The following is a 65,014-nucleotide window of genomic DNA, read 5'->3' on the forward strand; positions in this document are numbered from 1 at the left end:
AACTAGGTCGACACTCATTTTCGGCACCGAACAATTAACTTTTCAGACCCTGATGAATGAAGAGGGTGGTTATTTCCATATAGATTATGACCTGAAGTCGGTAGCGCGTCTGCATGCCTCCAGATCCAAAGGACCCAGGTTCGAATCCCGAGTCTAACCATGGACCTAACAGTTAGGTCCATGGTCTAACCGAGCAATCGTGTAGGGCCTGATCATCGTCCCTTCTACTCTGTCCCTCGATCGAAAAGTATATGTCACAACTCCTGCACGTAAAAGAAAAAAAAAATAGACCCCGTAATTCACTCATCGCAAAGAGCAAGCTATAGGGTGCATAACCCTAGGAAGTGGTCCGTCTCACATCCAACTATAGACCCCATCAAAGACCAGCTAGAGTATAGTGCAGCAGAATGGGCTATTCAGCTATTTTCTCAGATGGAAAAATGAAACAAACATAAAAATAAACAAACTCTGATTGCGTATGTGGATTTATATGATTATTATACCTTCTCTCAAAAAATATAACGTTTTATTCCTTTTCAGATCAACTTGATATTTTCCTTCTGAAGCGACAAGTATGATAAAGGCTAAATAAAGTATATCATAATGAAATGGGTTGGAACTCAATAAAGACAAAACAGAGTTCCTTATTGTATTGTCACCCAACAAAATTTAATTGACTGTGTGTTATAGATTTGAGATTGATGATTGATATTAGAAAACTTGGAGTGCTTTTTGATTCATCACTATTATATCCAGCCACATTTCGTCATTATGCAAATCTCTCAATCACTGTTTATAACATCTCATTTAGAGTTGCTAAATTTTTGATACTGGATGTATGTATACAGGTTATGACAAATCGTGTTTAATGTTTTTGAGTATATCATTAGGTTAAATTACTCTAACTCTGCTTTGGATGAACGTGGGGATGTAGCAAGATTTCAAAGCATGTGTCCAGAAACGAGCAGCTCGTGTTGAGTTTAGAGCATGCCTATAATATTCAATGTAGGCGCGTGATTGTGCATCTCCTTTTAGTACTCAAATAAACTTACATTGGTTGCCTGTAATCCCAGGGTAATGTTTGTTGGTTTTTCACTACATGCCTATACACAATATTGCTTAGTTTGCATTGCTCAGTTTACAGTTTTCCATTGCTCAGTTTATTTGAAATGCGCTTTGAAGAAAGACTATTTCTTATTGTTATTGTTATCATCATTATTGCTATTATCATTGTTATCATTATTAGTAGTATTAGTATTAGTATCATTACTATATTATCATTATTATTATCATTATTATTATTATTATTATTATTATTATTATTATTATCATTATCATTATTATTATTATTATTATTATTATCATTATTATTATTATCAACATCATTATTGTTATTACTGTAATCATTATCATTATCATTATTATTATTATCATCATTGTTGTTAATATTGTTCTTTTATTAAGGCTATATCTTCAATTCTTTAAAGTTAATTGATATACTTGTATACTTGATTTATAACAAAAATATTATGAAGATGTGCACAAGAGTCGGCGCATTATGATAATTTTATATCGTTCGCTTTTATGTCACAGACTAGGCCTATTTATGACCACACACATGCACACACACACACACACACACACACACTGACTGCAAAGAACGACAAGAAACAGTTAATAAGTACTCAAGAATAATATTCTTGAATAGGGTCGACCATGAGAATTACACGTCGGAAGGAAAATACCCAACCCAGAAAAAAAACAACAACAACAAGACAAAACAAAGAAAGAAAGAGGAGATTGCATATTGAACACAGGAGGGAGGGCGCTCTACAACTCTCCTGAACATTGTGTCTTTGGTTCCTCATGTGACAGATGCATGACTTTCAATCACGTAAAGTTGTTGGCTGTGAAAAATCACGCTTGAGAATGAAGTCAAACTACAGAGAAATACACTGTTCTTAAAAAAAAAAAAAGAATTTTTATGGAGGGGTTTCAAAATTGGAAATAGTGAACACTATGCAACTTATTGACAAATTGCCCTATACATCGACGTAAATAAGCACTGAATTGATCAGTGTTTTAGTAGTAGCCATGATAAAAAAAATCAGGGGCGTACATACTCGAGCAAGATTCGAACCTCCTGAGCTCCAGACAGGCGTCATCTTCACTAGACCACCGAGCTTCCGCCCAACAGCAAGTATTGGTTCTAATCCTATAGCATGCAGCGGGTACTGCGTATAATTATTCAAATTCATTAAATTCTTCCTTCGAGATATTTTCATTACGTCGATGTAGGAAAATTTTGTCAATCAGTTGCAATGAAAACATCTAGACGGAAACATTAATCATGAATTTGAATAGTGGACACAATATCCATAAAAAGTTTATTAACCCCTCCCAGACCCTACTATGGGAGGGAAATTATATTCAAACGCAAAAGTCAATCAAATCAGGGAGGTGAGTCTCACCTCCCTGATCTTAATGTTACCTTTAATAGTTTGGTTTGACGAATGTATAAGCAATTTAGAAAAACCTCTGATGTTCTTCGTGCCTATATAGTTTTATTATTGTAACCTGTTTTTACAAGAAGGAGAGCATCAGCCTTCCTTGGATTTGTGCTGCTGAAGATGTCAACCACTTCTTTCTTATTTTTTTTTTAAATGTAAAGGAGTGGCAAGAAACGCTAGCTGACTTCATGGTCGTATACACAAAAATTTTCTTTCGATCTTATGCACACTTTTGATGGAATAGTTTCAGGTTTTTTGTTTTAAAATAAAAAAAACAATACGATAATCCGTTGGTAATATATTTAAGTTGCAAGAAAAAAGCACCAAACAAAATTGAGTGCTGTAATGTTAAATGATTTTCTCATTATTACCACTCAAATTATTCCCAAAATGATACCAGCATCTCAGCAAAACGACAGAACAGGGGAGGGTGATTCTCAATCATAACTCTAACGAAACGGGAGTACGTGTTGGGGCGAGGTGGGAGGTTAATCCTATCGAGGTTATTTGTATTGATTTTGATTTACATTTCTTTGAAATAAACAAACAAACAAACAAACAAAAACCAATTCACACCACTCTTCTGTTGCCCCATCCATTTCCAGCCTTCATGCATTCAATTATTTCTGTCAAATTGACTGGAAAATTATCTACTATTAGTACCTTATTTACATGCTTTGTATATATGTTTATTGCACATAAATATTTATGCTCATCTACTAACTTGTGTATTAATGAGTATGATTTAAATAGTTGCAACATGATTTTACTCAGTTTACTATACTTTCCTCCTCAAATCCTCTGTCTAAGTTATTCTCCTTCATCTTCTTTTTTTCTACTTTCTCGTGGTCGTCTTCTTCATCTTCTTCAAATTTCGTAAGATGAAACAAATTACGAGTATAATGTGTCACAGAATGTCAGATCAATAATAGCCAGCGACACAAGTGGTCATGAAAGAAAGAAGAAATGCCCCCATCCTCCCACCCCCCCCCCAATGTAGGCCTAAAGTTGTTGTTTTTTTTTCTTTTTAAAAGACATGATAAATTCAAAGAACACAGTCACAATTCCCCCTATTCTCTAAGACTCATCTGGTACTTGTAGAAGATCAGTTTTAGTTTTTATCCTGACAACTGGGAATCTTGCCTGACATCGCGACCTACTGATGCTTGCACGAGTTAATAAGTACCGAACTGTATAGAACAATGAATTAACGTTCATAAACTTGAACGCCTTATATTAACAGGTATATTTATAAGTGGTATAAACATGGTTTGTTACGATGAAGACTTAATACAATCAATATAGGGCCCTACTTTCTCTGTCTGTATACTACGTAGTATAATAGATACAGATTGAGAAAGAATGGCTCATGAAAATTTGCGGCGTCATAAACATCGTCCTTTGTTTGTGTATGCCTTTTCTCCATTGGCATGTGATGTTTTTGTCATGCTTTTTCTTCTTCATCTTCTTCTTCATCTTGTTCATGGCAATTTTCGTCCTTACAAGCGAGGGCTTACTCACTTTAGAGATCAGTGGGGTCAAATCCCATTTCAAGATTTTGCTTTGTGTTGTTTTGTTTCTTGTTTTTGTTTTTGTTTTTCTTTTTTACCGGAGGAAGAGGAGAAGTGCGGATCAAAGGTGATGTTTTCATGAGTATATAGCCTCTAAAGATAGCGCTAAAAAATTATGTTCCTCATTGAATGGTAGAAATTTCCTTTATTGTGCAATTTTGAGGTATTATAATATCAACGGGATAATAAATACATATGATAATGTTATTGAAAATTATACGAAAATATCTCAGAGAGTAATCCTGTGGAGAACATTATTTTCATGGAATATTGTAGTCCCTGAGTTCTTTCGTCAAAGGCTACACCAATTTTCCGCGTGCTCACAACACTTTGTTTACAGCGGTTCCTCATTCACAACATGTACGAAGTTGACACGTGCTCTGCTCTATATGCATTCGGATTCCATACCACCGTACATCACAGCCAGTACGGAGCTGAAGCCACTACCCCCGGCCCCGTAGATGCGTTTCTCCTTTTCCAGGGCTGTTGATGTTGCGATGTTGTTTCCGTAGCTTCTCCAGGTAAATATCTATCTTATTTTCACTGATTTCGGTATTATTCAGAGTAATCAGGGAGGTGGGTGGCCGGTGGGGAGCAGATAACGACGCGCGTAGTAACGACGTGGTGAGGCCTGAGGTAAAGCAGGGAGGTGGATCTTCCCACCTCCCTGGGTAAAGCCCTACTACTACAATGTACATGTACTACTAGTACTGTAGTAGTAGTACTATACTAGATAGACCAATAATCTATGTGGAATGTACATCGAATGCATTCTGCTATTCTGATTGCTTCATGATGCTTGACACAGGTAAGATATGGAGAACAAGTCTTGCAGACTAAGTTGAAGTCCTGAGCCTGAGGTGCACCGATTTTATTTTGGGATGCTTGCCCTCAGGATTGTTAACCACAATGAACATAATTTGCATGAGCATGAACTTACATAGCATAGGCCCTAGCCCCCTACATTTGCATTGTTGTATTAACAAATAAGCTACAAGTACGAGAACCATCAATGCTGACAAGAGGTAAACAGAGTTGGAATGGAGGAGGCCAAACTAAAAATTAAATGTAGAGAACCTAATTCACCGAAACTACCAATGGCAATGAAAGTGAAAGTGGGAAGAAGAAGGCAACGAGACAGAATGTTGAACATATCAAGAGTCAGATGTGGAGATGGAATGAATTGACACATATGAATAGAAAAGGAACGAAAGTGATGAGAGGTATAAAGCCAATGGATTACAACCTTATGTATGAAGACAGATACAAACTGAACTTTTACCGAACCAAAACTGGTAGAATGTTTACAATTAAACCAAAGAAAAACTGTCAAAGAATGTCAACTTAATAGCTGTCTTACACTAGCATTGTAATGCGTGGTTTGTTGTATTAGTATTAAAATACCCACACTGTAGGGTATCACTTTTGTGTTGGCAGTCATGACACAATTGTAGCCTATGCTATATGCTGGGGTACACTAACATTCATATTTTATGAGTAGACCCCCTTCTAAGCCCCTATTGGTCAAATGCACATTGAGGAGTGTATTGTGGGAAGGGAGAACTGTGTGTTCAAAGAATGGCTGTGCAAGGCAAGGGCTAGGGACTTAGTGAGTTTACCCCTGCATAGAGTCATTCTTGTTGGAGGTTACCGCATAATCCCGTCAGAATTCACATCATACAAACTACAGATTTCAGACGGGCAGGGCACTGAGGGCAGGCACAGTGCAGACTGTATGCCTTCTGTGTGCATGACAAACTCAATTTTTGTATGCATGCAGCTTTCTCGTGTCACAAATCTATACACATCACATCACGAAGTTATTGGTGGCTCAGCTTCTGGAGGTATAAAGAAAGCATACAGTTATTCTAGCGATTGCGCCAGAAATTGATATTTCTAATTCTTGCATTTTTGCCTTTTGGAGAATGTACATCCCAGCATGTCACTATTGTCAGTCCTGTGGGATAACAAAACAAATGGATGGCTGTCATGTGATCATGTTATTCATACTCTGACTAGTGTTTATCTCTCCTGTTGTGACAGCTAGTGGTTTCATAGTGGCCTGTACAGCTGCAGGACAAACTACTGTATGCTGTATTTAGCCTACCATACGGATCCCATTGATCGTTAATATCAATGCACCAATCAAACACATTCGGTCATGTAGTGACTCAAAACAGTTCTTTTTGTGTCAGGAATCTATTCTATACAATTGGATTTAAACCTGCACCAAGCTCTACAAAATATAAATCTTAATTGGGGTATATATTTCTTGAGCGCAGTATCTCTCAGATTGGGACTAGTAAGACAATGTTGTGCTATTGTGAATGTTTGAATTTGTGATTGACACCTACTGAGAAAGTGAGAATGAAGTATTATATCTTTCCATGAGGAAATTTTAGCAGTTTCCTACCTTAGATACAATGTACACAGCAGTTGTGTTACATAAGGCTATATTTTTATGGTTTGTTTATTTCATTCACATCGGTCAACTTGCAAAATGTATAAAAATTAATACACTGCAGTGTGGATCTTTGAAAACAGGATTTGTTTATTTGTTTTTATTTATTTCTTTTTTTTGTAATATTTGTAAATGGTACCAATGAACCAACTTTTCCGATCCAGTGTCTGGTCAGTGGCTAGGTTTTCAATTGTATTTTTACCTAGTTATATGTACAAGGCCAGCGGAGCGTTTTCAAATAGTGGGGGCCACCTCTAGGTTTGATGAGCTGCCGAGCAAAAAAAAGAAAAAAAGGTCTTCAACTCATCTTTCTCCTTCCACTTCCGGGTTTCTTCAGCTGCCAACACACACAAAAAAAAAACAAACCCAAAAATGGATCTTCAGCGGAAAAACATAATCTTACTGCGATCACACTTCAAAATCTCGATCTATTTGTTTTTAGTGCCACTTACGTACTTCCGAGTTAAAAAGTGGGGGGCCCAAAGTGATGACACCGTATGTATTCCTTTGTATGGTTCACAAAAAGTGTGGGGGCTCGAGCCCCCGGTTCCGCCGGCCATGTTGTAATCTTTCTTACATACATGTAGTTATCTAGTCTTTCTATCTTGTATGTCTATGATTGAAGAATCAAAGGTACCTGGTATGAAATTATGATATCACAACAATTTTCTAACTGTAACATCCTATACAACTGAGTATCTGAATATAAGAACGACCCAAGTCCATGGAAGACCATTTCGAGTAAACTTTAAAAAACTTCATATCTTTTTTATTTGTCCAATAATATTCTATTTAACTCTGATGGGAAGGCAACATTGTGATACAAATTAGAACATATTTCATTATGACAATTAACATTTACATTAAATGTGGAGAGGCCATTTTGTGTGATGGGCTTGGGTCGTTCTTTGAATCCACATGATATTCTGCTATAGAGATGAGAGAAGGATGAGAGAGGGCGCTATAATATGAATGTAAGAATGACCCAAGTCCTTCATTCTTACATTCATATAAGATTTAACTCATTCATTTCAGGCACTTCCAGGGGTAATTAGGATTTATCATTTATACATAAGATGAGTCCATGCATAAGCTACAATTTCCCATGTCAAACTGAATTTGGCCAAAAATTGGACTTGGGTCGTTCTTATATTCACGTCTCCAACTGTATATGGTGTGTAAAAGTTAAGTAGTACAATTATTCTTGTACAATAGGGTTATACTTCTGTGTCTTTTGAGCATTGAGTGTTTAAGAGTGAAAAGGAAAATGTCAGAAAGTGTTCAGGCTTTGTCAGAATTGTCTAACCTTGACTAGGACTGTCCAATGCAATCTGGTGAGTACATATGAACTGATATATGATAAATTACATATTACCAGCCACACTTTGGTGGAAAAGATACTGTACATATCATTAGTTGCCTGCAAGCATTTCCTCTAGCCAGGATGTCAACTTTTGCTCTATGTTGCCCTTTTTGAACAATTTGTATTGAACTGCTAAATGTATGTTCATTAATTCCTAATCTAACTGGTGTCAGAGTGGAATGATTATGTGGTTACAAGAAATGCCATCCTTCCCAGGCTATTCAATTATCCGGGGGAACTTGCATGAAAGTGAAACATTAATTCTTGATGAGTGACAACAGAGTGAAATGATTCTGTGATTTACACAAAGTGCCACCCTTCCTAGGCCATTCAACAACCCAGGGAAACAAGTATGAAAGTGAAACGATTTTGTGTGTGTGTGTGTGTGTGTGTGTGTGTGTGTGCATGAAGTGATTTCTGCAACAGCGCCCTCTGTAGTGCAGTGACAGTGCATTGTAAAGTGCAAGGCATGGGAGCTTGTCTTTTTGAGGGATATATAAGTTTGGAATGGGCGACTGCAAATATTTGCATGAACGTCATGAGCTGCCATTTATCAACTCTCTCTAGGGTGACATTGAGTGTGGGTAGTATATTGATACAAACAAGTAGAAATTTGTAAAGTTTTGTTTTTCTTTGTCTGTCCAGCTTGTTTTAGTGGACAGACCAGTATACACTATGCAGATACATTGTATGTGTGTATATAAATAACTTATGTGTGTGTGTGTGTGTGTTGTGTGTATGTGTGTGTGTGTGTATAGCTAAAGAAAGGTATAGATGTTATGTTCTTTCACAGCTTTGCAAAGATGCATGCCTTAATGAAGATATGTTGATGCACTTTAAGTCCAAGGCCTGCTTTAGTTTTGTCCTTTATACCACCACTTCTCATAGCTTGGCAATAGAAAGTGCAGCAGGAAGATAATTTGTGAGCAAAGCACAAAAATTATATATGTCTTTCCTTCATGCTTTGTAGATTGTTTGGCCTGCTCTGGGGGAATGTTTAGAATTTTGTTTCTGGGATATATCTCCAGATCATGCACAGAGAAAATGTTACCAGCAAGAAATTATAGGGACTATACAGTTCTGGTTGAGGTGAGGATTTAGCTTTTAATGTTTTGCGAGATATTCAGAAACTACTCTATGAGATGTCAAAGAGCATACAATTCCAAGGGGAATCAAAACTTAATATGTGACGAAAACCGGTTTTGAAATGACTGAGATATCCAAACACAAGGTTAAACAAAGAGATCCCAATAAAAGGCGTGGCCTGTCGCCTTTTGTTATTATCGCTTTTTTTTAATATCTCAGCCATTTGAAAACCAATTTTCAACAAATAAACGTCGAATCCTTCTTAAAATTACATGCTCTTTCAGATTTCATAAGAGGTTTCTCATTATCTCACTTAGGAATGTTATAAACCTGAGTCCTCCCCTCAACCAGTACTGTACAGCCCCTTTAGACAGATGCAAAGTTCTGATTGAGTAAAATCACTAGGAATGTGACCAAGATGGCTGTCTTTAGTAGGAGATCTCTCCCAAAGTATGAGACAATGTTGGAAAGTGTTTCATTTTCCTTGCCAATATCTAAACATTTATAACTGTGTGGCCTCACTGCTCGCTGATATATGTTTTGACAAACTTTCTTTGTAAGATAACATCTTGTTTGCGGATATTATACCCAACTGGTTGTCCGTCCTGCAGTCGCCTCATGCTCACCATAGGAAACCACCAGGAAGTGCAAACACAATTTAGTTCCAGAAAGAACCTCAGTGTATGGGGGGGGGGGGGGGGGGGGGTTGTGTGAGAGAAGGGCTCATATTCATATTCGTTGCAGGGCAATGAGGCAAATCCTTACTGCATTCAGGAACAGGAATAAATGAGTGGAGTATAATTATATGTCTGAGCAGCAACCCACCCACAAGAGATAATGTTGATTATTATCGAGGGTGACAAAGTCCACGGTGCACACTTCCTATAAGTGGCATGCAGCCAAGGCTGTACTTCCGTGGATTATTTCTGTATAGAGCTCTGTATTATAAAGGTAGCAAACATGCTAGATGTTCTTGTAGCCATTTATTCACTTTGAGGCATGCATCGTGCACACCATTTCCTGTAATATGCTCCCTGTGAGCAGCGATGCATGACTGCTCACACATACATTTTTGTGCAGTTAATTTGTTGATTTTTTTTTATTATTATTCCTTCAGTGGAAGGAGAGCCAATTGGAGCCTCGAGCCAGCTCTTATGCACTCGGGGATGCTCAAATGAGCAGCACGCAGAGAAAACAGACACTTCCTGGATAGCACTGAAAAAGCAAGGACACTGGAGTGGCAAATTTTCGACAAGCGTTTTCATAACTGCTCATCAAGTTTTGTTGCCACAGCTTCTGTGCATTGCATCAAGGCAGCAATACTTCAGACACATACAAGTAGACTGGCGGATCTTTATGGAGCCGGCGATGGTAGATCTTTCATTTATATCTAGTTTGTGTACATCAAAGAGTCTGTCTGCAATGCATTTAACTACGCTGTAAATCTGTGCACCTTTTTGTCCTAAATAGTTGATTGTTTGCTGTTTTGTTGTTTGCACTTTTGTTGTCACAGATTGCTGTGCACTGATCAGATGCCCAGCTTACAGCCTGTTTGGACTGGAGCCAAGTATTGTGGCAAGAACGAACTCACCCATTAGGTGTATAATTCCACATTCTACCTATATATCTAAAGAAAAAGGTAAAAGTGTGAGAAGTGATGTATGCTGATTTTTTAAAACATTTTTAAATGCGGGTGCATGCTCGTATGATTAGCCAGATTTCTTTTTGGTATGTGAATTATAACATGCAATATATGTTTCAAATTTACATGTAGAATGGGATCATTATGATTTCTTTTTAGCTGTGTATCCATCATTTTCTTATGAACAGTATAGTAGTAATTGTGAGTCTATAACCAGGAAATCTCACATTTGTTTCTGCACTGTAGATCCCAGCCACCCACCCCCCACCAACAAAGAAGTAAAAATTATCATACAGCTGCTGTGAAACTGAAAGTCATTGGTCTCATGCATGTGTGAGAAGTTGGCAATCTTGTTACTGCCATACTTTACAGTACATGCTTTATTGTGCTGTGTGGATTCAGCACATGTGAATGTTTAATTATGATCATATCCTTGATCTATGGATACCATTAAGGGAATGACCTTCAGGAGAGTGGGAGCTAACACGTCACGGCCTGCCGGCAAGTAGACTCCAATTGCGATAAACCTATCACTGTGTGTAGCTCTACCGTAGTATTAGAAAGCCCACATATATAGATACTCAAATAGTATCTGTGTGTATGTATGTATGTGTGTGTGTGTGTGTGTGTGTGTGTGTGTGTGTGTTTGGATGTATGTTTGCAAAAACACACAGGCTACAATTTATGATGTTTGCACACTTGTATTGACAGAGCTTGTACGGTGCCTGATCAGCAGTTAAAAAGACTGGGCTACTGAAAGTCATCAGAGAAGTTTCTTTGCCAACCTGAAGGTAAGGCCAGATCTGTTTGTTTCCCTTGGGGAGGGCAAAATGATCTCTGACATATATATAATGACAGACATGTACACTTACAATGTGGTAATGTGTAATGTATCAAATTAGGTCTTTTCAATTCTTCTCTCCCCTTTAAACATGTTCCATATTTGTATGTTTGTGTGTTTGTGATGAAAAGGAATGAAACCCAAATATATGTGGGTTGCGTGAATGCAGCAATATTAGTAAAAGATATCAGCAAAGTTTGAGGAAAATCGGACACTCTGTTCAAAAGTTTTGAGTATTGGTGCCACCATTGCTAGATGAGATGACTATGCAACATTTCATAATGTCATATATGGACAGTGATAAAGTAAATAGACCAGAAGAAGAGAATTCAAGATATTTTCATGTTTCTAGCATAATGACAAAGCATCTGACTTCATCTTTCAGAAAACAGGGAAAAATCCCCTGAATGTTTGTCAGTTTCAAGAGGAGGGAATGTGCACTTTTCATCAAATATGAAATTAGTGGAATTCTCTGTACATTTTCTTTTTATAATTATCCTTGTGTGACATTACAAAACACTGTAGTCTTCTCATCCAGTGATGGTAGCACTGAAACTTTGAAAATTGTTAACTTTTGAATGAATGGGTTGTCAATTTTCCTCAATCTTTCTCAATCTTCACTGATGTGTTCTACTAATATTGCTGTATTTTCTTATTCTCACTCTCTCTCTATATATATATCTATACATATTTATGTATATGTATATATGAGATTAAAACCTAAAATGGCATTAAAACGCTTTATCCTGGCGAGGAAAGCGCATGATTTAGAAACAAGACACCAAACAGGTTAGTCATCGCATTCTTCATCAGCGACCAGGATGCGATGTGATAGATTAAAAATCCGTTTCTGAAGCAGAACATACACAAGGGTATACGTCTGCTCCTGGTCGGACGGATTTCAAAACTAACCTATATATATATATATATATATATATATATATATATATATATACATGCAACCCCCACACCCCTTTTCGTCTCAAGGGGGCGACCAATGTTGTACAGAGGCGGATAAATTTTGGTCTGGTCTGTTAGCTTCTCTCTGTACTGGTCGGGGGTTAGCTAATCACATAGACACCAATCATCGACAAATTTCCAAAAGTCAGAAGGAGACTAATTATTGCTTTACAACAACAGTGAATATAAAATGCGGGAGAAGGGATAAAATTTACAGGGATAACACCAATGCTGCTAACAACATATTTATTCACCGACCTGCCTCCTCGTAGGTCTGAAACATAGATACTGATTACAAACAAATTCCTTTTCTTATTACACAATTGAACACATCACATCGCTTAACTCTTCTACACCTGTGGAGACCTTTACTTCTTTAACACTTCTTAAGGGAAGGGGAGGGGTTTTGTTAATAGGGATATAATGATGTTAATGGGTGTGGCCACTTATCTCGACGTCGGCATGGTCGCGGGATGAGGTTCTCGCCTGCATGTCGATCGAGCTCGTCCAAGGGCTGGGGCGTCCGTTAACCGGTCTGCTTTCACTGCTTCCTTAAACAGTTCGTCACCACTGCCGTCCACGTTGTGGCAATCTGACAGGACGCTTCAACATCTCTGATAACACGTACCAGTCGACTATTTGGAGTTCATTACACCCCAGATTGGTGTAAACCAAAGTTCTGTCTTGTCGTGGTATATAGTTTCTCAACTTGTCGTTGTCCACCAGTTACTCGCGTAACTCGTTAACTCTTGGGCAGTTCAACCAAGATCCTCGTCACATTCGCAGCGTTGATAGAGTTCAGTTTATGGAGGGGAACATGATGGATAAGGAAGGGGATCTCCTAACTCTATCTCAGATGTGGTCTCCAACTATTCAAAGTTCTTCAAAGTTCCAGAATACTCTGCAGCCTGTGCTTCACTAAATAGTGTGAAGCCGCTCCCATCGTGCTTGCAATTCTAACTTTCCTCTATTTGCTCAAACTTGGTCTTTTATAACAAATTTACTATTGGCATCCTTTCCCTAAAAGTATTTCATTGGCTAAATCTTATTTTGGGGTGTGCTCTTCAATGGAAATTAATTTCTTATTGGTCAGATCTCACATTAGCTCCTCCCATTCGTTTCTGTGGAACTCCGTTTTCTCTGATTCATCTCAGTTTCTGATTAACTCGCCCACTGTCTTTTGGTTTCTGTATTTCCTTGTTCTCTGTAACTACTGGTCAAGACTTATTGTTTCTTGGATAATAAAATCATAAAACAAATGAATGCTAGTGTCCTTATGACGTCCAACGTCATCGTCATCATTTTTCTGGGTTGTTGTCCATGAATTTGTCTTTGGAATTCCTGTCTGACCTACTGCACTAAAGTACATCAAAATAAAGGAGAAGTTCTGGCTGGAGAAAGACCTTCTAGCCCAGCGAGGGTCATTCATGTTTTAGGGATCAGAGGGCAAAAACACGTCATTCCCATAATTTGGACTGGGGCTTTGGGGACAGAGAGTGCAGGGAACTGACCACTAGCGGGGAAAATAGCCAATGTCAAACTCATAAATTCCTAGGACCAATAACTTTTCTTGGGAGAGGAAAATTGACAAAAAAAGGAAGTCTAGCTGGAAGCAAAATAAAGGGTTTCATAAACTCCAAGAAGGGGAAAAGACTGATTCATATTGACATCACCGGGTGACTTGGAAAACAACTGTAATGCTTCTGTTTTCTTTAACTTTCTATCTTCTTCTATTCTATTCTTTATCATATGTGCTAGTAGCCATCTGGGCTACATACATATATATATATATTTTTTTTTTTTAATGGTTGTACTCCAGGATGTATAACTGATGCCATGTGAGGCATTGAGCCAGCCACTACAGCATTACCATGGTAACCATGTGGCAGACTTTTTTTTGCTTGTAAACTACGAGGGTTACTGTAAAAGTGGATATTTTCGTGCGACTAATTTTTCGCGCTTGGTCGGGTCAGAAGAGTTTCGCGTGTTTTTAATTCCGCGGAATCAAGACGTCACGCACAGGAACATATGGCAAGCAAAAATATTTGCGGGCTTTTATTTTCGCGCTAGTTTCTGGTTGCGCGAAATGCGCGAAAATTTCAACACCGCGAAAATTTCCACTTTTACAGTAGTAGAGCCAGAGTGGATGAGCATATTGACTGAGGCTAGAACTGTATCATGAACAAAGATGAACTTACAAGGCACGAGTTAAAAAAAAAAAGGATATTGTTGACTGGGCAAATCATAACGATTTTCAATCTATAATGTACATATTGTTGCATATTGTGTAATTATTACTGATGACTTACCCCATCTGAGTATTATGCTGTAATAAGTTGTTAGCCTTGTTTTCAGGAACAGATTAATGGTAGCTCAAAGCTATTGCAAACATGACATCCTAGAGAAACGGACAAGGCAGAACTACATTTCTAAATAAAGAAACTTGCTAATCTAGCATTCATAAAGTTCAGTTATTAGTATCACTTTCATATGTACACACACACACACACACAAACACACTGATAATTATGTATACAGATGGTATTTACTTATATAAGTGCATTATGTGTCTCTTTTTGAGTGTTTCTCATAATGAAATATGAAATGATGTCATAATCAGACCTGTCAGCATTTATTTCTAGTCACTTCTTTCATCTACTATTACCACTGAACCAGCTTTGGTGCAATTTTATTGAGAGCATTTTGAAGAATCATTAAATCAAAGAGAGAGAAAGAAGTCTTGATTTGAACGTAATGATGGAATTCATCATCAGCTGTTGGTCCATATTTTCATTACATATTTGTTTGTTTTTAATGTGTTTGACTTTCACAAAATGTTGTATTGTCTGTTATTTCCCTTCCATTGTTCCATCCATGGAACCCTATTTCTGCAATTATGAAGGCAGTTATCACAAGGTCAAAGTTCTCTGTAGATTACAGTCCCTCTGTAAGAGGAGCATGGTGCCATTTCAATGACTCACAATGCACAGTCTAAACAAGTTCTGGTAATCTTGCACGATTACCATGGCATCATCATGACAGATTTTAAGGGGTTCAATGTTCATTTCTGCCAACACACACACACACACACACACACACACACACACACACACATACACACAGAACAAATTGGTAGTTGCCAACTATATGTCATCTTTGTCCCCGATAAGGACATATTACCAAACTGCATGCATTGTTGTGATGATTAGGGGTCAAAGTTTCTTTCCATATCCCCCTCTTCCCCCACCCTTCCACTGTCCCATATATTGCCAACCAAGCAGCAATGATGTCACAATCGTGATGTAAATTTCACCGACTCTATAATTAGGCACAGACACAGTACAGCTCACGGTACCATCATCTCTGCCTGTATGGTTTCGATATGAGAACCACCTCGTCCCTGCAGAAGCGTGCAATCTTGCATCTCGAATGCTATGCGTAATTAATGATTTACAAACATGACGCTAATAAAAGTGTGATCTAGTCAGCCTCTTAGGACTCTCTTTCAACCATCGAAAAAAAAAAAAAAAAATCCTGGAGAGCCGTAATAATGACTGTCTTAGTAGTTTGGATAGCTAATACACACAAAGAAAAATATATTGGACTTAACTCTCTATGTGCCATGGTGGAAACCCCCTGTGTGCCACGTTATTCTGAGACAGGAAGGTAGTCATGCTCTGAGAAAGATTTCAGTTTTTCCAATTTGTATAACTCCTACAAATTTCTGTTAAGATGGGCATACTAGTAGGCAAACATAGAGAGGAATGTCAAGCTTTGTTTCGATATGAATTTTATGACGAATCTATTTTCAATTTTTCTTTTGAATGAACAGTTGCTACATTACTGTAAAGGCATGACTTTTGCTCGTAAAACCGTGACAAAAACTTAGAATGTACAAGCAAATCTAGTTGGGAACGCCGCTTGATAGTCAATCACCACATAGAATACAAGCTGTATATGAGAGGAACAAAAGCACGAGAGACGCTTTCATTGTGCCGTGGGATTAGCGGTGATTAGTGATTTATCGATCGGTTTTGGCGGCTTTGTTTGTTGAGCAGAATATGCGGAGTTGGCACGCCGTCGACTGAGTCGGACGGGCGAACGTGGCACATAAAGAGTTAACAGTGTGTTCTGTAATTTTGGCCAAACAATAAGTATCATACTAACAAACTAGTGACCAGTGAATATGTCAATAATACTGCATGGCATGTCAGAGTAAGGCTTGATTTCCCTCATGCATTTACTTCACTTGATGTGATACTCATAATGATTTGATGTCTGTCACTGGCTTTTACTTTGATTTTTTGTTATTATTCTAGGTATCGAGACAGCATGCAGATCTTGCTCTTGGTGACTAGCAGCATAGATAAAGCTTGGCTTGTGGCGGAGTTGCTGTGAAGACAATTTTTGTTTCATAGCTGCGGTACGTGTAGAGTGTTGATGTCAAGTAACAGAATATGTTCTGAGCACAGAAGAGAGCCATTTACACAACTGGTACTCTTCCCGAAACCATGATATTTCGTTTAGTCCAAGAAATCATTTTACTTTATCAAAAATTCTATCATGATTATAATCCCGTATTTTGTCAATTACAAGGTTAAAATCTGTACCAAGATATTGAAAAAAGTCATCTCACACAAAATGCACTTGTCTTTCTGTTTCTAAGTCATCATTGCCCTTCAGTGCACCAATCCAAACTGCATTTGTCTTTTGCATATTGATCTTCAGCCCACTACATTTTCCGATTGAATCCAAAATATGTAGTGCTTTGCTGAAACTAACATTTGTACCATCTAAAAGTAGTGCTGTGTCATCTGCACACTGAAGGATCTTAAATTGTTTCGCGCCGACAAAGATTCCTTTCACCGAGTGTGAAGAGAGCCACTTGGCCAAGGTTGGCATTCGTTTATGTCTTTCTTGTTTTTTTTAGATGTCCATTTAAGTGGTGAGTGAAGTGACCGGGGTTCCATCATTGTAATCGTGTAGGATGCAGAGTTTGTGGTTGAGAAATGCCTTATTTTCTTTTATCTGCATCAAGTCGCAGCTGATAGCACCACCAGAAAAGAGAAACGAAATGAACGACTGAATGCAGAGCATCCTTTTTTTAGCTGAAAAACAAACTTACTTGCAAAGATATATGAATAATCATTGATGTATCTATTTATTTATTCATATTTCTAAGAAGCACAAGAAATTATTCCCAATCTGAATGTGTGTAGTGTCTCATTATTAAGTTTATATGTTGGAGAAATTAAGTCTAAGATGGACCTTGCTCTCTAATGCTCCCTCTAATCATCAAGTTTTCAACATCTCATGGCCTTCGTCAGGATCAGAGACATGAATGTGTCAGGTTCTGGGTCACCTTATATCAATCTTGGCATGTGAGGTTATGTTTGGTATACAGACTCATTATCTGTGTTCAGCTATCTCTCGTGTAGTCTTTGGTCTGTATGTTTCTCTGTAGGCCCAGTGTCAAAGCACTTTGACACTTACAAACATTTATAGATATTGAAGAGATATATCTGTGTGTATGTGTATGTGAGTATATATACAGTCAAACTTCTCTAGAGTGACCACTCGGAGGAAAAAAAAAATGTGGATGTTATAGATAGGTGGCCGTTCTTGACAGTCGCCATGCTGCAGATGTTCAGTTGTAATCAATATTTCCAATGTCCCACATGATTACTTGGGCGCCTCAATAGTCCATTGGTACAAAGTCATTTACATGCATGAAAGGACTTTGAGTTCATCATTTGCTTTTTTTCACTTTCACTTTCATTTCATTTTGTTTGTGTATGTATGCGTATGTGTGTGTATGTATGCGTATGTGTGTGTTGCATCATATTAAGATATTGATTCTTTTTTTTTTGTGCAACATACACTGTATGAGAATTTGCTAGGTTGGATTAAAAGGAAGACAGAGTTATCAGTATGCCTGCAGAACTGTCATTTTTTGCTCTAGAATGTACACTTATGAAATGTGTCAAAGAATGCCAGAATAACATAATTTCAGTTGAGAGATGACAAAAATATGAAATACTAACCAAAAAGGTTTGCCGGAAGTACTACTTCAGAGCATACCTGGTTGTGGTTGCTTTGTGAATTTTGTAATCAATTATTGATAATTGACAAATAGGGCCAAAGCAGCATCCACCGACCTGCGGTGCTAGGGTGCATTGTATACAGCTTGTTGGAAATGTGATTGCTAGGGAACAATTGATCATAACATAAATTCTACCTACTCAGCACAACTGGAGGAATAAAAGTCATATGCCTGTTGATGAAAATTCCACTCATCATCCTGTCAAGTCGTGTCAGCCAAGTATGTTTCTTGGTACACACCTATGATGTATTGCAAGCAAATTCCAGATGGTAAAGATGAATTTTGAGCCCTTCTGAGAACTATGTTTTGGCTTTCATGCATTCTGGATGCTACAGTGTGAGATGTTTGTCACTCAGAGTGATGTAAACCCTGAAAAGAGCCATAGGGTGTGCCAGCCCTGAAAAGGGCCATGGGATTTCCTAGCCTTGAAAAGGGGAATTGAGTTTCCTAGCCTTGAAAAGGGCCATTGAATTTGCTAGCCCAGGAAAGAGCCATTGGGTTTGCTAGCCCTGAAAGCACCATTAGATTTGCTAGCCCTGAAAAGGACTATTGAGTTTGCTAGCCTGAAAGGGCCTTTAGATATGCCAGCCCTCTAAGTTTGCTAGCTCTGAAAAGGGGCATTGCATTTGCTAGCCCTGAGAAGGACCATTGAGTTTGCTAGCCCTGAAAATGGCCATTGAATGTGCCAGCCCTGAAAAGGCCATTGGGTTTGCTAGCCTTAAATAGGGCCTTTGGATTTGCTAGCCCTAAAAATTACCATTGGCTTTATTTGTCCTGAAAAGGCCCATTGAGTTTAAGCCCTGAACAGGGCCATTGGATTTGCTAGCCCTGTGAAGGACCTTTGAGTTTACTAGTCCTGGAAATGGCCATTGAGTGTGCTAGCCCTGAAAAAGATAGTAGAGTTTGCTATCCCTGAAAAGGACAATTGAATTTGCCAGCCTGAACAGGGCCATTGGATTTACTAGCCCTGAAAATGGCCATTGAGTGTGCAAGCCCTGAAAAAAAAAGTCATTGGGTTTGCTACCCCTAAATAAGGCCTTTGGATTTGCTCGCCCTGAAAAGGATCATTGGGTTTATTTGTCCTGAAAAGGCCCATTGAGTTTATGCCATAAACAGGACCATTGGATTTGCTAACCCCAAGAAGGGTTATTGGATTTGCTGGCCGTGAATAGGACCATTGAGTTTGCTAGCCCTGAAAATGGCCATTGAGTGTGCTAGCCCTGAAAAAGCCATTAGGTTTACTAGCTCTAAAAAGGACCGATACAGTTTGGTAGCCCAGAAAAGGACCATCAGATTTATTTGCCCTGAAAAGGCCCATTGAGTTTAAGCCCTGAACAGAGCCATTAAATTTGCTAGGCCTGTAAAGGAGTCTACTAGTCCTGAAAATGGCCATTGAGTGTACTAGCCCTGAAAAAGACCATAGGGTTGCCATCCCTGAAAAGGACCATTGAGTTTGCCAACCCTGAACAGGGCTATTGGATTTGCTAGCCCTGAAATGTACCATTGAGTTTACTAGCCCTGAAAATGGTCATTGAGTGTGCAAGCCCTAAAAAAAGCCATTGGTATTGCTATCCCTAAATAGGGCCTCTGAATTTGCTTCCCCTGAAAAGAATCATTGGGTTAATTTTTCCCAAGTAGGCCCATTGAGTTTATGCCCTGAACAGGGCCATTGGATTTGCTAGCCCTTAAAATGCCATTTGGTTTGCTATCCCTAAATAGGGCCTTTGGATTTGCTTCGCCTGAAAAGAATCATTGGGTTTATTTGTCCTGAAAAGGGCCATTGAGTTTATGCCCTGAACAGGGCCATTAGATTTGCTAACTGCAAGAAGGGTCATTGGATTTGCTAGCCCTGAAAAGGACCATTAAGTTTACTAGCCTTGATAATGGCCATTGAGTGTGCTAGCCCTGAAAAAAGCCAGTGGGTTTACTAGCTCTGAAAAGGACCGATACAGTTTGCTAGCCCAGAAAAGGACCATTGGGGTTGTGAACCCTGAAAATGGTAATTGGATTTGCTAGCCCTGAAAAGGACCATTAAGTTTACTAGCCTTGATAATGGCCATTGAGTGTGCTAGCCCTGAAAAAAAGCCATTGGGTTTACTAGCTCTGAAAAGGACCGATACAGTTTGCTAGCCCAGAAAAGGACCATTGGGGTTGTGAACCCTGAACATGGTAAGTGAGTTTGCTAGCCCTGAAAAAAGCCATTTTGTTTGCCAGCTCTGAAAAGTGCCATTGGGAGTAAATGGTGCTGATAAGGGCCACTGGGGTGATAGCCCCAAGAAGGGCTTTTTGCTTTGAGCCTTTTCGTACTTGAGAGAAGAAAAAAAAATCTGAAATTGAAGAAAGTCAGGCTGACTGATATATTTTGAAGGATTGAATGGTTGTTGGTTGTCATACACCCTTTACAGTCAGTCAGCAGAAACCAAATCCATTGTTGCTGGTTGTGAAAGGTACGTGAATGCTATTTATACACAGGTTCTGAACTACCCGTTTCTTCAGAGGGGAACTTTCATGTGGTCAGTAAATCAGGTTTAATTGTGTATATTGGAGAGAAAGAGAGAGAGAGAAAAGAAGACATAAATCATGTTTTATTATTGTTCTCAGTTTTCAGTGCTGTTATGCATTTAGCCAAGAGAACAAAGGGTTTATGATGATTACTGGATATTATTGTTCTTTGTGACATCACAAAGTAAAATTTAGGGAGACACAATGCACTGCTGGTTTCATTCTGTACGGCTTACTTTTCGTTTTCTCTCAAGATCTCTCAACAGCATATAGTATGTTTTGTGCCACTTATGAATTGGCTCAGAAGAAAGAAAGGGACAGAGCATCACCAGTTTCAGTTTTTCCACGAGTTATTCTCGCTCTCCTGCAAACAAAATCTGCTGTAGCATACCTGTATATATTATGTGCACAACAAAGGGTTGTCATGTGATTGATTGTGTAAAATTGCTGGCTAGAATGAAAAAAAATAAGAGACCCAGAATGATTGGTGTTTAGTGTGTCTGCCTGGAACCCAAAAAGCTTGAGAGGAAATCCTGCTGTAGGAAGTAGAAAATGCTTCCTGTTCATTGCATCGGCAGCCATTTCCTAGCTCGGCTCCCTTCCTAACATCCCAGTGCATTAAATGCGACAGTTTTGATACACGCAAGCAATCTTATTTGGATTAGCTGACTCACAATTGGGGACGGTCAAAACACGAACTTCTACAGCAAAAGGTAATAGTCTTTATATTGCTTGGTGCGTGAGATGGTTTGTGAGACGGTGTTTGAGATGGTGTGGGTGGTGCATTACATTCTGGTGGGAGAATGAGAGTAAATAAATGAAATTGCAACCAACATCAAGTTGGGTTTTCTTCTTTGCGTCTTTGTCCCTTCTGTATGAGCAAATCAGGTATAGAATGTAATTGGTAATGCATGGGTGAATCACGACAATGTTTTTATTAGATTTCAGTGCGTCACTCTGAATGTCGCCAGTAGTGAGTACCGCACTCGGTTCCATGTGCCATGTTGGCTTTTGTGGGTTGTGATAGGGAAGTGCTTCGGAAGCAACAGACAACTGTGGGCTATTGCTTTTGCTACGTGTTCATGAATGATTGCACTACTTGCTGAGTAAACATAGCACATAATGGACCTCCTGTTGCACATGATGTACATTTGTTACGTTGCCTTTCATTACAGAGTGAATTAAGGTAAGTGGTTCCGTGTATTAGTAGCCAGGAACTCGCTCAAAAAGAAAAAAGCAACAATTAAAAGTAATCATAATTAATTTCAACTCAAAGCAAGTGAAGCCTATTAGCAGTGTGGCTGATTGTGGCTATATTTCATTAACATTTCAAAAGTAGGTTTTGTTGAAGTACATAATTTTTGGCAGTTCAGAGTCGAGGACTGTCTTGACTAAATTTGAAGAAAGTAGCATTTGGTAACTAGTTGATGACTGACTGGGATAGCAAACACACATTTTTATATACCAGAAGTTAAGGCTTCTTGTTTTTATTCTATTTTATTTCTATTTTCCCATTCATTTTGTGCTTACCAGTTACTTGTTACTAGTAACAAGAATGCCAAGGAAATAACTAAATTGTTGGGTGCATTTGTTGTAGGTGATGCGAAGGAAGGTCCAGGAGGGGCAAATGATCACATTTCAATTTATTAGCATCCATCAGTTGCTGAATAGACATGCACTTATAAGGCTGACTAGCAACAGGTGATAACAGATTAAGGCTCTAGCATGTGAACTACAGACAACTTTGTTGGTGTTCAACGATAATCATTGTCCAGACAGTGCATTGGGGAGTCTTGAATTGCCCTCGTGTCATTGTTGTGAAGTCATTTCAAGGAAACCAAAACCCAAAGAGAAATGTGGATTGAGTGAAAGCAGCAACATTAGTAGAACACATCAGTGAAAGTTTGAGGTGTTGGAACCACTGGATGAGGAGACTACTAGAGGTTATGATGTCACGTGTGGACATCAATATAAAAGAAAAGATATAAAGGGAATTCCGCAAAAATTCATTTTTCCTGAAAATTGCACACTCCATCAACTTCATACTGACATATGTGAAGGGTAGCAATTATTCCCCCTGCTTTTTGAAAGTGGTTACTGGTAGTGAAGTGCTCTTTCATTATGCTAGAAAAGTGAAATTTTGTGGAATTCTCTATATTTTCTTAATATTATCGTCCACACACAACGTCAAAACCTCAAGTAGTCTCCTCATCCAGCAGTACCAACACCAAAACTTTAAAAATTCGTAACTTTTGCATCCATTGTCCAATTTTCCTCATACTGATGTGTTCTACTAATGTTGCTGCTTTGACTCATTCCACATTTCTCTTTGGGTTTTGGTTTCCTTTAAATACTCAGTGCTATAATAGTTTCATATGTTAATATAAACATGAGTTAGCAATGGTACATGGGGCCTGATGCTGATTTTCCGGACGGAAATATGAAGAGGATGTCACAAAAATTTAGATTTAGCAGGAAATGCAAAGAGGTTGTCGCAGGAATTCATATCCAGGTGTCATAGTTTTTGTGCTGGACACTGTAAGCTGTAGCTGCAAGTTGTAGGTGACAAGAGGCCTGATGTTAAAAGCGTCTGATAGCAGGGCTTTAACACATTGACTATGATGTATGATGTTTTGCAATTGATTTACTATGGCACACCTGATTTCTACAAGCTGTGGGTTAAATTAAAACTCATCACCCTTCAGAACTAGCACAGTTTAGGTGTGTGATAAAATGCCCTGAAGAAGAAAGAGAGAGAGAGATCTGATAATATTGACATATTTTTTAAAAGAAAAAAAGAAGAAGGTGAAAATGAAATTAAAAAGACACAAGAGAGCTCCATAAATAACTGTATATTGCCTCATAACCCATATTAGACAAATAGGGTGCGCACAAATTATTGTGTAGCTGAGTGAGTGTTGTTTGCTAACCAGTAGCAACCAGCACTAAGCAGCTTTATGGCTGTAGTTGAAAATTGATACGTTGATTCCTTCTGAAACATCTCTGTCTAGTTTTATGTGAAACTGTTGTTGTTTTCTTTGTATACAGTTTAGACTCATTACCCCACAATTCAAGGATATCCAGGGCTTGAACATCTTAAAGAAAAAAAAAAAGGTGAAATAATAGTTCGCTACTAAAGGGAAAAATAGACTGAACTGATGTGAAGTGAACAATAAGAATAGGAACTTTTCCAACCGAGAATTTGTGTGTTTGGCTGCTCATTCCTTAGCTCTAATGGCGTTATTAGGAGTCATGAGAAATCTCTTAAACCCATCATTTCCTTTGTTGCGGCATCCTTGACTTATTTTTTTACTTTTGACCTGTCACCACAATCACCTGATGTAATTGGTATCCAAAGTTTGGTATGTTTTTTGCTTGTTTTAGTCCTTTTCCAGCCTCGTAAACTTTCCGGTGATGTAAGATTTGTTCCACTATAAGAAAAAAAGAAAAACACCCAAAAGAACATATTTTAGAAACAGTATGTAAGAAAGCTGGCAACCAGGTAAAGGAAGTTCAGACAAAGCAGGTTTATGTGTTCAGGTTCAGTCAAGGACATGCAGGAAATAAGAACGTTCGACATGGTATATGCTTCATGCTAACCAACCAGCTTTGAATTGCAAAAATACTTTCAGACGGCGAAATTTGGTCAGGTTGGTCTCCAAATATAGTGCGTTTATACCAAAATGTATCTGAAAAAGGACCCTTTGTAGTGTAATGTGTGAAAAGTTGCCCGATGGTGTGTAAATATTGTTAGGCTGTCAGTGTCATCCAAACCACATTTTCATAGGTCAGAGCAAGCAGTTTTTAATTTGTTTTATTCCCATTTAGTCCGCTTCCACAGGTAGACTCCCCTCCCCTCCCGCCGACATATTTGAAGAAATAAAAATGGCATGCAGCAATATCATGCTGTTTCTGTAACAATGGCTTTTTGCCTTTCATTTATTCATGGAATGGATATGGTGTGGATACTTCATTTATGGGATTTCAATTTCGCTAATAGGGTTTGAGGCTTTCCACCAATGCCATCCAATTATGTTGAGTGGGAGAGCCAATACAGCAAATTGTGGAGAAAGATGTGCAGACCCGGTGATGGATGGATAGAGTGAGCGGGGATGGAAAAAGAAACAATTAATTTTGCGTTTTCAAACGTACATATCTTTGGCAGACCCTCCCAATTGTCATAAAATAGTGATGTTTGCTGTCACAATTCTTTTTTCTTTGTATTTAACTGCTGGTAGCTCTAGGTACAGTGATAAAGCACTAAAATTGTCCCTGAAATTTTGTGTATTGCTCTGTGACTGCTTGGGGGGGGGGGGGGGGGGGGGGGGGGGATACAATTGACCAGTATTGAGAAGAGTTTTACATTAGTTAGTATTATTCATTTTTGCAGTGGTGTCACTGTGTTGTTTTGTTCACCGTATGAGTTGTCACTAGAAAACCCCATTTCATGAAAGCTGGGCTTTGACACGACATTTGTAGATTCCAATTTGTTGCGCTGTTCATTAAACAAAAAGTCCACCAGTGAAATTCCCAAATTTTGGCAATCAGTTTCACTCGAGAGTGATATTATTCTGTTGTTTTGTAGTTGCATCTTCAGATGTTATGTGGCAAGTGCAGGAATATAATATGAAATGGGCAAGGAAGAATATAATCTTAAAACCCTTTCACTCTAAACACTGAGACTGTATCTAGCATGTGTGCCAACACTTCACTATGCTATCCATATGTGACTGTGCATCACAAAACCAACAAAAAGTCGCATGCCCTGATTATACATGAGGACTCAAAATAGGTGGAACGGGTCAACCTGGTCAATCTTGGGTTTTTCATATTTTCTGAAAGAGAAGTTGTTCTTCTATACCTAGTTTAAAATTTGGGTTCATAAAATGAACAGGAAATTGCATTTTTAGCAGTTTTTCTAGAATGCTTATTTTGTAGAATAGTGTGATTAGGTATGTCTTCTAGAGGGCCCCTTTTCATTTCTTAAAAATCCTTTGTACACACTCTTCACTTTCTACTCCAGTAACTTTTGAAAGGATGATGCTACTGCTTTGAAGATTGGTATGAGTAGCTAATGGATAGAATATGATAATAGAGCATGCTTAATTTCAGCTTAATTTGGTAACCCCTTCACTGCTGTTGCTATAATGCTATGGTGTTTTACACCCTGTTTTTCATCCCATTCATAGCACAGTTAGCACGACTTGATAAGATGAAACACTTGAATAGACCCTTTTCTTTGGAACCTCTTTTCTCAGTGCACACTTTTCCAGAGTGTGTGCTTTTTTTCCCAATATTTAGATTTTAGGAGAGTCGGTTTCAATCAGGTTATACATCATTTTAAAGCTTAAAGTGTGCTCTTTCAGAATCTGCCTTAATTAAAAATCCGTGTCTGGCAACTTTTTGTTGGTTTTGTGATGCAGGGTCACATATAATACTTCGTTCTGCCTGGCTTTGCTTTCAATGTTTGTGTGTGTGTGTGTGTGTGTGTGTGTGTGTGTGTGTGTGTGTGTGTGTTTGTTTGTTTTGTCTGGTTTGATTGAAGCAGAAGATAGATGTCACCCCACTTTAACATGACATAAGAGACCTTCGTGGTATGCAAAGTTCACCAGTATGCTGAATGTGGCCTCTTTCATACACTAACACTGTAGTGGGTGCATTATTTGGAAAACATGTTTACACATATGACAGTGCTTTTGACAAACAAAGTGGTCATCATGGCTGATGCCATTGAACTGCAGCAATTTACTGTAAAACAATATTTTGGTGGCATAAAATTTTCGCAAATTGGAGCCGACAGCCTTTTTCGCAACATGAAATATTTGCAAGTTGCCTCTAACATTCAGTGCATATGGTGTAGACAAGAACTTTCGCATGCATTTTAAATTCGCGAATCGTGGCTCTCGTGAAATTCGAGAAATTAAAATGCACGCGAACATTCTGTGTTTTACAGTATATGAAACCTAATGAAGGTATGACTACATGACCGTATAAGATTTTGTGTATCAGATATGTTCTGCTGACTTGTCAAGCAAGTAAGGGCTTTAACCATAAGCTGCAAAGTGAAAGTGTAATATTATGCTTCCGCAGCATGCACCTCCGAATTACATTGATTTCACTTTCTTTGAATTCCCCTTCAAAGTATTTCACTGTTCTGCTCACTCCTGGTTTCATATTTATATGCAATTTGAAGTCAGATTTCATTTGCCTAATGGCAAAGCTTTGATGTGTACTGTGTAATCAGTCTCATTGTGTGCAAATGTAGCTTCATTTAATTTTCATTTCATTTCATTTCATTTTACTTCCACATTAAAAATGCATTTGCAAAAATACATTTGAGTATACATGAGTACGTAAAATCAGTTACAACATTGTAGTCAAGGAAAGTAATGTGAGCTGAAATACAACAGATGTTGTGATTTTACGACAAATACAGAATCAACATTTTTTGGAAATGGAGAGGATTGCTAAAATGCAGGGCTTGTAGTTTGCAGTCTCCTCATAGACAGTATCTAATTGCTGTATTAACAGAACTAGGCAAATTGCCTTCAAAAAAAAGCAAAACCACAGGAAATACCCATGCTCTCAAACAAAATTAGCAGCTCTCGTAATTGTTTTTAAAAAAAAGTAAAAGGAGACCGTAAAAAATAAAAAGGTGAAAAAAAAAAGATATTGAAGCATGGAAGGACTAACAGGAAAAGACTGAAGAGGATGTGGGAAATTCCAAAGGAAGAGGAGTTGAAGGGTCAAAACCAATTACTGTAAAACGAGAAATGTTCGCGTGCATTTGAATTTCGCGAGCGCCAAGATTCGCAAAATTGAAATGCACGAGAAATTTCTTATCTACACTATATGCATTGAACGCAAGAGGAATTCGCGAAAATTTTTTGCCACGAAAAAGGCCGTCGGCTCCAATTCGCGAAAATTTCGTGCCACGAATATATCATGTTTTACAGTATGCAAGGCATGAGAGGTATTAAGAAGAGATTGTATTAAGAGACGATAAACCATTATTTAAAAAAAAGGACTTGGAATTAGTGCTTGCAAGATTATTAGTAAGTCCTGTATAACCAGAAATTTTCATGTGCATCGAATTTCACGAGAGCCAAGATTTGCAAAAATAAAGTGCATGAGACAGTTCTTGTCTACACTATATGCATTTAATGCCAATGGCAATTCGCAAAAATGTTTTGCCGCCGTAAGGGCCATCAGCTTCAATTCGCAAAAATTTATATGCTGCGAATATTTCTGGTTTTACTGTAATTCTGCTATACAGGAATTTCTAAAAGAATTCTTTGATTTTAAAATTAAAAGTATTGTAATGTAAAGTTTCTCCTACGTTGTTATCAAGAGAATTTCAAAATTTAGGGCCAGAAAAAGAAAAATATGGATTTGGCAAAAACAGTCCTAGTCAGAGGCAAGGGAAATTCATTGGATTCTTGGGTATGAATGAACAGCTTTCTTTGTACCAGAAAAAAAAAAATCATCATTGACAGAGCCTATTTAAATGTAGCTTGACTGTGAAATTTTGATGAATATTATGTCTTCAGTATGTATTTTGTTACAGATGACATAATTAGCTGGCGATATAGACTTATGTGTGCAGTACAGCAGTTGCCGTGATGAAATCTATGCTATATTGTGTTTTGTTGTCCCCGCCGAATGAGTTCGAGCAGGGGACTATGAAACGGGCTCCGTACGTGTGTGTGTCCGTGTGTCCGTCCGTCCGTGTGTCCGTCCGTGTGTGGGTCCGTGTGTGATCAAAATGTTCAAAATGCTACTCCTTCGCCATTTCTAACCGATTTTGATTCTGTTTGCTTTATATGATAGCACTACATGGGAGCTTTGAAACTTCTATACAGAATTTCAGTTGTGACCTTTGACCTTGACCTTTGACCTATATTGTACATTTTGCTTCAAAATGCTACTCCTTCGCCATTTCTAACCCGATTTTGATTCTGTTTGCTTTATATGATAGCACTACATGGGAGCTTTGTAACTTCTATACAGAATTTCAGTTGTGACCTTTGACCTTGACCTTTGACCTATATTGTACATTTTGCTTCAAAATGCTACTCCTTCGCCATTTCTAACCCGATTTTGATTCCGTTTACTTTATATGATGGCACTAAGTGAGGGCTTCAAAACTTCTACACAGAATTTTGACCTTTGACTTCTTTGACCTTTGACCTTGATTTTTGACCTATATTGTACATTTTGCTACAAAATGCTACTCCTGCCATTTGTAACCCGATTTCGATTCCGTTTGCTTTAAGTGATGGCACTAGGTGAGGGCTTCAAAACGTCTACACAGAATTTTGACCTTTGACTTCTTTGACCTTTGACCTTGATTTTTGACCTGTATTGTACATTTCGCTACCAAATGCTACTCTTTCACCATTTCTAACCCGATTTCGATTCCGTTTGCTTTATGTGATGGCACTAGGTGAGGGCTTCAAAACTTCTACACAGAATTTTGACCTTTGACTTCTTTGACCTTTGACCTTGATTTTTTTACCTATATTGTACATTGGCTACAAAATGCTACTCCCTCGCCATTTCTAACCCGATTTCGATTCCGTTTGCTTTATGTGATGGCACTAGGTGAGGGCTTCAAAACTTCTACATAGAATTTTGACCTTTGACCTTCATCTTTTTACCTATATTGTACATTTTGCTACTAAATGCTACTTCCGGCGGGGACATATATTATGCACCGCGTAATTTCTACTTTTCCTTGTTGACCTGGAAATGACTCTGTGTTGACATTTTAGTCTTGTCTCTAAAGATATACGAAGTGATTTTTCCCCCTAAATGCAGTGCAAATGCATGCTGATTTGTGTTGATTCGTGATGCCCTCAACATCACTTCTGTGGCAAACAAATATCTCAGTGTGTTCCATGTATTTTATGATAATTTTCCTAGTATTTTTTTTTCAGATTACTTGGATATGCCCACATAGTCCGAATTGGACCCAATTTGTACATTTTTATCTTTTTCTTGAAAATATCATTACCGTAAAACGGGGTGAAAAGGGACGGCGAGGTGAATAGGGACAAAACCGAGAAAAGTTTTTTGAATGTGCATGTTTCAAATTTGCTTGAACTTTTTTTCTTATTTTTATCACAGGATGGAAGGACCATCCAACAGTGTCCAGAAAGTGGTCCTCCTGATGTGAAAGATTTTTTAAAGGGTACTGGAGGTCCAAATAAAAAGTTTTCAAAAAATCACAAAAAAATCAGGGCGGTCAAAACTTTTCTGCTCCTGTGGCCATTGATTAATGAAATTCGCTAAAAAGGTTCATGAATCTAGCCTATTAGGTCCTACAACACACCTTTAAATTTGAAATAATTATTTCAACAGGAATTTGTGACAGCACATTTTTTCTTCTCTTGGGCAAAAAATCGGTTAGACTGGGGTGAATAGGGACACCATGGTGTCGTTTGACTGGCCCTTTAAATTTTCTGTATGATTAACTATTATATTGTCATAAATTGCTCTGAAATGTTTGTTATGTCCCAACTATTTCCAAAAGTGTGAATTTCTATTCTAAATCTCTTGACAAGAGAGCAATACGATCTTTGGATATGTGGCTTCACTTTTGTATACATAGATGATAGTGAACTTTGCTGTCTTAACCCTAACTTGGGGAGGAAGGGTCGGGGAACCCCGGCCCCACCCACCCTCTTGGGAATTTTTTTCACTGCCAAAGACAGGCTAGGACTTTTCCACTTGTATTTCATAACCCTTTTCTCTGTCTTCTGCATGTTTTAATGCCAATAACACATCTTTTTGGGTCAGACCCATACTATAGGTGCCAGCTTATAATTGCTGTAAGAACTCCCAAAATATCCCCGACATCATAAGAGTCAAGTTACACTGAATTTAGAGTATATGAATAAGATTGTACATCATGATTTGCCACTTGAAGAAGAAGTGGGTTAATATTTGAGCGCAATTCAATGGATTAGTAAAGTTTTGACTCACTTTTCAATCTTAACCTTTGACCTGATGGGTCACATTTTTTTATATCAGCTCATTTTGTTGGGCTGTTGAAATTTTTGTTAAAGATTGATTTAACAATGGAATAGATTGCTCTTAAATGTTTGTGTATCATTTTTAAACTCTGTAGTTGTTCCCTTAATCCAATTCATTGGATGGATTGAAAAAAAAATACCTCCAAACAACTTTTTTTTTGATCAAAATTAGTGTTGTCCCTGTTGACCCCAAATTTGGGGTCAACAGGGACAGCATCATTTTATCAAAAAACATACTTTTCCCCCAAATATTCATTTTATTTCACAATACCAAATTAAAGGTATTTTAGGTGGACATAAAATCCCCACATAAGATTGAGTCTCTGGGCTGCGTGAAAAAAAATACAATCATTTGAACTTTAAATTTGTCCCTATTCACCCCGTTTTACGGTATGAATTTTCACCAAACTTGGCAGATAACATCCTTAGGGGGATAGAATCTCAATTCCATCAAATGGGCACCATGCCCCACCTGGGAGGCCCCAGGGGGCCTAAATTTGGACCTTAATTGTAAATTTTCATCTTTTTCTTGAAAACCCCATCACGAATTTTCACAGAACTTGACAGGTAGCATCCTTAGGGGGATAGAATCTCAATTCCATCCAGATGGGCACCATGCCCCCCCCCCCCCCCTGTAAGGAATCTTTACAGATTTTCTCCAGAATCAGAAGTGCCCCCCCGGGGACCCAAGGAAGTGGGGTGGGATGGGTCCAAATAGTGATGTAAATTGTGCATGTTCATAATCACTGAAAACTCCTTGACGAATATTCACCAACCTTGACAGGTAGCATGCCAGAGGTTAAGATTTCAATTTGTTCAACAGGTCACCATGCTAGTGCAGTGTATTTGGCAGGTATTTTTACCAGTATGATGGAATATGCAAATGGACACCATGCCCACAGCTCTCAAAGCTACCCCACCACAAGTTTCCAATGTTCTCAGGTAAGAGTCTGCGAGAATGCATAGAAGGTGATATTGGGATACTCAGATGAGCGCGAGACCCCCGGGTCTCTTGTGTTCATCATATTAGTCCTTACTTTAGCAATGATTGACAGCTGAAGTCACAAGCCGAATCTTAGTATGGAAGGTTTTTTTGGGTGTATCCAAGTAATCTGAAGAAAAATACTAGAAGAATTATTATGAAATATCGTAAAGGTATTGAGATATCCGTTTTGCACATATGGTGATATTAAAGGTATTATGAATCAATACAAGTCGGCATGTATTTTCATTACAGAATTCCTTTAATCAATTCAGTTTTGTTGTTGTTGTTTTTTTGCTACAAGGCAGTGAAATCAAAAACACAAGACATTTTGTCATTTCAGTCAGCTTATTGTGAAGTATGTCAACCAAAAACTTCTTCTGCTGTCATTGGTGTTTAAAAGCAGAAAAAAAAAGTGGCCTAGGCTCATAACCTTACGAAACCAAGCGTAGAACCTCTCTGCTACATAATATTTGTTTTGCATTACTCTGTTGCTGACATAAAATATCTGACTAATTGTACATAATGTGTAATACAGTGCTTTGAATTTTTGATTTCAACCTGTGATCACTGTTACATGCATGAGATTAGAGTGTAAAATAATCTGTAATGTAACATAGGAATGGGATTGTGGGAGTCTGGTCCATAAATTTGGGTTCAGTTGGAGTAAAATATTTGATGTTCTGGTCTGTTGCTATGCTTAGGAGTCACAAAGGGCAGCAAAGTATCCTTATTTGAAGGGGATCAAGTGCTGGGGGCCCCGACCAGTGACGGTAGACCGTCAGAATTTATTGTTCTCTGGGACGGTGTCTCCTTCAGATGTGATCTTGGACTTTGATCGGTATTGTTTGGCCCTCTGGCGGCCTCAATCTGTCTGGAATATTTTCTTTTTTCCTTTAAGGTTCTGTTAGATGTGTGGAACAAACCATGGCATGTACCTATGTTGCAGAACCTCTGTGCAAACACCGTTGGACTTGTACAGCATTTGAAAGTTAGGAGTGAGCCAAAAGGTTTGGGTAACCAAAGTCACTTTCTAGTTCATTGGTCATCACACATAGATAGTATTTCAACTGGAGGTGGCACAACTTATCAACAGTAGCATATGTGTCCAGGGGTGGTATTCTGAGGTCGTAATTAAGTCTGTAATTAACTGCGTGATTAAGTCGTGAAGTTAATAGGCCCTTAATCATGGGCAAAATCGGTATTCTGAGGACGTAATTAAGGTATGATTAAGTCCCCTGTAATTATCTTAGGTCCCTCCCATCTAATTGTTATTCCATCCAATCAGACGCTTTGTTAGAAGCCAAAATGATGATTACACGCGCGAATATGCCCTCAATGCGCACTCCTCCACGCCCCCACATGCCTGTAATTACAACCCAAGAGCTCTGTGCGCACACTCCGGTATTTGATTACAACCCCTCACCTACACACGCGAAGATCTCAACTTCTTTGGTCACATAAAATGACAAAATTCCTCGAAGATCGGCTATATTTCTTTTTTTCTCTGAATTCTACGGATACCATGATAACAAGATTCAACCGCTCCTCGCTAACCGAAGACGGTAAGCATCGTTGTGGCAGAGAAAACACGATGTAATGCGTGATATCGGAGAAGTTAATGACACTCTTTGGTATCATTAAGTTTTCCATTAACTTTCATACTTAATTACACCCTCAGAATACTGATTCGTAATTAACTCTGTGATTAAGTCCTCTCAGAGGTGCACGCGCATTGATACGCGCAAACGCGTAGGTCCTTCCCGCCAAAACGCTTGTTGCTATGGTAGTTAATATATCCCCTACTTAATCATGCTCTCAGAATACCAATTCGGTAATTAAGTGCTAATCAGACACTTAATAAGCTCTCAGAATACGGCCCCAGGTTTGGCTCAAATTTCTGATCAGGTGAGCAGTAAGGGTTCCATCAATTTCCTTGTCTCTGATGGATCTCAAAGAATATCACTGCGCAGCTAGCAGAGCACTTATCTAGATATTCATTTTTTTTTTTTTTTTAGTATACTGGTGAAGTGAGATGTCAGATCTTGTTGTTTCCCAGTAAGGTATTTTATATACTTTCCTCTTTACGCACACGTAGACAGAATCACGCAGTGTTTCACTAAGACCAGCCTCTACCTTTTATGTCTTTTGTGTACACATACTTATATACTCTGTGCATTTGTTTGTTTGTTTTTTTGATATGGCACAGAGCGAAACCACAGGCAACAGTATCGTGGCAGTCAATGGGCTGATAATACAGTCCCACACCAGAGAGAACTTTTCATACCATATCAGTCTATCAACATGTGAATTGTATAAATCCTCTATTGTTGATAGTCAGCAATGCATGGCATGCTTTCCTTTTATGTATGGAGGCACTGTGCAAATGTGGAGCCTGACTTTGCTGAGCTGTTGATAAAAGAGAGAAGAAATGCTTTATTGGTCGGATATGACAATAATATGTGAGGCGCTGGGAAGAAATCATTTCCCTCATCAATTCTCCGATCCACTTGATGGCCTTTACAACACGGAATGTGTGTCTACAGCCAGGAGTACAATTTCAAAAAAATTCCTTCCTCAATTGAGTTCGTCACCATGGTTACTACGGAGGAGGGGCATGCATCTCTTGTGCAGGTCGAGCTGCTCCAGCGTGTCGTAATGTGATTCGCAGGCTAGCTCTGGCATGAATTATGCATCGTAGGCACAGGTAATTTCGCAGCGCTTTTCCCTCTCTCGCTGTCTCACATCATACAGCTATAATTTTAATACTCTCTCTTTGTGGCAGTTTGTATGGTGTGTGCAGCGGCATGAGTCATTCAACAGGTTGATTTCCATCAAGGCACACTACACCAAGGACGCCGTCCACCCCGCCCCCTGGCAAAGTGGTGAGAGTATTGGTGTTGCTGAATGCCATGGATGCCCATCTATAATAATCCTGGCTTATTTCGAGAGTGCTGAAAATAGTTCCTCCTATAAGTAAGGCAGTTGCTCCTTCTTTGGCAAGGCACGCAGCATCTTGCAAAATGTGGTGCAAATTTTTGTCATTCTTGGGTTGATATGAACAAGTCATCCACCTGACTAGCTTTGAATGGGATGCATGCAGCTACGAGCGAGATGCATATTGGTGGATAATTGTAGCATCTCTGTGTCAACGGTGGACATGTGTTTGTTCCTCGAGTGGTAAGTGTCACTGTAGTATCCTTTGAGGTATATCTCGAAAGACTGTTTATACAGATGTGTCACGTGCGAAGAAGTGATTGGGTTGAGGTCAGACTGGGTGGATTGATTTTGTAATGGACTCTGTGGTGGGAAGAGAGGATGCTATTGACTCATTACTAGTGACAAATGCATGCCCTGTGGCAAGGCATTTTTAAGGTGACAGAATTGTGTGGCTCATAAGAGAACTGAACAATTTGAAGATTGAAAATTCATTCAGAACGTCATCGCCATAACTTGGACTGGATTCTGTTTTGATGCATCCCAGACAAATTTTTCCCCACATGAAATGGAGTATGACATATACTGATTGTGATGAGATATTTTTGATGATATTAACTTGAAGGAAAGGATTTATGAGTATTGTCAGTTGATCTTGCTTCAAAGAAACAGATAGGACTGAAATCAGTTGGAATGCAAAACAAAATCAAAATTTTCTTGTTTTTTAATGGGAAAATGTGACAGCAAAAAATTTTGAAGACCGTATTGTAAACAGCTTGTACTTGATACTGTATATGTTGTGTGTGATTTTGCATACACCAGCACTTTAGAAGAATTGTGGGTCTTCATTTAGTGGCTGAAGTGACCTGCATAAAGACAAGAAATAGGGTCACTTGATTATTTGTGATCAGAGAGCATTGTATCATCAAAGCATACAAATTCACTCCTGTAGTGCCATAATGGACCTCCGTCTTCACCCACGCTTTGCCACCACTGTGAGATTACTCTTTTCACCCCACAAAGTTTGCTCTTTTCATTGTAAGTCTGCCTTTTTTTAAAGAGACTGTGTACAGAGAAATGCAACAAAACTCTGCTGTGTCTTGCATGAGGAGTTTCTTTAAATACAAATGCTGTACACGCTCGACCTAGCATCCAACCACTGAATGGGTTTCAAAAGAAAGAAAAGAGAGAGGAAAAAAAAACAGAGACTCTGGAATTTCTCATGGCATTTTCAACCATAATGTATGTTCTGATGCAGTATGCGATAACAAGCTTTTGCCTTGATAGGCTGTTGACGCTGTTCAAAATGGCTACAAGCTCTTCACAGAAATGTCTGCTGTTTTGTTCTGTTTTCTGATGTATACTGGGAATTCTCCTTCTTTTTTTTTGTTTGCTGCACATGAAATCAATTCTGCAGACGGTTGGTATGTGTATCACAATATCTGAATTGTTGTAGTAGCAGCTTGATACTGCTGGGGTGAATTGTGACGTCAAGAAGTGTAATGATGTGAAACATGTCTGGATTTATACAATCAAGAAATATGTGATTGAATAGTTGACTGCATATTATGCCAGATTCATTCTATACGTGTAGGTTGCACACTTGCAGATATGTTGTTTTAGTAGTTCATGATGTAGGTATGTTTTTGCAGTATGATACAGCCTAGTGCTGCTGAAAAGCCCAGTAAATTATGATTGAAGCTTTTTATCTGTATCCAATAATGTGCATTGTAAGCATCAATGCAATTTTTTGTTTCTCTTTATATGCATGATCCTTGTTCAAGACAGTATCTATCATACATACACTTCTATGGAATGTTGGTATTACTAATAGGATAAAAATTATTTGTCAAACTAAAACATGTTAGCATGAGTACCTAAACATCTTGAATTGGTGTGAGAGTGATGTTACAGTGCAATCCTTCACAGTAATCATAAAATAATGTGTGCTCAAAAACTTGCTGTGCTTTCAAGATGTATGTGAGGATCAATAATATCAAATTCTCATAAATACCAATTCCACAGATATCTGATGCAGTGATTTTGAAAAGCTCCTTAATTTCCTTGATGTCCTATAAAATTTCCCATTTGTTTGTTGCATCATTGTTTCTTTGAAATTCCCCTGTGATGAAATAATGTTTGCAAGGTTTGCATGTGGTAAGAAGGTTTAGGATACTTATTGTATGGGATGAAAGTTGGTAGGAAAGCATTGTCTTACAAAGAAATCATCATCAATTGTCAAGTTGAGAGCTCTTAATCTCAAAGAAATCTTAAGATTGAAAATTAGGAAGGCATACTCATGAATGCACTGTTCAGTTTTGATCCTCGTGCTTCAAAGTTTATGGCCTCTGTGTGTTGATCAGGACTTCATGTGCACACCAACTAGTAATTTATAATGATTTTTAGTTTGTGTGGGATCACAGTCTGTATGTGAGATAAGGTACAAGGTTCTTTATAGCAGAGATCCAGTGTGTCAATTCTGCTCAGTGGAATCTGTTTGGATTAGGCTTGTGTTTTGTTACAGTTCATTATTCCAGAGGTTTGTTAATCAAAAAATTGAAATAAGGTGCATTATTCCGAAGGTTTGTTAATCCAAAAATGTAGTAAGGTTTGTTACTCAAATTGTTCATTCCTCCACAAATGAAATGAAGTTTGTTATTCCAGAGGTTCATTAATTTGAGATTGAAAAAAGTTTAATTTTCTGAAGGTTTGTTCATTCCAAAATGAAATAAGGTTCATTAGTAAGTGCCTTCTTTTCATTGTCAGATTGATGAACCTTCAGGATGACAAACCTTATTTCATTTTAGAATTTAAGAACCTGTGGCATAAAGATTGTTTTTAATTTTTTGATTATATCATTCAAAATGATAAACTCATTTCATTTTTGGATTAATGAACCTTTGGAATATCAAACACTTGCAATAATGGTACAAATATTCGGCATAGCAAGCCCTATTTGATTATAGTAAATACTTTGGTATAGTGAACGGCCGTGCCACTATACCGAACGCTTACAGTGCCCCTACGCTTTATGTATGCAGAGATTCGCGCAGCGAGGGATGTACTAGGACAAGGCCAAGCATTTCAACGTACGCGCGCGTATAGACCACTGGACGCAGGATGTAGCAGTTTATTATACGCGAGTCTGCTCTGTGCATGCAATACGCATACGCGGCTGTACTAGCGTCGCGCTGTACATAAACAAGGTTGCGGTTAACTCTGCATGCAAGAAATCAGTATGGTGAGTCTAATGTTAGATTTAGGGGCTAGACCTACAGAAAATACAGATCGAGGGGGACCAACAATTAGGGCATGTTCTACTGATGCACCAGTAGGCCTACTGGACTGTAGAACTCCAAATGCTAAATTATTCCTCGTGTAGTTCTATTCACGTCGGCCTGCGGCCTCGGTGAAACAAAACAGCACTTGGGATAATTTGGTATTTGTCGTTCTACAATCCAGTATAGTGCACCGTAGAGCATGCCCTATTTGTATATTGGGGTTAATGAGCATTTAGGTGTAGGGAACTTGTGTCTTTTGGATTAACTAACCATCAGAATAAAAAACTTTAAAATTTAATTTTTGGATTAATGAACCTTCAGAATAACGAACTTACGCGTTGTCTACATATACCAAGAATGTCCCTCTCATACAAGACATATGGTACATGCATAATTGACAGTGCTGGGGTGACAACACTGCCAGGCCCCTTTGGGAGAGTAACTAAGCTTTCGCTTAAAGGGACATTCCGCACGATTTTCATAATTTCACGTCATGTAGTACATAAATCAACAGCTCCATGTATAGATTCGTGGGATTTGTTGTGGTCCTTGAGCAGAGAAACCAATAAATTGAAAATCTTAAACAAATTACACTGAACAGTGTTGATGACATCAGAGCCTCATATATTTCAGAAATGTAGCAATGCAATTCCATTACAATACCACTTGCTCAACAAGTTCACCTGTGAAGAATCTATGCATGCCTTCTTCTTTTGTTCTGCTTCCGTGAGCCCCAACTCATGCATTCTTATGGTGAGGCTGCCATGTCATCATCCTTGTTCATTGCAATTTGTTATAAATTTTGAAAACATTCTCATTCCTCATCCCAATCACTATAAATTCTGACACTCTGTACTTAGTTTAACTGATTTATGGTTGTTCAAATGTAAAAGTCTGAAAATCATCGGGAGGTCCCCTTTAAGTGGCTATCCCTGACAAAATAGGCCATATATTTATACTGGTATATTTGCATTATATTAAAAGGTTATGTTGTATTGCATTCTGTGTGGTAAGGATTATAATGATAACTCATTTTGTTCTTTGTCAGGGACTGGCAACCAACACTTTTTCTTTCAAATTCTTAATTGGCCCAAGAATTGTAGAAATTTGTTGAAAAGCCTGAAATAAGATGACATGTCATGAACGTTTACTATAGAGTGAATGTATACACATATATTTGAATATATATGTGTATATAAGTATATATATGTGCAATTTCACAAAAAATGATACTTTTCCTAAAAATCATAAATCTACAATAATTTGAAATGTGTGAGCGTCAAGGAAAATTCAGTATCAAATGCTAGAACTTGTCATAAAGTTCTTTCATTTGTGTGATATTTTGAAAGTATATCTAGGCATTCTTTTTTAAAAAAAAAAAATCAGTTTTGGGGCAATATTTTCTGTACTTTTTTTTTGTAAAAACACTCAATCTTTGACTCTCATTATTCCATATTCATCAACACTTCAGAATTATTTCAAAGTAGTTTATGGTTAAGAATGGACCAAAAAATCACTTATATTAACCTTGTCTTAGATAAAAACTGGATTTAAGTATGAATACAGGGACTTTCAAAAGTGGACAAAGTTGTTACGTCTGTAATGCTACATCGGTAAACCTGTAGAGTAAATAGCCGAATCTGTTGTACACAATTATCAATCTGCAACTTAAAAAGGATCTAAGCACTCATTGCAAAAGAAAATTTCTTTTACTTAATGCTCAAATTCTTCAAATTTTTCAACACATCCACATGGAGGTAAATGACCATATCCAAAAAAAAAATGTAATGTTTGTAATGGTAAGCATTTTTTGTAATATGTTGTATCTACCAAATGATGTATAGTAGCTAACCAAGACTTGGACTGTTAACTCTTCAGGATGGCCGCTTTAGAACAAACCATCAATGGGTTCAGTATGATCACGCTGAGTTGTTGATATAAGCTCACAAAGTCACACACACACACACACACACAAAATTGAATTCAATGTCCATAATGCTGGAATTGCTTGTGTGTGTATATATAAATATATGTATATGTATATATATAATATATATATATGTATGTGTATATATTTCTCGTTACACTTACACCGTGACTTCACTCATGTCACAAAATTATAGTGTCTGACAATGTTTATGTGAATAGTGTTAAATTAACAATCAGCAATATGTAGGATCTCAATAAGATTTACCCGTCTGCGCCATTAGATTTACTGGCTTTTCTGACTTGTGTGACTCTGTCTATAAGTTTGAAGACTCATACAGAATCTTGCAGAAAAAAGAAGTATCTTGCCAAAGAGTGCAATTGTGAGCAACTATCTTGCTAGCATCATTAATATACGTGTATGTGCAGTGTTCTGAATGTTGGTTTTTGCCAGTGTGCTAAAGCAGGAGTGACACTTTTCCAGGAGTCTGTCATATGACAATTCCTGATTGCTCAGAAGTAAAAACAGACACCACGATGCTTTTCACTTTAAAGATTGGTTGCCATTTTAGTGAATAAGCAGACAAAAGCAGTGAAAATAAATCAGTCATGGAAGTTGTGCAAATAAATTAACTGCATTCACTGTAATGGCTGTCCTTCCCTCCCTTGTGAATGCCTGTAATTACTGTTATTCTACCCAGTGCAGCTTGTACCTGTAGACAGATATCAACACTTGATAAATTCTCATGCCAACATTAGTGTTTGCAGCTGGTCCAGAGTACTGTATAAGCTGTTATTTTCGTGAATTTCAAGAATCACACTTGGACTGCGAATGTTACAACATGCAAAAATGTCGCCATGTGCTAAGGTAATAGTGCGCATATGAAGTCTCTGTGTCAATAACACCTCACAAAAAAATGTCTGTGACCTCATTCACATAAATATCTGTATGTGAAAATAACAGCGTATACAGTAATTTTCCTGTATGTACAAATTGACAATTTGGTGTGTTTTTCCACTCTTATTTTAACAGATCCACACCGAAGACCCACAGAAGGCCATGCCTGAGTTTAGCTCATCATGAGTACTGACTTGGTTCATCTGGCTCCATGGAGAAAGTGTTGAAATCTGCTCCAAGACCACCACATCAGAGAGGGAAGAACTCTAAGCAGAATATTGACATGGAGTGACCCAGGAATAATGAGATTGTAGCAAAGAGGAGAGCTGTTAGTATTTTGTAAAACAGCTTGAAATTCCTCCATTGGAGATGCCAGGAGAGCATGGATGTTGATGGACAAGGACCGGAGAGAAATGGCCATGTGGGTAATGAGCATTTACGAGGAAGTGATAGTGTCATGATATCGCGCTTCACAGAAAATCGCAATTTGCAGTGCTTCCTTCCGAAGGTGCGGCTGACCTGTATCAGAAACATTTTGGAATCTAGTAACGGGCATGCTTCAGAACCTTGCAGAGATATGTCAGAAACTTCCTGTGCGATGCCAAGGTGCACCAAGGTTTCTAGCTGTAAGGAATGCTTTGATTTAGGAGATTCTTGCCAGCAAATGGGAAATGTCAGGAAAGTTGCTGACCAAAATGTTGACAAAAGTGCTGGACTTTTCAGTGATGATATTACCACCAGTCATGTAGAGATGGGAGAGCAAAGTAATGAGAGCATTCCTGCTTCTGGAAAGACCCACTCACAAAAAAGTGGAAAGAGAAAACGTGTTAGCCATATTGAACACCTCACTAGCATTGCATATAAGTGGTCAAAACTCAGACAGTCAACTATCAGTAAGCCTTCTCCCAGTAAACATGAAACTTCAGATGTACCCCAGCCGAAGAGGAAACGTGGAAGACCTCGCAAAATTCAGCCAGAATCAGACCAGCATAGTGGAAAGAGGTCATTTCACGGCACTTCTTATTCGGATATCGACATCACAGCAAAGGGAACTTGCCAAAAACAGCCAAGGAGCACATACTCATTTGTCAGATATCCTGGTGTGGCACAGGTGGAACCTGATGGTATTTCTGGCAAAAATGTTGTCAGTGCTGGTGTTCAATCAAAAGTTTCTGTTCCCAATCAAGGGGGATTCTTGTTACCAAAGAAGTCCCCTGATTCGGCAAAAGTGATTGTTCTCCAAAAGAGAAAGAGGGGTCGGCCACCAAAGCGAAAAAGAAATCAACTGCAGGATGGACAGCAGTGCCAGAGGAGAGATACATTTCCTTTGCCTGATGATTCAACAGAAAGCAAACTCACATATTTGCATCAGCAGTTGGGACAAGAGTCAAGATTCTCCTCAGACAACATGGTTCTCTCAGAATTAGCTGCCCATCGCTTGGAAAACAAATTAAGTTTGCAGGAAATGCACAGCAGTGAAGAAAGTGATATCCATTCAAAATCATTGCATGACAATAACAAAATGAGAAAACTCTGTGCTGACACTGATGAAGCAAATGATGTTGCAGTTATCAGAGAATGGGAAGGTGCACATGACATTAATAATGTGGATGAAAATGATGAAACTCAGCTTATGTGTTTGACTCCTCCAAGTTCAAATGAGCAATGTTTGCCTGTATCAGATGACAAGTGTCAATATTCCCAGCTGCCAGACACCATCCCTAGTGACAGTTCTCCATGTGTATCAATCAATGTTGACTCTACTACTTCCATCACTAATCAAGGTGCTGTAGAAACAGATGCAGACAGGGTGCCAATTATTAATGCTGAGTCAATGTCATCAGCAAAACTGCTAAGTCAGAATGTTTCAGCCACAGATGAAAGTGCAAGCTCTGCTGGATATCATTCATCAGACATTAATCATAATGATCGTACGCCCTCTGTTCATATGGAAAGCAATGATTCTGAAATATTTTCTTGTGTGAAGGATGCACAACAGGAAGCAATTAAAGGATCCAAGGGATTTTCAAATCTAAGAATAGCAAGGACTTTTACACTTTGTGGTGCTGCATCGACGGACACAGTGTCCTTTTCTGACAGGAGTGCATCAACTGAAATTAATAAGCTACCAAACTGTAGTGCCGTCTGGAACAGTTATATGGCTAATGCTACAAATGACATGTCTCTTAAGCAAGTGAAAGAAAGAGGTAATATATTTGAGGCTCTCAAGGAGAGCCTGAACAGGACTAAGTACCCTAACAAAGGAGAGATGCTTTCCAAAGAGGTTCTGCTGCCGAGCAAGACTGACAGTTCCTCAAAAGAATATAAAAGTGAAACAGAAGGTATTGGCAAAGGAGAGCGAGATGTTGATTTAGACATACCACAGCTAGAAGCATATGGTGGCAGTGAATGCATGCATGATCTGTGCAGTCCAGGTTCGGATAGCCTGCCAGTGCTAGAGAAAGAGAACATTCTCTGTAGTGATAAAAATGAAGATGAAATAGAATTGAAAGCAATATCAGATACACACTGTGAAGTAGCTCCATCGCAGAAAGACTCTACATATTATGCAGGTGATGGTGTTGGGATGGTCAGTGAGGAAATTTGTCCCAACATTTGTGATGTCAGCGATACTACCCAGTTGACAGCAAATGATGACACGGAAAATCCTCTGTTTGCATCCACTTGTGTGGAAACATTCACTTGTGGTGAAGAAGATGAGGATGAATTTGAGTTTGAAACACCTGATGACAGGAAATCATGTAAGGATAATGACCAACCAGAGTGTGAAGACCCAGAAATTTCCATCAGCAACCATACAGTCTACAGTCCAGTATTACAAAGTCACATTTCCAGCAGTCACGAAGAGACTCAAAGTGAAAGCGAAGAGGTGCATGCCAGTGTTTTGCATCTCACACCAGTACAGCCTCCTGTTAGGAATGACAGTTTGCAAACAAGCTTTGCTGAATCGAACAAAGACCAAGCACATGATCTCCTGCCAATGACTTCTACTCCACCATCTCCTTCAGCACTACAGTGTACCCGTGAGCCTGTTTCTGAGGACTTTCTATCTTCTGCAAAGACTGAGGGTCAGCTTGTGGGAGATGAGTTTGATATGGAAGAGCTCAGTGAAACCAGATCAATACAAAGTGCTGAAGATGCCAGTGCAACTGACCTTGATGACACCTGTGGAATCAACAACTGCATAAACCGAAATGGCAAACATTGTATGGAAGATCCTGTAGAAAAAGAACCACCCTGCCACCACAGAAATGAGCAGCATTATGAAGTACATCTTAGAGGTGACTACATTTCTTGTGTTGGTGAGACAGTGCATGAGGAGCTTATATTAGATGAAAATAAAGATGTGCATAGAGGAGGCATTAGTAATGCAACAGGAGAGCAGATTGCTCATTCAGTAGGTGTTCCTGCCCATGATAATGACCCTCGTAATACAAATACAAGAGGAGAGGAGCAATGCAAGACTGATATGGAGGATCCTGTAGCACTCACAGGTATATCACAGGAAATGGGTAGCATGCCTGACAACACACTTTGTGAGGCTCATAATAATGACCCTCATGATACAGAAACAAGAGGAGAGAAGCAATGTGAGACTGATTTGGATAACCATGTGCCGCTCACAGGCATATCACAGGAAATGCATAGCATGCCAGATGACACAGTTTGTGAGGCTGAAGAAAAAGCTGTACACTCTCTGGGCTTATCAGCCACCAGTGACTGCTCTTTTGTACCTGGCATGGTTGTGAATGTGGGAGAGGCAACTAGAGCAGGTCCAGAGGTTGAAGACAAAATCATCAGAACACATGGAGACAGCAGTGAAATCGCAAGATCTGCAGACACACAGCAGCACAAGTGTGATTCTCCAATTAGCAATGGAGGTGTCCTGGCAGAGGATACAGACAGCATTTTGAAGTCGAAAACCCCCCTTGCAAGCATAACAGTGTATGGACAACATGATCAACCTCATAATAGTCTAATGAAAACTCAAGTTGATTTTGAGATTCAGAGTGTTGCTGGAATGCATGAAGCCACTTTAAACATTCAAGAGGAGACTGTAGAAATGGGAGAGGACATTGAAGGATCACTCAAGGGCAATCCCTCATCAGATCTCCCAAATCAACCTTTGCAAGAAGAAAGTCATTTCGAGATCAACAAAGATATTGGTTGTGATGAAATAAGTGAGGAGAAATTCAAACTAATGAGCTATATATTCAATAAAACACATCCAGAATGTTCTGTGGAGGCCGATCTCCCCAAAAGTTCTTGGAATTCAGAGTCTGAATCAGAAGTGAAAAGTGCTCACATAGCTGAAGTGTGTGAAAGTCAGAGAGAAGCAAGTTTAGAAAACATTGTGAAAACTGAACATGTTGAGCCCTCTTGGATGTTGGAAAAAGGTCAGGAAGCAGTGTCTGTGGTAAAACTATTAGAACCCCTGTGTAAGGATTCCTTTGATGTAGCAGCAGAAGTAAATGTCGCAGAATATCATGATGATGATGATGTCTTATCAACAGCAAGCTCAGAAAATGCTACAGTCCCGTATCCTTGTGGTGATATTGAGGAGTTGGACTTTGAAGATGAACAGTCTCAAGGACTTGATTTAAGTTCAATCACACAACTGCCTTCTTCACCCATGCGTTGTCAAGAGATGTCAAACTCTCCAGTAAGCGTAGAGGAAATCGATTCCCTTTCCCCAACATGTCCCACAGAGTCAACCATGAAAGCACACAACACCAAAAGCAGAAACAACAAACATTATCCATATACCAAACAGCAGAACTTTGAGATGCCAAAGGAGGAGAACAAAAGGGGTGCCCCTTCAGGTACTGCACATGAACTGCCTGAAAAATTAGGTGAAGGTATGCCAGGTTCTTCGGCTCAGACTTCTTCTGAAACAGAGCTTCATGAAAATTCGACAAAAACTCCCAAACCTTTTAAGGATACTCACAAAGAACAGTCCAAGGACGTTTCATTAGGATCCAAACCATCAAATGTCAGGGAGCCCAAAGAAGAAGAGGTAGAGTCTGAAATGTTCTCTCCAAACAGCTTAAGTTCCAAAGGGGCAAATTCCAATAGCCATCAGACATACTTGGCAAAGACTGAAGAGAGTCTCTCAGAAGCTGTGTCAATTCTCAGAAACACAACTCCAGAAATGCACAAATTAAGTGTGATCAAATCTGAAGAAAAATCACCTGGAAATGCATCAGAATCCATAATGGCATGTACTGGAGAATCTGAGGTAACTGTTAAGAAAGACCCAGAAGCAAAGAGAGATCAACAGGACATTGCTTCTTCACCAAAAGACATTTCAACAAACCTTTCTCCAACTCTTCACCCAGAAGTAATTCCAAAAAAGAAAGAAAGTTTGTGTGAAGAAAACTTTTTGGAAGTCCAGAGTAAAAACAGTGTTGATGCGACGACCATCATGTGTGAGAGTAAAAAAGATGAAAACACTGAATCCAGAGGACCAGATGTTGAAGAAATGGATCTTGCTAATTCTGTGGCAGTGAAGGAAGAGGTTGATGCTGAAGATATGTCAAAACTTTCATGTCCTGTGAGAAATGAGGACACCACATGCTCACCAAACAGCATCACTACATGCAGCTTGTCATCTGGTTCTACTGCAGTCATTTCTGATCCTGAAGAAAGTGCACAAGCAAGTCATTCATCAGAAAGACAAGTGCACACTGATTGTACTGGAAACAAAGCCCTTGGTGCACAGTGCTCACTGGATGTTACCGTAATGAGCAAATGCATGGATGCTCCTGCAGTCAACATGTCACTTCAGTCTAATGGTCAGCATGAAGTACAGAGTCATTCAAATGGTCAGCATGAAGTACAGAGTCATTCAAATGGTCAGCATGAAGTACAGAGTCATTCAAATGGTCAGCATGAAATACAGAGTCAGTCAAATGGTCGGCATGAAATACAGGGTCAGTCAAATGGTCGGCATGATGTACAGAATCATTTCAACAAGGACAGAGTACAAACAAAAATGAAGGCTACAACTTTCTTTGGGGAACCAAGGAAGCCCACAGTGAGGCAAAAGGAATCACCTTTAGCCAGGAATCTCTCAATGCCGTACCACATGATGCCTGTCTCTCAACAGTACTCACACTATCCTATGTCTCAGATCCCCGCACAAGTGATAAATCAGTTGAAACTCAATAATTCTGCTCCATCGCTGGAATGCCAAGAACTGAGACAGCTTCTTACTGCAAATGGGAGCATTTCTGCATCGCACGCCAACCTGATTATGAATGAACAACTGGTTGCCATGGCTGCAGATCCTGTTTCCCAGCAGATGTCAGGAAAACGTGAACATACAGTTGTTGGGAATCATGTAAGTGAACGATTCATAGCAGAGAAGCAGTTAGCTGCCTTGAGGAGACAATCTGTACAGAGAAAACACGCCAATGCTCGGATTAGACTTCAAGGAAGTGGAATTGCAGAGTCTGGCTTGAATGATAAACGGTTTTTGCCTCATCCACATTTCAGTAAATATGCTGGAAAAGGTGCTTCAGTGCAACAGACAGACAGTTTGGTTCATCTTCACAGGCACCAAACAGATGCAGCTCAGATCTCTGATCTTGGGAGAAGAAACCTGAACACAATTCCTTCAAGTGATGTCAGCACACATCATTCAGGCATGAATTTCCCATCAGCCTACGTTAGAACATCACAGGGAACATATCTGATTCGTACGGCAGACAACATTCCACCACAGAACTCTCAGGATGAACCTGTGCCTTGCATGCCAGTATTCCATCCCAGTCATGACGTTAACCATTCGATGCAGCATGGTGCTGATGGGTTATCAGTGCCTTTGGTAAATCTCAATACACTTTACAACCATGATGCAGTGATCTCTGGCAGAACATCCCTAAACGCAGGACGGAAGAGGCAGTGGACACGACACTACCCAAGCCAACATAAAAACCTATCAAGAAGTGAAATTCTCAGACAGCAGGCCATCAATGAACAAGGAAGATTCTCTTTGATTGAAAACAGAGGAGGGCTTACTGAGAAATCAAGTCCAGGAAAGTCAGAGTTAGAGCGAGACATCATGTTGCAAGAGCTTAGAAGGCTACACAGTGAACAAGATGAAAAGGCACGGCAGGCCATTTTTGAGAAGCTTTCACAAGTCCATGCTTATGACATTTTCAGAGCTAAAGATGCAATCCAGAGTGACCCAGTGGTACATAGTGCACAGCTCTTCCCGAAAAACACTGCAATGGTTGATTCATCAAATCATATTGTGCAGAGGCCTTCACAGGAATCCTCTGCAGTTGGGTTAATGCAAACAGCACTTTTCTTCCCCAATCATGATTCCAAAACACCTTGTTCCTCACCTTGTTACAGAGAAATGCCATCAGAATGGCCTCACCAAACAATGTCCCCCGCCATAACACCTCAGCCATCCAGAACTCCCACATCATGGACTAGTGTAACACCACCTGTTACACCTCTTCGATCAGAAAACTTGGCAGCAGCTTCGTCTCCAGTCTCGCCAGCTAGTCTGAATGGAATGGGAAGCACGAACAATTCCCAAATAGAAGATGACGTACCCCTCGATTTGACACTCAAAAGCAACACAAGGAGGTCTCATGATACACCCCGGGATATATCTCTTCCTCTTGATTTGTCTATGGCTTTGAAGAACAGTGCACTACTTGGACATGGTGGTGGGGATGAGCAGGATGACTTACTGCAGGTTGCCATTGATCATCGGGAGAAAAATCTTGATCTGAATAGTGGAGGAACTAGTTCCTGTGATATTCTTGTCTCAGAACCGGAACAATCAAGCAACGTGTGCCACACCGCTAGTGATGCCTGTCATGATGTACTTGCCAGTGTCACAGGAAGAAGAGAATCAACTGAATCTGATGTGTCCTTGTCAGCTCCTATGGCCCAATCACGATGTGATTTGTTGAGGAGACATGTCCAGATTGGCCATCAAATTGCACTACCGTGTAGCAGATCTCATGTCCAATTACATACAGTACAAGAACCCTTGTCATACGTAGATCTTTCAAGAAAAGGCTTTACATGTGAAGGACCTGGCTTAGCTATCACCAGATCTCTGAATTCTGGTATTCCTTTGACACAGTCGACAACTTTGCAGAGCCTACTGCATTCTAAAGCATATTTAGAACATGCTAAAGGCAATTTGCATATTGATCCCAAAGAACTAATAGAACTTAAAGAGAGTATGCAAACGTGTGCAACAGGTAATCAGTTGAGCAGTGATAATAGACCCCATGATGAAGGAATGAGGGATAGGCATACGCCACCATCCAATAGCCCACAGTCAACGCAATTTCAGTCAGCTTTAGGAAAGAAATTTGCCTCACCAGAATCCTCTCCCAAGAAACCTGATGGCATTCTCCATCCATCCCATCAGCCCATACAGGATGACACTAGTCTTGGTTCTGTGACAGCAGAAAATGCATTTGTACAAAGCAATGTAGAAGATCTCACAGTCAGGAGTGACCCTGCCAAGATTGTTCAGACCTCTTCGGGTGCTGTAATGCATTGCCCCAAAAAGCGATACAAGTTGGCCCTGGCAGCATCATTGAGTGGTACACCTCAGTCTGGCACCACAGAGAAGCAGTTAGATGGCAAGGACTTCAGTGTACTTCCAACTCATTTGGAGGTTGCTGTGCATTCTGATTTTTCTCCTGAGTCTAGAAGCCAACCAGCCAGGAAAGACGGCAAAACTGAACATGTTGGTGCTCCTGTGATACGCCGTTGTAGAGGCAGACCAAGGGGAAGCTCAAAACAGAGAAACAAGCTTGTGAATGAATATTATAATACCCTGAAATGTGAAACAGTCATTCAACAGTGCCACTTTTGTGAGTTTACAGCGTCATCAAAGCAGGAATTGCGGTGTCACCAGAATCAGGCCCACTTTGCAAAGTATATCATCAAACCAGGGAACAGGAAGAAAGATTGTATGACGGTGGATGTGTAAGGTGCACATCTTTCAAGAATATATAAAGGCTTTCAGTGGGAATACTTAACAAAGGAGGGAAGACAATTTTAGTCATTTTCCAGCAGCTGTCCCGGTACATTATTTGAAATGATCACCTTGCCAGGGTCATCAGTTGAGACTGATGATAGACATGCAAAACTTCCAAAAAGAAAAGAACAATTAAAGCGTCACATTTTGAATGGCTACTTGAACATCTCTACCCTGTATCCAGAAGATCTCAACAAGTGAAATACCAGCCCAGGATGGATGTATGTATTCACCTTGTGAGTAGCAAGCCTGACACACCAGCTTAAACTTCCTTCAGTTACACTGGAGAAAACCATCTACAAGATCAGCATTACATGAACTTCTCTAGACTGGATGAAGACAAGAGCAAAACAAGCGTGTAATCTCCAGGGCCGACATTTTGTATGAGTTAAAATCAGTGATATGGACCAGCGCAGAAAGGACCACAACAGCTAGTGCTGTGATGTCTACTTCTGCTTCCAGGTCTGCAACCCTCCAAAGGCCAATCCACAAAGACATATGTCAGAACTGCCTCACCTAGACAAGGTATGTATAAAGTCACTTGTAGAACACCTGTTACATTACAAAGGAATTACTGGCTGGGGTCAAGGTGTCATTCGGCAAAATCATTATGTGTCACTTATATGGCTGGCCTTTGTAGGCCTACAGTTAACTCCCATCATAACAAAATCCTAGGGACCGACAGTTTCCATTCGTTATATCAAAATTTCGTTATAGCCAAACAAAAATGTGTATAAAGATATCATAGACAATAAGTTAAGTACATGTACCTGAATTGTTACTTAGTGTAAAAAGAGTTTCGTTATAACCGTGTTCGTGAGAATGGGAGCGCATTGTAGTTGATGTAACCTCTACACTTTTGTCAAAGTACTGAATGCCTTTATGACAATTATATGAATAGCAACTGAACAACAAGAAAATACCAGTCGCTTTCCGTACTTGTTACATTATGTGTATGTATTATACACCAAATTAGAATGTGTTGCTGTAAGTGTCATTAAAGTGCAATTCTCCACCATATTGTAAGTTAGCTGTAAGCAATTATAGAGTTGAATGAAGCCAGAAGAATGGTAAAGTGCTCCTGAAGTAGACTCCACTTACCGAATTTTTAAGGTGCATATGTTTTCATCCAGCAGTAAATATCAGCGACAACCACAAACCTTTCTATGCAATTGGAGGAGATGATACGGCATCATCACCTGACTATAGTGTCCCGTTCACTGTATACATCTTCGCTAAACGCGATCAGTGAGAAATAAGTAAGATTATAGTTACAATAAGTTGCATTATCCGAGTCATGATACTTGTTGAAATTCATAATAACCTAGCACTACGTAATTTCAGGCAGCATTTGCTAAAATATCAACTTATGCACACATTGCTCTAGCCTTTTGCAAAGGCAGCTCGTGATGGACTCGCACGCACACAGCGATCGGCTCAGAGCGAGCTCGCTACGCTTGCAGCTCGCCGCTCGTGCGCTGTGTGTACGAGTCCACTGCTCTCTGTGTGCATGTCCTCAAATTATAGCGAGCCGCATTTGCAAAAGACTAACGTTGCTTTAATGATGCTTTTGTATACAAGCCAATGAAAGAATTGTTAAGTGATGTTAGCATTGCCTCTTCCAACTTGCATGTGTGCGTGCGACCAGTGTATCATCATTTGATGGAAACTTAAAGCTTTAAACTTCTACCTTTTTTAATTATTTCATTTCCTGTTCGATGAAACTCGAATTCTGATCATCTAACTTTTTTTATCAATTTGGACATGGCGTGGAGTCGCACATTTAACTCCTTTTGAATGAAGGTCCAGTTGCAAACGCGTTGTAGATATGTGGACGATAACATGAGAGTAGGGTATACGAAGTGGAAATGAAGATGGTCATTGGCAAGGTGAAGGCCATAACAGAATCAAATTTGCCTCAGATGGGTGAAGAGGAAAGATATACATGTCTTTTGTGTTAGCCAGAGCATAATAATTCTCGATATTCGTCATCCCTCATTTATATTCCTCGCTATTCAATAAAGAAAACCGACGGCTCTTTTCTGATAGTGTATTGATTGGGTACCATAATTGCAAAATAATTCCAACAGAGCGTCAGTGATGTGCGGCGTTGTATCTGTACCGTATTTGCCCTCTCCTAATGTTCAGTGTCATGCATGCTCGAATTTAATTCATCGCTTTACTCACAGCTACAGAACAGACTGACCGACTTTTTGTAGGATTGACGGGTTGGATTAAAAAGCTTTTTGCAAATGAACTTACCGACTATTAGAAATGTATTCAAATTAAAATTCATTGATAAGCAAAATCAAGTATGAAATGTGTGAGTTACTTACTAATTAAAAAAAGGAAGCCTTGGCATTAATAATGTTCAAAATTGATAGTCAGTATTTCTGTCGGCGGTTACTTTTAATGCTTTGAAGTTATATGACCGGGGAGGAATAAACTTTGCAAACTTAAACGCTATAAGATACTGCGACTTTCCTTTCCAGTTTGATATATTAGCCGGTTTGTACATATTTAATCTGGGGAGGATTATCTTGCCTGCTCTATGTAAACTTTAAACCACGATTTTCAACTCGTATGTTGAGCTTTTTTTTTGTGATTTATCTCTTCTGTGCTAAAAAACCCCAGATATTTTATTCTGCAGCATCGACATGATGTACATCTGTGCACTCTGTCACACGTTCAACCAATTCCCAAGAAGAACTGCCATATAGTGCAAGCAACAGTGTGGAGTGGTGTTGGAACAGAAAGTGTAAGTATATAGACTATGTGTACTCTCTGCTTTTGTGTTCTAGTTAAGTCTGCATGAAAAAAAATTACTTCATGGAAACGCACGCCCATCTCAGATAATTTAATTCCTGGAGTTCATAAAAATACACAATTTGCTATGTAATAATGCTATATAATATGCCTAATGATGATTTTTATTTAATCAAAAGAATATGGAAACCACATACGGATGTATATTTATTTTTCGGCTTGCAATGTTAATATAATTTCTTAACTTCGTCAACCTTTAATGTATTTCTAAGGGTAGTTGCTGCATAAACAAAAAAGAAACGTCTCCAAAATATTTCATCTCGTTTGAAATCATAACGCAACACACCAAGTACAAAATCTGCAATCATTGATATGAAAGGTCATTACTGATGCGTTTCTTTCTCTGATTTCTGCCCATCCATCAATCTAAAATGTAAAAAGATGTTGCAATATTATTTACAATCAGAGTTATATATATATATACAATTTTGTATACAGATTCAGCGATATTTATTATGACCAGACTTTCTATTTCTTTCAAATATTGGTATGAAAATCTTCAATCGGAATGAGTTTTTCCCCCTTCTTTCTTTACTTTTTCACGAGTAATCTTTTGAAGGTGTCCTTTTACAGACGCCCGAGAAGGGAACAAGCGACAGATCCGGCCTCCAACAACATCGTCACATTCTTCAGAGAGTGGACACGAAGGTTGCTTCTCTCGACTTGAAAATACAACCATGTCGTCGTTAACATCTTGTCTGTACTTAGAGTGCTTCGTGTACCATGGAATGAAGGCGGTCATTTGCGTAGATCAACGATCGTCTTTTCGACCTTTGTGGACATGATCGTGACAGAATGATGTCTAGATACGATTTTGACAGTGCATTTCGTTCGATTTGTGCAACAGGTGAGAAATTGATGTCTTGCCGATGATGAATACATTTAGAAGCATTCGACATCCATAGGGCTTATTGTTACGTACATATGATATCCATGTCCATTTCCTTACCGGAAGTGCGTTCCATCGCGTCAAGTTGTGTTTCTGTAATTTTAGCCTTTATTTTGTCAGGTCGTTGATGCAAATGATGTTAGGAGCCCAATGCCTACAAGAGCAAAGGACAATCTATAAAAAGATGACATGGATAGTATCACGCGATTATGGACATACAGTCCATTCCCGTTATAACGAAGTCCACGGGACCGGCAGTATTCTTTCGTTGCATCGAATTTCGTTAAAACCGAACAAATACAGTTTATGATGAAACCAATAAAACATGCGTTTATTTTATTTTGTTTATTGAATGCTCGCCTTACGATAAACGGCAACATTAAATGCGATGCTATCTCATTAATTTCGTCTAAATTTTACATTAAAAAGTGGCATGAAGTTATTTGTACGCCCTACTTTCATGCTTAGTTTGAAAACACCATTAATTTTATGAAAAGTGATGGTTTAGGATCCAGTTACAGTTCGCTATTCCAAAGGTTTTCCATTCCAAAGATTCGTTATTCCGAAGGTTCATTATTCCGAAAGTTCCTAATTCTGAAAGTGAAAGAAGGTTCGTTATACCGAAGGTTCGTTAATCCGAAACTGGAATAATGTTCGTTATGCCGAAGGTTCGTTAATCCGAAAACGATACAGTGTTCAAGATGTGTTATTCCGAAGGCTTGTTAGTATACTCTCTATTTTTTTTTTCCATTTTCGGATTGACTAACCCTTTTCATTTACCGATCAACGCACCTTGGGAATAACGAAAATTTCTGTAATTTTTGAATTAACTTAGTGATAACGAATCTTTTTTTTTTCATAATAATTTGGATTGACAAACCTTGACAATAACGAACCTTCGGTATACGCCTCAAATGCTCGCAATAAAGAACCCTATTTCATATTCGGATTAAAGAACATCTATGTTTTATAGGGGCTTACATGTAATTTGTGTATTTCGGAATAACGAACTTTATTTCATTTCGGATTGACATAATTAGAATAACGCAAAGCTCTCTTCGGAAACGGTGTGTAACCCAGGGAGCGAACGCAGTGCGATTCCACTGAAATTTGAAGCGTTTACGCGTGCAGAGCCGCTATGTAAAATGTTTGTTATGCTATGCAAAGTCGTAAGCGATCCGTATTTCATTACAACGAAGCACATTTCTTTTGCTTTTATTTGTCGGTGTCGCTGGGAAATAACAAAAATCTACTGTGACCGCGTTCGTCATAAGCGAATTTCGTTCCATAAACGTAAATGATGATAATTTTAGGACCTGGGTTTTTACTTCGTCATAACGAAATTTTGTGATAACCGTGTTCGTTGTAACGGGTGTGCGTTGTATTATGACCGATTTTGAAATGGCTATTATCGCGATTCGTAGTACATTTTTTTTTTTTCATGTACGAAAATGATAACACGATTTACGAAATTGCCTAGTTTTGGTCTGTCTGTAATGACTTGATTTTTCTTGACAGTCAGAATGCAAGTCGGGGATGCGCAGATAGCATATCCTCCTCTGCCAATAGCAGACGAAATATCTCCGTGATTCCGTGACGTTTTGTTGTATATAATACGTAAAGATTTTAGTCTACCAAGTGCCTTTCTAATCATAATAATCACCTTGTGAAAATGCAATATGTTTCTGGTGTGTTAAGAGTATTATGATAATCACCCGTGTTATAGCATTGTCGTGGTATGCTGTTTTAATCACTGAACTGGTAGTTTAGATAGTTAGCGGTTTACTTGAATATATCCTATCATTAGTCATGAATCTTACCGAATAATATAGGCGTACATTCGTGAGTGATTTTTAAGAATAGTAATCATGTTCGCTTACTTTGTCTGACTGTCACAAGGGAGAGATCGCAAAGGCGATTATTGTGTATAACTCTTTAGATTCCTTATCCAGCATTACGAAAATAAAATGTTCTTCCTTTTTTTTTCCTGGTTGCATTGTGTCCCTAAAACTTTCATCGAGCTTCTGTGATGTGAGGAAGCTACTTATTGGACCTTGATATAGTGGAATTTCATATACCCTTGTATACCATTATCACAAATGTACTTTCAACAACAACGACAACAAAAACATATTTATGATGTTCGCACACGAATACTTTCATTGGAAAGCAAAACAGAAGTCGTTTGATAGAAATACAGAAGTGTATAGACATGACCAAAAATATAATATGTCTGCTACGTTATTATTTATGTTCATCACGTGCATAGACTTGTGTGGACCACGCGAGCGCCTAAGTCACATACGTTAAGAAGCCAATACTGTACACACAAGTTAGTTTTAATTTGGAGTCTGAATGTGAGACGAAAAGTAAGGCATAGTGTTAATATTTGCGGAGTCTCAATCATCCACGCACGGAGGATTTATGTTTGATATTTGATACACTAAACGACAGTGCGCTGTTTAACCTTTTCCGTATTCCAGAGAAATGAGCACGAAGCATTACGTAAATTGTGCTTCATTTTCCCCACACTATATGCATATACTGTAATGTGTGTACCGTATTACTGAAGGGAGCGGAGCAGCTATAGGAGACGGGTTATAAACGTGTACATGAGTTCCATGAAACGGTTAAATGAGAGTTGTTTTTGTGAGTGATCTGCCTAACTGCACAGTCACACGCATTTCCTGTACCTGATGGAGTATTGATATCGTAACCATTGTATGGTATAATGTATAAAAACGTCAGTGTATCATGTCTGCTTGCACGGCGGCTTCTGCAATCAAGAGGCTCGCTCGTGCTGCTTCTTGTCTTTCACAGATAACTATGGGCATTATATGTATAGATTATATGACGATCTATATACCCGCTGTATTTTAGCAGAAGGAAATTACATGTATTAGGTTCGCATTCTGTCTCTTCATATTTAAGCCAAGATAGACCCTACGAGGAAAAAAGAAAAGAAAAGAAAAGGTATTATCATGCAGAATGAGGCTGCAATGTATAGTGCGTCTGTTCTTTCTCCTGTAATTCGATTTTCAAGATCTCATTATGTCATGCTATTAAAGGTGATAATGTATAAAGATATGGCCTCTAACGTCTTCATTATTTTCAATCTCATAATTATTTTATTTATCATTCTTTAAATCAGGTCTATGAGTGCGTCATAGGCGTAAGGCTATAGATATTTCTGTGCTTTCGATCTAACATTGGAGATAGCGTGGATATCTAGGTGTGGAATCTTTCAAAGTAAAATTAAAAAAAAAAAACAGAAAAGAAAGCAAAACAGTACGTTAAAGTTGAGATTGCTGTCTCTCCCTGTGTGAGCCATGTGTTCACAAACAACAAAGCTCGCGTTATCACATCGTTTAGAATCATGAAAAAACAAAATCAGTAAAAGCATATCTGTGTGTCTGTCTGTTTGAGAAACCAGATTCCTTGTAGCTCCATGATGATTCCATACAGTCATGCAGAGGAATAATTAATCTTCGCTGGCTTTCTCGACAAATAAGCAAAATTACCATATTTTTGTTTCTTCCCTGTCTAGTTTCTAAACAGTCAACCACTCAGAACATTAAAATTAACGATATCCTAACTGCATTGCTCTCGTGGGATTCTCCTCAATGTCCGTTAATTCAGCTTTTTATAGATTTATATATACGGTATACACACGTTTATATATATAATGTATATATATATATATATATATATATATACGTGTATATATATATGTATATATACATACATATATGCAAATCAAGGAAAATATCTTTTATTCTGTTTGTCATGTACATTATATTGAAATTGATGCCAATTCTATGTATGATGTGTTCATAAAATTGTGTCTTAATCGTACCGGTCGTACTGCTGTATAGATTTTCTTTGTCGTAATATGATATCGTCGACTTCTATTATTTCAGTGGCCAGTTAAGTAACGTTCCCACTGTACGTTAAATTATCCCACTGGATAATTTCCTTTCTTGAAGCTATGGAAATCAATACTCTGCTGAATGCTTTGTTCGTAGATTGCAGTGAATAGAACATGATAATTGTCGAAACACTTGCCAAAAATCCCCACATGACTTGTGAATTTCGCAATGTCGTAATACACAATATGTATGACAACCGGCATACTCGGTACATGTACAAGGAAGTTTTGTCATTTTCGTGAAGCCCAGGTCATATTGCAGTATGTATCTGTCTTTTACATGAGCTTAGGCCTATACAGTGTACACTTATAATGTATCTTATACCAGCCTTGAGTAAAAAAATGCAATTATACGAACACATGTGTCATGATTTGCGTCGTGAATTTCTGTGACTGATATGTCCACTTTGACCTTTTTTCCTACCTTGTACATGGTGTGTTGCTTTTTTTTTAATACTAAGTATAATTACTATAGACTATCGCTTCCTGTAATCGTATTTACAGTTAGCACAGTCGTGAGACTGCTTTTATAATGCATACTATAAAATGATACCAGTACTAACGCCTCTTGTATCAATTGATTAGAGATGTACAAAGTGTGAACTGTTTTATGTCAATTTTGTAAAGTCAGTTATGTACAAAATATCAGTGATGTTAAAAAAAAAACGCATTCCATTAAATGTTGCTTGTGTGGTTCTTTGTAAGACACTATTGTGTATAAAATCGACTTTGAACGTGAATAAACTTTCAATAATGAACTGTTGACTGGTGAGTTTAATTTTGTTTTGTCTTATCTTATTCATTTAAAGTTAGTGTCTCCCAGCCTATGTGATAAACACGTGTAACAAAAACAAAACAAAAACAAAACAAAATAATTTCAAATATCATCTATGTATCTTTATAATTGTACCTCATTGTTCGGCTGTGACAGGCTATAACGTAATTTCGATATAACGAAATAAAACTGCCGGACCCGAGGACTCCATATACACGTAACGGGAATCGCCTGTACAAGTAAGACCTGAAATCATAGGCTGAAACAATGTCTACCTTTTTTTTTCTTCTTGTTCTTCTTCTTCTGAAACGCAAAAGAAGCGAAACTAGTGTAAATGAACTGTGTGCGAATTTAGAACGGATTGGAAGACCAAAACCAGCAACGTCACCGTGTTGTCATTATAGCCCCCTCCCCCGTGTTAATTGATCATAAGATATTTTCTTTTTTTAAATCGTTTTTCGTCTTCTTTTTTTTTTTTCTTCATCTAAAACCTCGTTATAGTCAAATAAGATACTATGCACTAGTCTGTTACTGTTAATTAAGCGGTAAGCCACATGATATGTAAACATAATAGTGTGACCACACTGAATACGCTATCTCCACAAAATTTGCACCGGGGGTTGACTACCGTAATAGTACATGTGTATTGTGATCATAGTGTGGAAAGTTAGTGTATGCCAACACTGAATTTCCCATATCATAAATGGCAGCCCCTCACAACACGTCCCAAGAAGGAATTGAAATTTAAATCCTCACAACTTATGACAGAAATGCGTATACGGGTGCATGCTGTTCGTTATTTTAGACACTGTCTCTACTCCCGTAAGAGTCCCTTTAATGCGAAGGGGTGCTGTTCGTTATTCCGAAGGTTCGATATTCCGAAGGTTCGTTAATCCGAAACACACAGATTCCCTATACCTAGAGGTTCGTTAATCCGAAAATGAAAAAGGGTTCGTTAGTCCGAACGTTTGTGGCGTTATTCCGAAGGTTCGTTATTCCGAAGATTTGTTCATCCGAGAATGAAATTCGGAAAAACGAACCTTCGGAATAACGATTCTTCGGACTGAAGAGCCTTCGGAATAACGAACCTTCGGAATAACGAGCTGTAACCAATGCGAAGTCCTCGGGACCTGTAATTTCTTTCGTGATAGTTGAACAGTAAAGAACAATGACAACAATAATAACGGATGATTTGGTGATTTGAATTTAAACTTCGTTGTAACGAGAATTTCGTTATAACCATGCATGTTTGTTACAGAGGGAGTGCACTGTATTTAACCACTTTATTTTAATCTCGCTGTAATTGGGCCTACTCGATACATATGCGGCTCGTGCGGGCTTTTTTGTTTGTGTTTTTGTTTTTTTGTCGTAGAGCAGCCTTTCGATACGATATTTCAATATCAGTGAAAGTTTGAGGAAAATATCAGACAATCGATGCAAAAGTTATGAATTTTTTAAGTTTTGGTGTTGGTGTCGCTGGATGAGGAGACTACTAGAGGTTATGGCGTGTTGTGGACAACAATACTGTATAAAGAAAATATAAAGGGAATTCCACAAAAATTCATTTTTCATGAAAATTGCACATTCCATCAACTTGATACTGACATAATGTTAAGGATAGCAATTATTCCCCCTGCTTTCTGAAAGCGGTTAGTCAAGTGCTCTTTCATTATGCTATATAGGAAAGTGAATTTTCGTGGAATTTTCTTAACCCATCCACGTACGGGCCTCTGTGTAATCTGTAATATCGTGCCTGCCTAGTAAGTTGGCCATGAACTTGGGCGCGATCTTCCCTACGGCGCGATCTACACGCGAAGAGCATTCATACGTCATAGAAAAAAACTGCCTGTGTCATTCCCACTAGGCAGGAGGGATGATGCGTGTACACTTGTGCTAATATGCACTTAGTTGACTCAATACAGCACTAGTTTATGTGAATTTTATGAAAAGAAATAATAAATTGTGCAGGAATTATGAAAAAATATTGTTTCTGTGTATTTCATTGATAAATCCTCTTCATTTCAAGCCATCTGTAATCACATTTTACCCACTTGCGAATCGACGTGTTCATAATGTCCTCGAGCCCCCCCCCCCCGATAGCTCTGGAACATTCCATTCAATGACGGGGTTTTTATTTTGCAACGTTATCTAATAACTCTCATGTAAGCAAGTTCTTGCTATGGCTAATCTATTTTGTAATGTATCATAATCTATCTATGCTGAGATAGCCTAATTCAAATTTGCAGAGACATAGAAAAAGATTTGTTTTACAATCGTGATACGTTCAACTACTCATTTACCCTGTGCTGAAATCCGCATGTCTGCTCCGCACATGTTATCGCTATCGCTCAAACTTCGATCGCGATGGCTTGTGTGTGTACAGGTACATAGTGCTAGTGTGACGCGTGTGGAGAAGCATGGGGCTGAAAAAACACGGAACTCCTACCACGTGGTGTAGTGAAAAACAAATCGGACGTTCGAAGTCGTACATTCAGAGCTAAAACAGACAAAAAGCGAATTCAAAGTCCACTGAAAAGGTCTTGACATTGTAATGTATGTTCCAAAATCATGTCTGGCTTAGTTTTGAGAGAATTTTCTACACGCACGAGATCAGGAATGAGATCGGTGAACTGGCTAACAACGTGTGTACTGTGAACATGTGACTGGCTTGTGCACATGGCCTAGCTAGGTGATCGTGAGAGTGCGGCAAGAACGCTAGGAATGCACCCGAGATGCTGTGTGTTGCAAATTCTTGGGGTGAAATTAGACTTCCTTGTTCAGCCCGTCTAGTATCTATATTTTTTTTAATACTTCTAATTCTTCATAAAATCACGATAAAAAGACTTCATATATTCATTTTATATTTTAGAAGCGTAATATGAAATATTTTGGGGTTTTTTCAGTCCAAGAAAAAAAAATAGTTTGAATAAAAAAATAATAATAAATAGTCGTTCTTGACTCAAGTCTAATTTCCTGCGCCTTCTCGCAGTTACCCCGCAGTTGCCCATGGATACGATGCATAAATAATCAGCTGTTTACTGAGTCGTACTAGTGTACCACCCTACTGTTCTTGTTCAAATTGAGAGGATTGTTATTTTATCGGCGGCACTTAGTTTTATAACCTCATCCAATAAAAAGACAAATTCAAACATCAAATGGTGTGACAGTTTTTGTCAGAATTCCCTATCAATTTCACCTTGTTGCCAGGATAGTTTTCAGATTTCACTTGCTTCATTATCGAAGCTGTTTGACATTTGAAAGAACTGCTCCATAAGAAATCACCTTTCATTTGTTATTTATTTTCACAAACAAGTATTTCGGTCACTTGAATATTTCTTATTATTATTTCAATGTCATGATATTTCATGATGGTTATGTATTCTGTCTTTACATGGCAAGATGGGATTTTTTTTTTCCATCCAGGGTCAAAGAAGAAAGTGACAGGAAGGAAAACAAAAGGATAGGGAGGAAATGAAAAGGATACAATGACACATCTGATCAGCAGGCTCTTTTTTATTACAATGGTGAATGCAGTACATCAGAATTTAAGTACAGTTCTAAATAATTTATCAGTTGAAAAATGAGCAAAGAAAATGGATTTCATCGAGTTCTAAATGAAAACTAAATTAGCATCGCCATTATGATTTAGATCTAGAACCTAGTGCTAGTACTACAGAATAGACCTGATGCAAACTTGTTTTCAAGCTTTTGGTTGAGTTTCTTCAGAGACACGAATTTTGGTAGCACAATACCCGAGTGAATAAGAAAAAGGAAAAAAAATAAATACACAACTGTAATGCAGGTCTCTAGACCACTCCCGTGCACGAGCGAGCATCAGCCCCCGTTTCGTCAGTGTCACTCTCGTCATTGGCCTAGGCTAGGCTACTCGTGTCGTAGTTTTACTCGCCATCTTCAATGTCATACATGGTTACACAAAATAAATTACATCTTGCCATCACCTCAACCACAGCAAAACCCTGAATATCACTCCCATCATAGTCACTCTCAGCTCACAAAACATATCAGCAAACGATACAGACATCGCAGACCTAGCTAACTAGCTCTAAACATAGTTGTAACTACGCCACGTTAGACATTAGTTGTACACAAAAATGAAACGGAGGTGAAAAACTAGTAATGAATACACGAAGATCATCAACGATGGCATATTACCGTAGAAAAAAATACACAGAACATCTTGCACCCAAAAAAAAAATCGAGGTAAAAAACTACGATGAGAAAAACTAGGGTGAAAACACGATGCTTGGAAGACGAACGATGAAGACACTACGGCAAAAATGCTTACACGGAAAACAAACGAGTGAGTACACACTTGTACCACACAAACTACGATGTTTTCGCACATACGTAGATAAGCTACATCGTGTTCAATCAAAAAACTCAACAAACACTAGGACAAAAACTCACCTCTAAATTGTTGCAAACGAGATAATCACTTAGAAAAAATGAACAAAACACTCTCAGAAGTACGATTGTACTCTGAGAATGAAAGATATAGAATGATACGAAAGCAAAAGAGAGAAAAGAGAGAGAGAAATGGACGGGAAACCTAGAGAAGGTACCCACACTCACTAACGTAAATGAAATTCAACACACACACCCCCGTGCCCCAGCATAGCAGTACACGTACACACACAAGGAGATATCGTCAAGCACTCTATGAGGAGATCGATATCACGATACCGCGCGTAAGAAATCACTGCAGTTGCTGGGCAACAAAGATACATCCGCGCTGTAAACATGAATATTGATTAGTTTCTCAGCAGGCTCGAACCCCTGGCAGATGTTTTGGCCAATAAGAGACATTCTAAAATATGTTTCTTTGCATAAATTATTTTTCTGAGTCCCAGTAAGGATCTCTGTGATTGGCTAAAATTATTCTACAGCTCCTGGCCAAGCCTGAGGTCCTAGGACGCCCTCTTTTGGTCATAAATAATAAAAACCACGTTTTTTGTGGGACGTGACGGGGATGAAAAGTGAATTTTTGTCGAATTTCCTTTATATTTTCTTTGTATTGTTGTCCACGCATACGTCATAACCTCTAGTAGTCTACTCATCCAGCGGTTCCAACACCAAAACTTTAAAAATTCATAACTTTTGCATCGATTGTCCGATTTTCCTCAAACTTTCACAGATGTGTTCTACTAATGTTACTGCTTTCACTCAATCCACATTGTTCTTTATGCTTGGGTTCCCTTTAAAGGAGTAGTAAAAATGCACTGTATATACTGTAATTGATTCCCTTACTTTATACATAAAATGACTGCTAACGGCCCTAATCAGATCTGTTGAAACCATTACATAAGGCACCACACTTTACATTACAGCGAAAGTAGATCATTTTTAAACCATGAAAGAAGAACATAATAACCCCATTGCGTATACATTATTCTGCCGCTGTTGTGCTTGCAGGGGTCGCTCCCATTTTGTTTGTTTTATCTTCGCCACACAACACATCTTCTGTCTGTGATTGCCTTTCGTCTCTGTTTATTGTTACCTCTGTCAGAGGGTGTTGACTCTGGGGGAAGAGCTAACACGAGTCCGAAATGACCATGTCGTCTTGGCCTTGCCATCGACTAGGAGGGAGATGACGTCACAACAGAATGGTCGAGTCGCCGACTAAGAAGCGAAGAGTGGTCAGCTGGTGGTTGGGTATATAAATTTTGTCTTCATTTATCGACAAGACCAGGGATTTGCAACTGATTGACAAACTGCCCGTCATCATCGACGTAAATAAGCAACGAAGTAGCCAGTGTTTTCGTACAGTTTATAGCCATGATAAAAAATCATGGGCATGCATATACTCGGGCGGAATTCGAACCTAATGTACGACCTCCTGATCACCGTACAGGCGTCATACCACTTGACCACCAAGCTTCCGCTGACGGCCAGTGCTGGTTCTAAGTCCTTATAGCATGCAACTGGTATCTATACAAATTAATGTAATTCTTGCGAGAAGATAAGCATGCACATCACACACACACACACACACACACACACACACACACACACACATGTATATACAATGTATATATATAAATATATACTACATATATATATATATATATATATATATATATATATATATATTAAATCAGACATGGCTACTGTATACGATTTTACTGAGACACTGATCAATTCGATGGTTATTTACGATGTAGGACAATTATTTGTCAATCAGTTTCAATAAAAACAACTCGAAATAATTTCCTTAAGTTGAATAAACACCAGGGAGCTTTGTACAAATTAGGTCAGATAATAACCAAATTGATAATAGTAAGTAAAGCACTAACACATACATATCTGCATTTCTATCATCGACATTTAACATTTCGATGTTCAGCGTTTCTCAGGTATCGAGTGCTCACCACCCATTGTACATAGAAAAAAAATTGATATACGATAACGAATATAAAGGTAGTACAATATGCA

The 65,014-nt window shown here is 38.7% G+C and overlaps 1 protein-coding gene across 3 annotated transcripts; it reads left to right on the forward strand.

Annotated features, from left to right (window-relative positions):
* The first annotated feature begins 10,516 nt into the window (after positions 1–10,516).
* Positions 10,517–50,149, forward strand: LOC139715970 (uncharacterized). Of its 3 annotated transcripts, XM_071627518.1 has the most exons (3): positions 10,517–10,630; positions 11,345–11,424; positions 41,236–50,149. In XM_071627518.1, exon 3 carries the CDS (start codon positions 41,483–41,485, stop codon positions 50,093–50,095), a length of 8,613 nt encoding a protein of 2,870 aa, XP_071483619.1. In that variant the 5' UTR covers positions 10,517–10,630; positions 11,345–11,424; positions 41,236–41,482; the 3' UTR covers positions 50,096–50,149. The 3 variants fall into 3 exon arrangements, with proteins under 3 accessions (XP_071483619.1, XP_071483620.1, XP_071483621.1); XM_071627519.1 differs by lacking the exons at positions 10,517–10,630; positions 11,345–11,424 and adding an exon at positions 16,032–16,857; XM_071627520.1 differs by lacking the exons at positions 10,517–10,630; positions 11,345–11,424 and adding an exon at positions 20,898–21,752.
* Positions 50,150–65,014: the final 14,865 nt, after the last annotated feature.

The sequence above is a fragment of the Diadema antillarum genome, unplaced genomic scaffold (assembly GCF_040938485.1).
Source record: "Diadema antillarum isolate AM-2024a unplaced genomic scaffold, OU_Dant_1.0 scf00000058, whole genome shotgun sequence".
NCBI lineage: Eukaryota > Metazoa > Echinodermata > Echinoidea > Diadematoida > Diadematidae > Diadema > Diadema antillarum.

Coding starts and splice junctions, on each gene's coding strand:
- LOC139715970 (XM_071627518.1), top strand. CDS start 41,483: ATGGATGTTGATGGACAAGGACCGGAGAGAAATGGCCATGTGGGTAAT.